The sequence below is a fragment of the Durio zibethinus genome, chromosome 6, assembly GCF_047325235.1.
Source record: "Durio zibethinus cultivar Kanyao isolate XHJ-2024 chromosome 6, ASM4732523v1, whole genome shotgun sequence".
NCBI classification, from domain to species: domain Eukaryota; kingdom Viridiplantae; phylum Streptophyta; class Magnoliopsida; order Malvales; family Malvaceae; genus Durio; species Durio zibethinus.
The window spans coordinates 25,350,856-25,422,944 of NC_143167.1; the positions used below are offsets into that span (position 1 = coordinate 25,350,856).

Here is a 72,089-nt window from a genome sequence, read left to right on the forward strand (position 1 = left end):
GACCATTTTAGTCATAATTAAAAGATAACACATAATTAATTGATACTATTTTAAATGGGCGTCATATGCATGCTAATCCTTTTTCACTTATAATTGACTTTCTAACCCAAACTGTTTTCACAGACCCAAAAAACTATCATTCTAATAAGTTTTTAATTAATTTTAAATTTTATTAAAAGGATAAGTTTTACTAGGTGATCAATCGTACCTAGTTAAAAAAGATTGGTGGTAACTTCTTTTTATTTTTAAATTCGTCTAGCAGCCTGAAAAAATCATTATAACAATTGTAATATGAAATCAACAAGAATAAATGCAATTCAAGAAATTCAATGAAATTATGTGACAGATGGATGGGATAATCTAAGGAAAAGTTGAAAGCTGCTAAACCTAAGATCATTGTGTGAAAATTAGAACACCATATAGATATCAAAGAGATCAAGCATACCTATTTGAGTAGTCATCGTGAAATTATGGAACCAAAATGATTTCGAAGTAGTTATGATCTTTTTTGTCGCTCTTATCTTTCTTGTAGCGGTTTCTCAATGGACAGTTATCGAATATATGAGAAGTGAATAAGGGACCTTAATGTATTATCTAAATAAACTTAGTAACCTCCCTATTAAAAGTTTATCAAGTCAAAGGCCTATAAAATTGCTAAATCACATCGACCCAGTAAGATGTGCAAAAACCTACACTTAGATGATCACATAAAATTAATCGAGTTCTCATACTTGTCTCGTATTAGGGCTAAATCCATCAGATAATTTTTTTAAATTAAAATCGTCAATTAATAGTAATCTACTTATGAAAAATTCTAACAAAAGCATGAAAATCCTTAGCTCAAGAAATTTTGCTAACACGAATAAGAGCATTTTCTAATGCGCGTTTGCTAATTAATATTAAGTTTTATTCATGCATTATTATATGTAACTTTATTTTTTAAAAAACCTCACTTTTATTTTATTTTCTATTTTTTAAATTAAATTAAAAAATAAATAAAAATCTTTTTATATTAAATGTTTTTTCAAATATCTCAATACTTTGGTAGTATTTTTTAAAAAAATTCTCATATAAAGATTTTTAAGGAATCATTACTCGGATTTTCTTAATATCCTATCAAAAGATTTTCATTTTTTTTGAAAAAAATTTGGATAAATTACATAAATAGTCATTTAACTATATTAGTTATTTTAAAATAATTACTAAACTATTAAAATTTTCAATATAGTCATTAATATTTGAATAAGTATTTTTTTTGTCATTCAGCCGTTAATTTTTAACAGAATGCTGATTAGGCATGCCATATCAATTGTTACATGCTACATTAGCTGACTGTGTATAAAAGTCAATTTTTTGTAATTTTTTGTAATTTTTTGCCTTTTCTCTTCTTTCTTCCCAATTCTTTTTTCTTTCTCTTTATTTTTTCTCTCTAAAATACAGCCACAATTATTGAAAAACTAAAAAAACCTAATTTTTGATCCACATCTATTGTGTTAACCGCTGTTTGTCAGCACTAGAAATGTCCTAAAAGATTTTTCTTGATTCTTTTTTTTCCCTTTCTTTGCACTTCTCCGATTATTATTTTTTTAATCCTTGAAAAGCCCTAGATTTAGGATTTAGCCATACAATTTCAAACCCAAAATGTACACTTTTGTCACTCTAAATTGAACCATATCTTAATTTGTTTCTCCTTTACCTTTGACCTTTTTTCCTTTAATTTTCAACTCTCAAAATCTTGTAGAACAAGCAAAACCGAAAGCTTTCTCTTTCTTTTTTGGATTTTTTGCACTTTGTTTGGCTTCCCTTTTTGGAGGATGAAATTGATATTTTGTTTCCTTTTTTTTTACTTTTTTTATTTTGATTATAGTTTTTTAAGGTAAAAAAAATGAGAGTTTTTTGTGATAATAAAAGGTGATTTAGGTGGGGATAACGGTGGTTGTTTTAAGGTTTTGGTTATCCGAGTTTTTATAGGGTTTGGTTATTTGAGTTTTGTTTTAGGGTTTTAAAAATAGTGGATAAGACTTCAAAAAATTAAAATTTTTTGCTATATGACTATCTAGGTTTTGCTTTGTTTTTTCATAGGTTATTTCAATTGTTTATTTTATCAATAAAGGAGAAAGAGAGAATGGGTGGTTCTAGTGGTGAAGATGGTGATAATAATTAGCTTTTAGTTGGTATGAATGTTTTAACTGTTGATAATAACCTTATTTGCCTCAATCTTTAGTTTACTTGTTAGAAGTAGGAAATGGATGATTAGAAAAGTAGAGATAATAAAGGAAAACGAAAAGAAACAAAAATTTTATTATCAGAAAGAAGTAAATAAAAAAATTATTTCATATTTTATTTTAATTTTTATTGTTAATGACATGTTAGCTTTAGTCATGTGATATTTTTTATGATATGGATATGTCATGTGACAATTGACATCATATATAATGTGTATAGTTAGGATTTTGTTAGATATTGACGGTTTAGTGATGAAAAAAAATAATTACTCAAATATTAATAACTAAATTAAAAATTTTAATAGTTAAGTAATTATTTTAAAATGACCTTTATAATTACGTAACTATTCGTGTAATTTACCCAAAAAATTTTAACACATTTTTTTCAATATAAGATGCATATTTATTTTAAAATTTAAATATGTATAAATAAATTAATTAATAAATTAATAAAAATATAAAAGAAATAAAAATATCCAGTCAAAGGAGCCAAACACAAGTCGGGTCAATGGATCGGGTCGGCCGCTGGTACATCAGGTTCTCTTTCTCTTTTTTTTTTTCTTGCAGCATGTAAAACCAAAGTTTTTTTTTTTTTTTTCGAATTCATTTCACCCGTTCTGTTAAAAAACCTTGTCTTCTCTTGGAAAAAAAAAAAAAAACGCCAAACAGTCGAAACCCGAATTGCCAAACCCAGATACCGGTCGCTGGCCACCGTGCAGGCCACCTCCACATCCGGCCGCCGCTCACCGTCAAATCTTCACAGTAGCTTCACCTCAACCTCAACTTTCTCGTTCTAAGCTCGGATTTTCGAGAATCACCCCCTATAATCCTAGATGTACACCGAAAGCCACGGCCAAAACAACCCAAAACACCTACCTTTGCCACCCGCAACAGTCCTACCTTTTAATATGTTGTTCTCCTCCTTCTGATCTCCATCCACACCGGTTTTAAGCTCCCATATCCCCCTAAAAGTCCCCAAACCTGAAAACCCAAGAAAATCTCCTTTTCCTTTTTCATTTTGTTTTTTTTTTACTCCTGCTGTTCCGCAATTGGGAATACGGTTTTTTTTTTTTTTTTCTTTTGTATGTTTTTTGGTGGCTTTCGGTTGCTAGACAAAAAAAGGTTTTTATTTTTAGTTATTCTTGTGTTTGTTGATGAATGGTCAAGAAGGTAGTTGAGGTGGGGTGGAGAGTAGGTGAGGAAGCTGTGGCGTTTTGGGTCGATTTAGGAATGTAAAATGGGTGTTGCCAGGGGCTGTTTTAGTGGATTTCAGTTGAAATTTTTTGTGTTAGGGTGAAGATGGTGTGATGGAGGTGATGGTGGTGGCAATAATACTGGTGTGTGGTGGTCTATGTGTGCTGAGCGTTGTGGTCTTTTGTGTGAGTTTCGGGTGGTGGGTGTCTTGGATAGTTGGGGTGTTTTCTTTGTGGCAGTAACGGTGGCGGTGGGCTTTCGGTTCAAGGGCGGTGATGGTGGTTTCTGGTCTAATGGGCGGAGTTTGGTGGTGAGTTGATTTTGGTAGAGCTTTCTTCTTCAAAACTGGCCTTTTCTGTGTTGATTTTTAAGCTAAGTTTTATAGTGATTAGTTCACTTTCAACCCAGAATTTAAGCTTTGATTTCAGATGCCATGGTGGCTGTTAGCAACTTTTAGGGTGGCTACAGGGCAGGGTAGGGTGGATGAGTCAGGGGAGTTCGTTGAGGCTCTTGGCGCCGTAAGCCCCAGTTTCTATTTTTTATTTTTTCTTAATTTTGAAATTTTAAATTAATTAAAGTTTAGTAACGTATTTGGACTTAAAAAACGTTGGGCTTCACAAATGGATTTTGGACATTGAGCTTAAATAATATGATTACAATAAATAAAACTGAGCCCAGTAAGACCCAATTAAAATGTTTAAATGGGCCTTAATTATGTATGTCTAAATTTTAAACAAAAATTGAGATTTATCCAGATAAAATAGGTATTTGATATGATATTTAAATTTTAAAAATTTTTAGTTTAATATTTAAATTATAAATTTGTAATAATTTTTTGATCATTATATTAATTAATAGATTTATAATTTAAATATTATATTATATATTTTAAAAGTTAAAAAAATTCATTAAATATTTTATCGTAACTATTCATAAGATTAACCAAGAAAAAAAACCCAAAAAATACATAAATCACCTTTTCTCAAATAATTTCCTAACCCTAATCCTAACGCTTCTTCCCAAATTAAAGACTCTTCATTGTTGTCCCCATGCTTAGTAATTAAAACTTGCAAATCAATAATTTTGGAGATTCCATATTCAAATGTTGAGAATTGAATGAAGATGAGGTAGGAGACAGAAAAGGTATAAGCTGATAGCCTCTATCAAGCTCAAAACCTTGATGAGGTAGGGGACAGAAAAGGTACAAGCTGATAGCCTCTATCAAGCTCAAAACCTTGATATGTTCGAAAAAAGCAGACACTAGCTAGCATACAATGAATTTTCATATTATCCGTAGGCAATTAGTTAAAAACATATAAGCTTTCATGCTATTAATCATCGAAAAGGTTTGATAAAAAGAATCGTTGAAGATCGTTTATTGGAACTTATACAGATCGATAAGCCCATTGTTTAAGCAACATACGCAAAACAAGAAAGTTCTCTCTCATCTTATTAAAACCTTCCTGCCATTTCTAAAAATCAAACCTTACACTTTTTTCTTCACTTATTCAACATTGGTTGTCTCTCCCAAAATTTGACAATCAACAAGAACTACAATTGATTTTTTTGTATTTCTTACATTAAAAATACATTCTACAATATATAATAGTTATTTGGTCTTTGAAAAACACCTTCTCAAAATTCACGTGGGATCAGGCGATCCTTGTGGTTTAGACCATTAATTTGCCTTATTTTTTTTATTAAAAAATTAGAAGCTCATGATAAGAAACACAGTTAAGATCCGAACAATGTGGAAAGGTTTTGATGAGTCGAATCTCGCAATGGCTATTGGCCTATATCTTGAAATCATTGGATATATTGATGTCCAAAATCGTTGACACATCCGATTTTTTAAAACAAAAGGCTGTTCAGTCAGGCCAAATGTTTGGTTGTTGTTATTGTTGTTGGTACCTCTTTGACAATTTGCTCCACATGCACATGGAGTTTTCACATTCTCTTTGTAAAGTCTAAATCCACAATTTGTCAAAGCCAATGCATTATTTATCTATTTTTAAATTACCCTTGGATGCCTTGATTGGGAGAGGGGTTTGGGTTTTAATTAATTCTTCATTCAAAACAAAATTGGACCTCGTGGGGGATTTGTTTTTCCAAACCTTTGACATCCTGATTTCCATATTTTGGTGAGTTATTAAAGCTAATCTTTGACAAAAAAACACAACATGGGACAAAAAAAAAGGTTATTAGTTATACAGCAGGTGAATTGTATTACATTGGTTGATTTAAGGATCTCTTTTCTCAATCATTGAATCTTGATTAGGTAATTATCTCTTACTTATCTGAAACTTTAAAGATTTTGTTAGCAAAAGTTGGTGGATTTAACCTTTTTTGGCTCCTTCTTTAGTTAGCTTTCTTTTTGTTTATCTATAATTTAGTTGGTGATATAGATGCATCTAAATGGTTTTATCCTTAACATTCATTTAAAAATTTTGAGGGAAAATTTGCGGGTCAGCTAATCTGACAAGATATTGCTTCTAGGATAATATACCTTTTGTTTTGTTGGATTGGTTTGCATATAATTGTCCTTTCAAGTTAATTAGATTAGACAGCATGATATATATGTGTACAAATACATCGCATATCATATTTAGCTTTCAAATATGGTTGGTGAAAATGGTAAAAAGATTTGGTTAATTTTTAGGAAGTTTTCTTGTTGTAGACCTTTCTTTTGGTTTAACTAAAAAAAAAAGGAAATTGGTTGACCAGTTTGGCACTACTTTTTATTTTCATCATAACTTGAATTTAGTACCATATCAAATTAATGATTATGCTTCATAAATGTATTACCATTAAGATTTTTTATTTTTTAAAATAAAGTTTACCTTTACCATTATTAAAAAAAATCACAATTACAACTAAGTGTGGTATTTCCTAAATTTCAAGTGCCTTTTTTTAAATGTTCAATTAATAAATGAAGAAGATAATTACCTTCAATTTCGTTTTGTAGCAAAGAAAATAGAATTTATTATATTTCAAAATTCTAGTGGACTTTAACTTGCAAATTCTATTTGATCTTATTATATATATTAAGACCAATCTGGATTGATATTTGCTAATAAGATTTTGAGAAGCCATCAATATTATTATGCTCAATTAAGAACCTGTAACAACCAAAGTCAGTAAAAAATGAGAGCAATATGACCATATTAGAAACTAAAGAGGATGCTTTATAAAGAGCAAAAGTGAAGCCCATCATTTTTTCCATAACACACTACTCGTTAAAATAATTATGCTCCCTCTATTCCAAATTATTTGTACGGTATTAATTTTTAAAAAATTTAATGAAAAGTGTTTTAATTTTAATATATTTAATATTAAAATTTTTTTAAAAAATTATAAAATTAAAGTTCTATTATTTTTAATGTCAAAAAATTTTAAAAAAATAATAAAAATAATTTTGAACTATAAAAAATAAGAGTTTTAAATATTAAAAAAAATAATTTTAGGACATTTTAAAAAAGAAAGATAAAAAAAAAAAAACAGACGGAAAAATAATTGAATTAACTTAAAATTTTAAACTTAATTTCCCTGTATCTAGTCCAAAATTTATTCTCACAATAATCGGTATTAATAGAAGAGTCAATATTTGATGTCTCAGAATATTCACACAAATTAAAATTTTAAGTCTTTTTTATAAACAAAAAATTAAAAAAATATTTAAGAGTCTTAAAAAGCAAATAAACAACTTTAATAATTTAGAAATGAATGGTAATTTGATCAACAAAAATTATGATGATTAAAAATACATATAATATAATATTCTAAGTAATAATGCCATCATGATATCCTGGGTTTATATCTAAAAGAATGAAACCTGGCTATAAGATGTAATGCGATTTGGACCAACATTGAATTTAATCTTTCTTGTATGGGTTGACCATAATGAATGGCTTATTATTTACAAAATTTTTTCACCTTAATTATATATTCTTGATTTTCTGATTATCAGTTTTTAAAAAGGCTGTGATAATGAATCATTAGATGCTGATTTTGTTTTATATATTTATAAATTATATGTAAAGGAAGAATTGAGGTTACAAATGGGCATGACATGAACATTGTCATCATGTAGCCTGTTTGGGTATGGTTTGACAGTTTCTGAGATGCTCAGCCACTTGGAAATCGTAAGGAATGCCACATATACTATACTATTTCTATTGAGGAACCATGCAAGAGATCATACCTTGATTTTTTTTAATTTCTTTTTCAAATCTAAAAAATTTTGTTTTATAGTAATAGTAAATGACATATAATATAGTTTGACGCAGAAGGAGTAGTTGAAGTACACCACTTAGATATTTTAAGTCTGATCCTATTACTTGCAAATTTTTTATTAAAAGAAAAAAAAAAAAAGAAAAAGCAGTTACCCCATAATCCAATATTTTTTGCCCCATAAACATGACTGCAGATTTTAATGATATAAAAATATATAAGGGGGCAGTGCATGCCAACATTTTGTATGTAGACATTAGCAATATTAATGTGCCAGCACAAAAGTTGCATGTAGAAGGTCGAGTGGAGTGGATTTGTTATGCTCAATTTAATTATTTTCATAATTCCCACTCTCTTTGACACACAATGAAATTAATAATTTAGAACAAAAAGTTTTTCTTTAATAACCAACAAATTAAAAACCTTCTAATACCAACCAAGATCAGTAGATCTCCTCCTATATTTTCTACAACAATAGTCTTTTTTCTCAATCAAAATCTTTCTTCACATTTCTCTTAGATCACTCTTCTTTTGAAATAAATAAAAGATAATCAACAAATTCAGAAAATAACAATTACTTGATCACAAATAATAAAAACAAACAGAAAAAGCTCTCTAAAACTTCAATTATTTACATAACCACGTAAGACAAAGAAAGTACATTTGTAAATTATTTCAAGTATGAACTCAAACCTAGATTTCCTTTTTTTTTTTTTTAAGAATATTTATATCATAGGTGCTTGTTCTTCTAATCTTCTTATAAAAGAAATCTAATCAGTTCCTTCTTTTTTTTTTTATTACATTTACTAATTAACATGTTGTGAAAAGCAAGAGTTAATGAAGTATATATAATTTCATCTGACTTCCAGCGAAGGTACTTCCTTGATCAGTCACAGGTTTACAAACAACAAGAATTAATTTGTTTTCGAAATTTTATTATGTACTGAAGGTTGTAATCTTTTATATTTTCTTCAAGAAATTGATAAAAAAATGTAATAAAAAACTGAAATTTACCATTGCATTTAATTTTTATACTGCTGTTGATGACATGGGTAAGTGTTAAAAAAATGAAAAAAAAAAAAAAAAACCCAAGTTTTTGCCATGCCCAAAGATAGCAGACAAATTTTCCTTGAAAGAACTTGAAAATTGTAGGACCATGTCCAGGTTTGATAGAGAGCTAAGCCTCTGCAAATAGTCAAACGTTAGGCAGTTTTGTATTTTTCTTTTCACAATATTTGTTGGGAAATGAGCCTGGTAAGTGATGACCACAACCCGTCAAAGCGGGGTAGAGATTGGAGCATAAGGGAACAAAATTGTTTTAAATATATCCTCCAGAGCAGGCTAAGTAACGTCTTCAAATAGAAACACCATGACATTCACGAAAATTAAGGTGATTTGTCAATTGTACGTTTGGAGAAGCATCACTCAGTAGGCGCCTATTCTCTGCAGTGGACTGAGTCGAAGAACCTGCAGGGTCTGACTCTTTGAAAAGTCATCAAGATCAAATTTACTAATGTACCATACATTAATCTTGAATTTAACAATGTATTTTTAATTTTATTTAATTTTGACATTATAATTTCATTGATTTTTAGATATAATAAAAAATAATAAAATTGAAGAGTTTTACGAAATATTTCAAGTGACAAATTTTATTGATTTCATTAAATATAATATAAGAAAAGTTAATTAAATTAAAATACAATGACAAAAATAATGTCAAATTTAGCTATAATTCCTTGAAAACACCTGAACTCGCCACTTGTCATATACATGTTGTTTAATTGTAACTTTTAGCGAGTAAGTTTAGGGAGGAATTAATGGCGAAACGAATTACAAATGGTTAAATAAATTAGGGATAAGAGATATAAGTGACTAGACAATATTGGGTAATCAAGGGGCCTTGCTTGATCCCAAGTGCATTGGTCCTAAGAGCAACATTGAAATTGTTGAGAAATAAAGACCCTGATTTATGTATCTCAATGGATAAACATTAATTGTAATGGACTGACTACATGTAATATTGGGTGGAGTAATATATAATGAAAAGGTTTTGCTGGATGTGTTGACTACTGCATGCATGAAAGAACTTTTAAAAGTTATATACTAAATAAATCATGGCTATAAACCATAGCTAGGTTTGACCTTTGAGCCAGAAATGCAGGTGCAATCATGCTTCTTACTCTCATTCCTTCCAGCTGGTATTTTGAACCTTTATCTACTTTCATAAAACCAGACGACAGCATTAAAAAAATGGAAAAGAACAACAGCGTAACTTCCTTTAATCACTTTTTGTTGTTGTTTCCTTTCCTCCCAAACAATGTATTTAGTGAAATTCACCTGTCACATCAACTCTCAGAGAACAAATTCAAGATGCAAAAGTGAGGTTCACAACTGTAAACATTATTAACTTTAAGGGATTAATATCAAAATTTACCGCTATAGTCATTTTCTCAATGTATTTCAATTTTATTGAATTTGGTTATTATACTTTCACTGTCATTATTTTTTGGCCCTAAAAAGATAATAAAATTGGAATATTTTATGAAATATTTTGTCAACATAAATGATAAATTTGAGTCATTTTCGTTATATTTTGTCTAAAAATTAGTATATATTTCAAAGTATAGTAACAAAATTCAAACAAATTGAAGTGCAGTAACAAAATTCAATGTTTAACTCGTAATATAATAACAAATTTGATATTAATCTCTAATTTTCAACAGTAAAAGCAAAACTATTTGTTCTCTAGCGCTATTAAATTAATATCCACATACCAGGCATCTACTTATGTGAATTTGTCAAATTATCTCAACAAATTGTTCACCAACTCAGATGAATTCCGGAGTTGAATGACTTAAACCTGTATTATTATTTCTTAATATTAATGTTGCGGCAAAAATTAGCTTTAATTCTTGACAAAGTGCGTGACAATTAATTGCTCGGGGACCATTGATTAAGATATATATTTATCTTTGGAGACTGGCCTGGGGTTTAATCGTTTGCTTATATATACTTTCATGGTTCTCAATGTTGCCGTCACTCTTTGTCTGTTTTTGAAATTCATGAAGCTGCTTAGTCGAGGATGGGATGCTCTCCATGTCCACATATACTTTAAGCAAAAGTCACAAATATTCGGATATTATTTATGACTAATAAGAGAGCGAGCTCACATTTCAATGTGCCAAATTTCCTCTTCATTTTTCATGATCGTATAGTTGTTTTATACAAAATTAATAGTACAATTTTTAGATGTGAGTCGCTGTCCAAATTTCTCTTTTCTGATCATCTGGTATTACTGAGGGAGCAATTATTCACTTGCTAAAGTAAAACGTGGAAAAGGAAAATTGATGCATCCTTTGGTTGTAAATATTCTTATTATCAACTTAGTAATTTTCATTCCTTTCTCTGCTTTTTCCAAGTGCACGAAAGCCAGAAGATCATTTCCTAGCACTGACCACTGAGACATCAAAAGTGGAGACTTCCTTTCTCCTAAAATGGGTGTTTGATTCCATCAGTGACTGCACTTTAGAAAGCACCTAAAAGCAAGTACCAAAATCCATGAGAAAGGTTAAGGAAAAAGTTGTCCCTCCCTAGGCTATGGGGTCCAGGAACCTCCACAATTTGTCCCTCCCTCTTCCACTGTTTCCAAATGCCCTCTCTCTCTCTCTTAGTGTAGACTTTGGCTTGTCTTTTGTTATTTGTCTTACCCAGAAGAGAGGAGAGGGTATGAATCAGGAACAATCTATCAGATTAAAAGTGGTGGAATAGAAGGACCTGTCGAAAGACTGGGGATCAGAAACATAAAAACAATGGTACTAAAATAATGCTGCATAAGATGATCCAATTTCCCAACGCACAATCTCTAATAATTAATTAATTATGGTTTTGTTCTCTTCTGAAGATCATATGGCATGATTTTACTAATACTATTTTTTACAAGTTTCTATGAGGAATTAAATGGGCAATGGGGTTGATGCATCAAAGGGTTCCCATTTAAGTCAACCCTGAAGAGCCTTGTATCCGATGAATTCATGGCCTAAAGTCACCTTATTAAGAAATTTTAACCATATACCGATACAGGAAATTTTATTTTTATTTTCCAGCATGAAAGTGATTGACTGTGCAGTATTTACGCAATGATATCTAATCTCATTTATTTTCTGCACTGCTGGGTAGAGATTTATTATTGGTTCATAGTTTTTGAAATTCACCTTCTGGCACCATTTATATCTTACCCTTTAAAATCATATTCAAGTCTTCTCCTTCTCTCTCTCTCTCTCTCTCTCTCGTCCTTTTTGACTTGCGGCATCTGATGCAGTAGAAGGAAACAATTGTTAACCATTGAGTCTTAACCAGAAGGCTTGCAAATCCAACAAACTCACATCATACTGAGCTTAAATTTTCTTTTTCCTATTTGTATAGTCATCAAGGCTGGGATTTTTTTTTTTGGTAGCCCCATATGGGATCCTTGCTGGCATATGATTAAAGCCTAAAGTTTCAATCTTGGTAAGTTCTGTCCATCTTTCTCCAGATACAACAATGGACTGGATTTTCCATGAAATAAAGCAAAGAAACTTGCTTTCTCCATCAGAGCAGCCATATTACCTCCCTCAATCACCACCATTACTGCCTCCACCACAAAATTTGCAATCTGATAGTCTCAATTTGGATAACAAGGTTAGTCCCAGTATATTACTCATTATTATAATCCTAGCTATCGTTTTCTTTGTTTCTGGTTTGCTTCACCTTTTAGTTAGATTTCTTTTGAGACCTCCCAACAGGGAGCCAGAAGATATAGACAATGTGACTGCTCTTCAGGGGCAGTTGCAACAGCTATTCCATCTCCATGATGCTGGTGTTGACCAATCTTTTATAGACACTCTCCCTGTTTTTCACTACAAAGCCATCATAGGAGTAAAGAACCCATTTGATTGTGCTGTTTGCTTGTGTGAATTTGAGCCTGAGGACAAGCTTAGATTGCTACCAAAATGCAGCCATGCCTTCCATATGGAGTGTATTGACACTTGGCTTTTGTCTCATTCCACATGCCCTTTGTGTAGAGGGAGCTTACTCCCTGATTTCTCTCCAAATAATGGATGTTCACCTATTGTTCTTGTTCTTGAGTCTGGGAGTGAGAGCTCAAGAGAGATTGTCACAGATAGAGAAAGTATTCTAGGCAGAACCAGCTCAGTCCTGAGATCAAACTCCCATCTGGGTCACAGTGCAGACAATGAATTGGGGTCATCCCAGCGTAAATCAAGTGAAATCCCGGAAAAAGATGAAGTCAACCCAACAGTAGTGGTGGATTCTGGGGAAAAAGTTGTGTCTGTTAGGCTAGGAAAGTTTAGGAATGTTGATGGTGGTGAAAGTAGCAGTAACAATAATGTGGACGCTAGGAGGTGTTTCTCTATGGGGTCCTTTGAGTATGTAATGGATGAGAATTCTTTCTTGCAAGTGCCAATAAGAACCCCTATGAAGAAACCATCAAGCAAGAAGACTTCTTTACCATTGACGGCTGGTCACCGCCTAGCAATGTCTGAATGTGATTGTGAATCAAGAAGAGGGTTCAATGGTTTTCAAAGCATGAGAAACTTTGAAACCAATGGGAGTTCTGGTACTAATGAAAACAATGGCAAGGCCATTGGAAAGAGCAAGAAAGAAAGCTTCTCAATATCGAAAATTTGGCTTCGGGAAAAGAGGGCCAATCAGAATTTTACAGAGGATTCATCAAGGAGAGCCTTCTCATTTCGATTTCCAGTGCATCAGAATGTTTCTGCTACTACTGCTGCTGATGATGTTTTTAAGGTGAAAAATGGTATTGGTGGTGCCAGGGATACCATTTCTGAGATAGACTCTGGCAGGTGGGCAAATGGAGGGAGTGAATTTGGCTGTGATGAAGAAAACCAGAGCTGCTATAGCTTAGATTCACAAGCTAAAACACCATCTTTTGCAAGGAGGACTCTGCTATGGCTAGCCGGGAGACAAAACAAGGTTGTTCACTCATCCTTTACACCAAAGGTCTAGTTTATTTTTAATTTCCTTTTTCCTCTGGATTCTTTTCCTAGAAAAGTTCTCTTTGATTCCTTCATTTGGAAGGCAAAATTAGATGATCCTGTAGTAGGAAAAAGAAAGAGAAAAGCAAGAGAAAAAAAAAGGGTTCTATTGACAGAAAATTTCACTGCTATTGCTTGTTCACCAGAGCATATTAGGCGTGTCCAAATTGAGCATCTCTTCGTGGTTTGTCTGCTTTCTTTTGTCAGTTCCAAGGTCTAAGGTTTTCAATGTCTTTAGGGTTCCAAATTCCACATTCTTACAAAACAGAAATTATTGCTTTTGAAAAAACAAAATAGACTTACCTTAAAATAAATTTGGCTTTGTGTCATTGGATTTTTTCAAATGAACTCTGCAATCGGATCAACATTTTCTTCTTCCTATACTAATTTCTATGTGTGGGTCGATTCCTAAAGATTAAATTATAATGTTTCCTAGTCTGTCAAGGGTAGTTGTGGAGAATGAGTAGCTTCAGATTTCTTGTGGTGCTTATAAATTAGCTTTAGACATGTTGTTGGATGTCGTTTTTTGCTACTTTGTTTTTAGTCCATGAAATTACCTAGAATCCCTATTCAAACTTCTATATATTTCTTCTACCACCGGAATTAAGCCCAAATGGCATATTCTTAATAAGTAGTGACCTTCCTTTAATGCTGAATGCAACCTTTGATCTAATCTTAAAGACCAAAGGCATGTGCTTGAGGCAAGTACATACTTTTTCAATAATCAATTCCTTTCTTTTTCCAGTTTTGTTGTTAGGTAACAGCTATCCATGGCCATCAGATGTGAAAATGAAATTAATCAGACTTGACGACCTTTAAATGGTTTGAACTTTGAATTTTGTTCTAAAAGACAAATTAGGTAAGCAAAAAAAAAAAAAAATCCAATTATTAACTCATTCACGTTGTTGAACGAATACTTTTCTTTTTTACAATAGTTGAAAAAATATTTTTACGTACATATGTATATATATACATATATATCTTTTATCATAGATTTTCGCTATTCAACATGATTATCCTCTTATCAGAATGAGATCCAATATTCGAATTCTTCAGCTTCGGAAGGAATTTTGGCTAGGATCAGAAATGAAATGATTTTTTTTTTAGAAAGGAAACAAGTTTTTGTTCTGCTAATTGAATTTCATAAATCATGAACATGGACAGTCTAGGTGAACTCTTCAATAAATAGCTTATCTAGTACAATAAATGATAGTAGTAACTGAGAATTCAAATTGAATTTGAGAAATGCACGCAACTCTTGCCATTTTTGTCGTTCAATTTTCTTGAATTTGAAAGCGTAGCAGCAGAAAATTACCAAGACTGTGTTACAGGCTGTTGCATTTAATATTGGCAAAAAAAAAAAAAAAATCATCAGCTAAAGATGGCAACTATTGAGGGAAACTACTAAATATTAATGGCTGATGTTAATATGGTCACGAGAGCCGTTGGAGAGCCATTTTCTAGCATTATTTGTGACACCTAACACCATTTCCGTTAGAATTGTCCCATTGTACAATTGTGGACTCAATTGCATCTCTAAATTTACGAGATGTGATTGAATAATCCAAATCCAAAAATTAGATGATAAAAAGACATATAATAAATTGTTCGGGAAACAAGAACAATGATATAACATGTAAATAACATAAACTAGATATTGGCACACACTTTATGAGTGAAAAGGATAAAAAATAATTTGAAAAAAAGGTTGGTTGATGAGTTGAGTTTCTTTTTTTAATAGATGTGCAAAAAAATTAAAAAACATAAATATTTTTAATAATATTTTTATTATTATTTTATTTTAATTTTTAAGTAATTTCAACAATTGAATTAATGCACGGTTAAATTTTATATCAGTTCAATTAAAAATGTTAATATTAATATAAATTATAAAAATAAAAATATAGTATCTCATATTTCTAACTAAAAGACGTTTTTGAACTCTCTACCTTTTAAAAATTGGCTGCCCTTGCGCTGCCGAGGTTTGCTCGACTAATAAAATCCAACTTTAGGGATTCACATTCGGACTCAGCTTGTAGAAATTCTAGGATTTTTGGATCAAAAGATTCTATCAGCCGACGAAACTTGGTTCAAAAGGCCCTAAACGGCCTATGCCCTGGCTTCGATCAATACTTAACGTGACTCTGTTTTGTAATATTTTTGTCAAAACCTAGAATGCTTTTAATCTCAATAATATAATTTTAAATATGATATATTGATATGATATAAAAATAATATAAATAAAAAATAAAAAATAATATAATTTAAAATTTTAACAATAATCATAAATAAATTTAACAAAATAAAAAAATATATTTAATATTTTTTATCAAATTAAAACACATAATTTTTATATACAATGATATGAATATATGAATTATTAATATTTTATATAAAAAAAATACACAAATTATCAGATTTGATTCAGTAGATAACAGAGATGTGATTTGTTGATAAAGTATCAAAATTTTAATTTTAATGACTAAAGTTAAATCTTGATAACTTTAAATATAAAAAAAACATTTATATATGATAAAAATTATCAATATTAAAGGTTAAAAGTTTTGTTAAGCTATTTTAATTGAAAGTGTTCGTGGATAAAGAAGGTCCAGTCAACAGATGAAATACCTAAGCTTGAACCAAAACTGAATTGATCAATTCATTTATTTTATATTTGTTATTAAAATATTAAAGAATTTATATTAATATTTTAATATTTATAAAGTGTAAAAAAATAAATATATTTACAAATTATACAACATGTATAGTTCTATCAAAACCTCAGGTCTAACAGCAGAGAAACAACACATTTGTCTCTGGAAAGTTAAGGCATGATATAACACAAACTGAATGATGAAAACTCACTGTGTCACTCACTAAATTGAACGTGAGTTGAGATGGGTATATTTACGAGAGATAAAGATGTTTTTGCAGAATAAGATTAAAATAACATCAGAAATGCATCATGTAAGATTTATGACCTGCCACATGTAGAAATGAAGTCTTTACCCTTATCAAGGTAAAAACAAAACTTGCAGTGGTGCAGGTAATCTTTATCAAGAATGAAAACCAACGAGGATAGCAGCCCTGTTGGCTAGTTGCCCTTGACTCTACTGAATTTACAGACATCAAAATCAGCTTCTAAAGATCTTATATCAAACACCATTGGTTTGATCCTCCAATCACCTTTCCCTCTTTTGCACATTACGTCTTTATGTTGGATCTCAGAATCAGTTTCAAAAAATAACCTTTCTAAACTTCTTTTCCTTTGCCAAAAGAACTCCTTTTTTAAGTGCCAAAGCTTCTGTTTCCAAGCTCCAGCTAGCCTTTACTAGTCCATTAGCCCCTTCTATCTGCATGACTAAACTTCGATAGCCAGCAGTTGAATTTCTTATCGTTTTCTACGTTTCTTCCTCTGCTCTATTTCTTTTCCTTGTTTTTTTTTTTTTTTTCTTTCCCTTATTTCATTCTATCTTTCCTTTCCAGCAGACAATCGGTATTGGCCACAAGTGCAACGGAGTCAGATATAAGCACATAGCCTTGCCATATAGAGCTGGCAGTAAATTTATTTATTTATTTTGATAATCAAGATTTATTTGACTCCAAAGATCTGTCCAACTGGAACAAAATTCGAACTAGTAGGGAGCAATTTTATTCTATTTACAAGATATATACTAGGTTTGTTGATTTCTCATTTCTCTCTATAGAAAAAAAAATTCCAATGGTTAATTTTATAACTTGATTGTTACAAATTAGAGAAACTTGTGTCCATTTGATCAAAATATAAAATAATTGTTTTCCAATTACCACTAATTAATTGAAGTTAATTTAATTTTAGATTAAGTTAAAATTTGAGTTAATTATTTTTGAATTTTAATTAAGCAAAAAATTAAAAATTAATTTAAAAATGTACATGTCAAGTGCGAAGTGCTATTTAATTTAATATATAGTGCACTATATATATATATATTCCTAAATTAATTTCTTCCAAAATTGTTTCCTCCAATAAGGTTATCAACCATTTTGTTTGGTTGGATTACAAATTATATAACCGTTTCTCAAATGTAAAGTGGAAAATTCTTGTAACAAAAATTTAGGGAAAAAAAAATTCTATTCAACATCAAGCAATTTAATTGTGACCATCAATGGAATATTCCTTTTGTCTTTGTTGAGCTAAATGCTGCCTAAATTATTTGGCATCCCTTGATAGAAATGAACCGAGTTTCATTTTCAGAGAGTACTCCAAGTACTCCAAGGAAATGGAAAAATCAAATTAAAAGAGAGAGAGAGAGAGAGAGAGAGAGAGAGAGAGAGAGAGAGAGAGAGAGCCAGTCCATTTTCTTTTCCTTCTACAACTCGGATTGCACAATGGGTCATCAAATACTTGACCAAATTCACAAGTTTCTGGCTAATATAAATTTAAGGCACATCAATGCATCATCCTAATTAAGGATATGAGCCAGGAAGCAGATGGCAACATTCAGGTGATTGTTTGTATTAGGGCTTAAGCAGTCATTTGTTGTTGTTGTTGTTGTTGCACAATCAACACAGAATAATTGCTACCAAAATCTACAGATGAAAGCAGGTCTCTCCAATAATCCCATTCTCATGAAATTCGCTCCAATTCTTGAGACCCAAGGTTAGGGGATCTTAAAGGTTCAATCGTCTCCCAACAATAATAAGCTGGTAATCATCCACAATGGATCGAAGAAACGTTGAAGTTTCACGTCCGTCATTTACATGCTCATCCATGTATGTTACGTATATATTTTCCTTAATATCCCTCAACATTTCATCATCAAGTATTCTGTCAGTCTCAGCTAGTATGGCTCCTAAACTATTTGCAGCTTTGAGATGAATTATAGTTGGGCGAACGCTTTCGTTTTGGGAGATGTGTTTGGCTAACGCTAAAGCCTCCCTATCATCTTTACTTCCCAAGAAGATCACAGCAATGCTGTATGATGATGAGTTATATGATGATAGTGACTGTTTAGAATTGGAGCATTTTAGATGGCGTCGGCCTTCAACAAGGATCCCTACTGAGCAAGGCGCCCCTTTCCAAGATGTCGCAGTTTAGGCTCTGTATAGTTTGGTCTTCTGATTCAATGCTCTCGTCAATATACCATCTGCAGTGAAATGGAAGTATTATAAAGGATGTGATTTGGTCCATGGCGAGGTTGCATATATCGTCGTACATTAAATCTGGTGGAGAGACTGCGGTGAAAACATTCACTGATACAGCTTCCAAATTGTCCCGCTCAAACTGAATAAAAGCGAGGACTACGTTCTCAGAGTATGATTTGTTGGACATGGTTTTCTTGTCCTTTTGATGAGCAATGAAAAGTGGAGTGGCTCGCCCACTGAGCTTGGTAAGGTGAAGGACATCAAGCGTAATGGGACTTTCTTTGGTTGGACAGGAAACATTCAATATGTTAATGATAGAATTGACATTACTTGGTACGTGAATGCAAAAGATCATTCGCAACTCCTCCTTATGCTTGGAATGCATGATGCTCCTTTGCTGGTAGCATACATACTTCCTTGATGGATCGTAGAGCCTTTTCACAAGTATTGGCACAATGCTTGCTATCAAGATGACGATAATACTCATAAAAGCGAATATATCCTCAGATATAACCTGCATTGATTTGTTTAAGTGAGTCAAACAATAAAAGAATTAGAAGCCTCCTTTGTGTGCATTATTTTATAACAGATTAAGAAATTAACACCATGGCCTGCAATTTTCTATGAATTAACTATCATGGTTGATATTCATATATTCAGAAATTCAGAAAAATGACTGATTTTTTGTAATAAAAGGGTCTTAAGTTTTCAGATTTATTAGTTTCCTTTCTTTTAAGAAATGTTAATTCGTCAATAGATGCGTGTGCATGGTTGTGGGACAGTGACTACATAGATATACAGAAAGAGATCGAAAAAAGGAGAGGGAATACATACCCGAGAGTCATTCAAGAAGCTATATGAACCCATCTCAACGATACTTTTGGTTATCATTATAAAAGCAAGTGCCAAAGAATCCCGTGTAGGCATGTTGCATAATAAGGACATCACTAGAGAGACTCCAAATTTAACAATAAGTGTTACCACAGCTGCAATTGCTTGGTGTTTTGTAAACAGGTTATAATTGTTGAGGTAAGACAGATCAACCATCATGCCACATGTTGTAGCAAACAAAGGCAAAAACAACCCTGAAACAACAGGATCCAACTTTTTGACCAGCGCAGATCCTAATGGAGGTCCATCTGGGACAGCCAATCCCAAAATAAATGGGCCAACGAGAAGAAATATTCCAAACATTTCGGTAAACTTAGGTGACATCATAAATGCCAAAATGACGGTATAAAGGTATATATCCTTTATCTGGCCACCTTCAGGCGTGCATCTAACCATCCATTTCATTAAAGGTCCCAAGAAAAACACCACGAGTACTACAAAAGAGTATAGATAATCCAGAATCCGTTAGAACCACTTTTATATCTTTTTCAAGTATTACATTCACCCATTGGCTAATATTCGTAAGAACTAGTGACACGATGTCACCGATAAGTGCTGCTGATAGTCCTAGCCCGCCAAATTCTGAATTCAGGATTTTCAGCTCACTGAGAAGGCAATACATGACCGGAAGTGAAGTCCCGGAATATGTTACTGCAAGAAAAAAACTTTTGTTCTTAAACAATTGGTTTTCTGCATGAAAGGCGTTAACCGTTATCAAACAAAATATCAGAGGTACCACCACAGTTATACGGCCTTCTTTCCTGACTTGTATGTCATGCTTACCTCCATCTTCTGCCCACTTAAAAATAAAAAGAATACATAGCCCAAGGATGCCACCGTACCCAGAACTGCAACACTATCCTCTGACATTGTAATCAAGGAATGATGATCCTTGAAACTCATAGGACCCAGTATTATCCCTGCATGCATTAAGAAAATATTGACAAACCCTTTATCAGAATTTCCTAGCGGACAATGAACTACTAAAAATGAGTAAAAAGGAGGAAGTAATCGCATAATGAGAGCATGCACATACAAGAATTTGGGAGATGAACATTGGCAGTCCCAAGTGTTTGAGCACACTATGAATTGTTTGAGTGAGAAACAAAATTGACAGGCATCTGGAGATGAAGTCTTGGCCCAGAAAAGTCCATGAGGTTTTCATTGTTTTCGTTATGTGAAAATAATGCAACCAAGCCGGGAGAGCTAATTTTGGGAGGAATTTTAAGACAGAACTCTTCCGCTCTTTTCAAACCATCCATTCCGGTGGTGTACGAGCTTGAATTACTAAATGCCATAGTGTCCTGGCTACAAAGATATTGAATGGAATGGAAAAAAAAGAGCTAGAGGGGAGATTGAATTGAAGGAGAAAGGAAATGAGAATCATTGCATATATCAAGTTTTTTGTTTTGTTTTGTTTTTCTTCAGTTTTCTAATCTTGTTTTCAAATCAGGCTGACCAGCATCCAGTCTAACAAGTTCTTGTTGTTTCAAACTTATCTTATCGCTTGAACCATAGATCTTCACTATTCAGTTGAAACTCATATAACCCTTGATGACATTAATCTATTTATTCACTTAAATAATTGAAATTAAACTTAAAAGTTTTAGTTTTAATTAATATTTATAAGAATGACACACCAAATAATGTTTAGAGGAAGTTGTTAATTGTTTAGACGATGTGAACTTTTTTTTAACCCCAAAGATAAAGCGAATTTGTTGTGATTGAACTATTGAGAATTTTTTTCTTAAAAAATTGTTGAAAATTAAGTGTTTTTTTTTTTTTTTTTTTTAATTTTGGCGGATAATCAGAAGACAAATTTAGCTAACAGTTTGTTATCTTTTCTCGGAGTATTACGATTTATGAGGCTATTTATGACTACATGTCTCTAAGGGATACTCAAGGTATCCGACGCCTTATCAGGAATAGATAGATACTAATCTAATAATTAATTATTGGCGAATCTCTGTTGACGTACCTAATATTTAATTTTCATCATTAATGTTTTATCTTTTTAATTTTATAATTATTTTACAAATTAAAACATTTAAAATTTAATTTTAATCGAATTAGTTAATTGATTTTATTTAATTCAGATGATCAATTAATTACTAAAGTAATTTAATTGATTATAAAAATGATTTTACAAGAATTATTACCTTTTACATGTGAACCAAATCCTTTTTTTCCCTCTTACTTGATTGGCTATTCTTCCAATTTGGTTCAAATTTGATTTTTTAGCTATTTTTTTTTTTAATTTATAAGCTTTTTGATACTTTACATTTTTTCTTCTTGGAGGCTTTCTTCCTTTTTTATTTTTTTCTAAAAATAAATTTGGAATTGTTGTTGTTTGCAAATCATGAGTTTGTATATATTTTTATATATTGTGCTAGGGAGAAAATTTTTTTTTTTTTGTTGCATGTGGTTCTTTTTATTTGGGAAACATTAGTGCTGGAGATTATGTATAATATATTTTACCTCATATTTATGTAATTGAAACATAGTTATCGGAATCAAATCAAATGGTCGATCTAATCAATTGAATTGGTGTTGAAGTAAGTCTTATTTTGTAATTAAATTATAGTTGTTAATTTTGTTTTAATACCAATTGTATCATTTGATACACTCCAGTTATACCAAAATATAGTATACTTAAAGATAAATTTTCGTACTGAATTTGTTACCGGATAATACTAGTTGTTTTCATTAGTTTCGATTAATTTTGGTAAATTTTAGTAAAATAACATGTTTAAGCCAGTACGTGAATGTAAAATATATAATTTATAATTTTTAACTTATAATTTGTTATATAATATTTTTAATCGAATAAAAATAAAATTAATTGATAAAATAATCTTTAAAAGTTGAGTTTCTTTATTTTTATTTTTTCAAACTAAAATTTATAAGTATTTTAGTTTTTTTCAAGAAAACAACTAATCTATAAGTATTTTAGTCTTTTTTCAAGAAAACAATTATATTCATTTTATAAAGTTTAACAATCATAAAGTGTTGATTAATTTTTTTCATCTCTTTATTTTTATCTTAATATTTATATGAAAAAAATACTTATGTAAATGTCATACTTATTTAAATATTATATGATCAGATTAAATGTTTAAAAATATTATAAAAATTTTATGATATTATTTTTTATGTTTTTAAACTTATTTATTTGATTTGAATATATTGCAAATTTATTTTGTGGCTTATTAATAATATTATAATGTACAAGTTAATGCATGTTTATAAATATATTTTTACTAAACCAAAAAATTCAAAATAATATACCGAAATAACTGATATCGGTATATACTATATTTTTTTAAAAAAATCGAAATATTGTGTGATACGATATTAATAATCTTGAATTAAACTGTTTTAAATTAGTGGTTTACATAATAAATCGGTAAACTAGGCCTTTTTTTTTTAAACTAGACTGATTCAATGTTAACTAATAAGTTTAGATAAAATATGAAAAAAATCCCTTAAAGTATTCAAAATAACCTAATTAAACCCTTATATTACTAATTTATTAATTGATATCACAATTAAAATTAATTATAAAATTAATAATATATAAAATTAATAAAAAATAAAATGTTAATAAAAATGATTAACTATTTAACAATGATCGAAAATAATTAATAAAAGAAGATGGATATATGTAAAATTAATAATAAAATCTACATTTACTAATTTTTATATAAATATGAATATTTTCTTTTTATTAACATTTTATATAAATGTCTCTTTTTTATTACATAATGATTAATTATTATATATTAATAAATAATATTTATATTTTAATAAATATAAATAATAACTATTATTATTTATAATTATTTATTAGTTATTATTTATAAATTTATTAAAATATAAATATTATTTCTAACTATTAAAATATAAAATATTATTTTAATAAAATGTTAAGCAATTTCATCTCTAACTAGTAATTAATTTTTTTATGAATTTTATATTTTAAAATTTATAGTTTATGATATATCTTAAAATTTATAATTTTATGATTGAATTATTAAATTATAACTTGAGTTAAAAGTTTGAATTTTAAAATTTTAAAATATTTATATTTGTTATTAAACCAATAATTGACTCGATTGAACTGGTGTGGACATTAATTTTGTCCCAAAAAAAAAATAATATTATTATTAAATATAAAATACGAAATACACAAAAATATAAAAAATAATACAAAATATAAAACAAAAAAATACAAAAAAAAGAGAACAGAAAATAAAAAAAATCGATGATGGCAGTGGTGCCATCCCCGGCACCACTGCCACCATGCCCTACTCCCATCCCTCACCATGCCTTACCCCCCACCCCTTTGATCACCTAACCCTATCACTGCCAGATGTGGCAGAAAAAAATAAAAGAGGCATGGGGCTTGTGCTTACACCCAATGCCCAGCCCCATGTCTTTCCCTCAAACACGCATGACCGAAGCTCTATAAATAGAGCTCTTAGCCAAACCAAAAAAGAAAGAGAGAAACAGAGAGAATGAGACGCTGCCAAAGGGCCAAAAAATAAAAAAGTCAAACAATCCTCATCGTAGGGAGGAACCCAATGTCGAGCTTCCTGCACGAAGAAGAAAAAAAAAGGGTTAGTTTCATAAAAAAAAGAGAGTCAGAATACAAAAAAAAAAAGTCTCACCGAAACTTTGAAAGCAGATCTAGGGAAGTGGAGACTTTTTTTTATGAAAAGGATCTCGGATCTAAACTCAGGAGGTCAAGAGAAACATTTTGGTGTTTTCTGAAAATTTTTTGACCACCGACGACGGCGACCGGTGACTGGCAAACGACGACAACGGTGGCCGGTTGGCACTGCGTTCGGCTGAAGAAGAAGAAAAAAATAGGTTTTTTTTTAGAAGAAAGGAAAAATAACCGAAAAAAATTTGAACCTTTTATATAAACGGTGAAAACCAAAACGACGTCGTTTCGATAAACGCCAAAACGACGTCGTTTAGGTCAAAGAGGATCTGTGCGTTGACTCGGACCTAACCCGTGGTCCGCGTAACAGACCCACTAACTCGGCTTCTCAGCGGCTCTGAATCGGTTTGATTAGACCAGACCGAGTCGTTCCTTGGATCGATCAGGACCTCGCCTTAGCCGGTTCAACCGAACCACAGCTGAAGCGAACCTTTTTCAGTCCAACCAAACCGCCATTGACTGGACCGTTGACTGATCCGGTTCAGGTAAAAAAATTTTTTTTTTGAATTTTTAAAATTTTTTTTATATTATTATTTTTGTTATTTTAAGTATTTTTTTATTCTTGCATGATAAATTTCTAAATTTGTTAAAATAAGTGTTTAATTGTTTTAATAATAATAAAATTGAAAACAAGTAATAATTAAAAATATTATTAAAAATACTAAAAAATAATAATTATTATTATTTTCCTTGCCTAAATGTTGGAGAGAATAAAAAATATTTTTTTAAATAAAACAATTTCGCCTAAATGTTGAAAAATTATTATTAATAAATTTTTGTAAAAAATATATATAAGAAATTTTTAATTAATTTTTAAAAATCATTAAAATCGAACTTGCTTTGAAAATTCACCTAGATGTTGAGAATTTTTAGAGATCTTCATATTTTCTTAAAAACGAAACCTTAAACACTAATTCTTAATTTTCAAAATCCTAGGTTTCTAAAACCCCTAAAATCCAAAATCTTAAAGTCCAAAATCCTAAAGTCTAAAACCCCTAAAATTTGAAACCCCTAAAATCTAAACCCTTAAAATCCAAACCCTTAAATCAAAACCCCAAACCTCAAATTTTAAAACTGAAACCCTAAAATGTTCAAACTCTAAAATCAAAACCCTAAACCTTCCATAGCTTAAAACCAAACCCTAAAACCCTCAAAACTTAAATCCAAACCCTTAAAATCCGAATCTTCAAAATCTTGAAACCCTAACCTTGAAAACTTCTACCCAAGCCCTTACTTAAAACATCCTAAAAATCCTAAAGATACGTGTGAAAATTTCATTTGAAGCAATTTGTTCCCGAATGCCGCCTAGATGATGGAGTATTTAGAAAATTTTACTTCGTTAAGTCTTTTCACACGATTTTTTAATTCGCATTAATAATAAGATTAATGAATAAAAGTATAATAGTAAATAGGGATCTTAAATATAAACAGTCGCACCTAAACTCTGCCTAGATGTTGGAGAGTTGGGGTGGTCTCATTATACTTAATAATCTAACTTTTAAATTGCATTTCGTTTTACATGACATTCATTAGCATACATACGTTAACATGTTATCATCGATAATTGTTTACAATATTATCTCTTTAATTTTTATTTACTATTTGATGATAAAATATTTTATAATAAAAAAGAATAATACATTTTGAAAATTTTTTTTGTGATATTATAAAATAAAATAAAAATAACATTTCGAAAGAAATAATTCTTGGTACTTTGCCTAGATGTTGGAGAGTCACTAACAATTATTTTCTATAAAGATTGTTATGTCATTTTAAGGATTATTGTGTTAAATCTTAAGCGAAATGAGTTATTTTAAATTCTGCCTAGATGTTGAAGAATTTTAAGATAATTCTTTAACTTAAAGATTTTCTCAATTTTCTAAATAAAAATTTTAGCAAAAATTTTATTTTTCCAAATGAAGGGAATTAGTGTTAAATTAAAACCACTTTTATCCAACGCCAAAAATAACACGTAATTAAATGGTACCAATTTATGAGCATTGTGGGGGTGCTAATCCTTCCCCACACATAACCGACTCTTGGACCTAATCTGATTTTTCGTAGATCAAAATTTTTCTTTTTGATAAACTTTAAACTCGTTTTTATAGTTTTATTAAAAAGATAAACTTTTGAGTAGCTAATTACACCTTAAAAAAGATTGGTGACGACTCCCTATTTATTTCGATTTTAAAACTCTTTTACGTCTGACGGTCCTGAAATCGTTACGACAGCTTGACGACTCCACTGGAAAAAGGTGAGAGTCAGGCCAAAATTTTAATTATACACTATTAACAATGGCTGGATTTAATTGGTTTTATTTAATATTTAGTTTAATTCCCTTTCTTTTAATTTTTCAAAATAATATATATATACAAGTTAATAAACAGAATAAATTGCATGTTAGTTGTTATTTTGATTTTGTTATTTTGATTTATTTATTTGGATTAATACATTGCTTTACACACACTTTGCATATTCGCTTACATGCATGAGCTCTATATCTGGGCTCTACCCTTTTTAGGAGAAAGTGAAGTAGCTACGCTCTCGTGAGGTGATAACCTCTGCATTTGCTAGCAAAACACTTCCATTCAGATTGAACCCTTTCCATTAACAACCCATAATAGGCAAGGATCGGGGAACCTTACTAGTCTATAATAGGTGATGATGTGAGGAATAGTCTAGGAACCTTTAGACATATAAATCCTAACCCAACATATCGTGAGCCATAGGAAACCTGCCTAGGATAGAGCCATGCCACCTTTTTAGAAAATTACCAAAAATTAGGACATTATACGTTATATTATTTTGTTGTATGGTTATTATATTATTTTTCTTACTTATTTGTTTTGAATTCTTGAGTCATTTTATTTTATTTTATTTTTATTGTATATATATATTCTTTGAGTTTGTGCATTATATTTGAATATGTGGTATTTATTTTAGGTCAATCATTGAAAAAAAAAAAAGAGGCAAAAGAACATTTTCAAAGATTAAGGATTTTTCTTAAATTCTTTGTTTATTGGTCGAATAAAGACTAATTTTCAAGCCTTATTTATTTCATTTTTCCTTCTCAAAACAAAAAATTTTGTATTTTACTACATTTTTCGCATTTCATGCATCATGATGAAATAATACATGTATCCCATCCCATGCGCATCATGATAGGATAATATGAGCATTCCATCCCATCCACATCAATGGACAGTGCATGCATCCCATGTTATACACTTGTTGATAAATGATACATGCCTACCATACGCGTGTATTCATGTAAACATACTTTGTGTGTCTTTGTTTTTGTGATATTCATTTAATAAGGGTAATAGTCTAGAATTTTTTGTCTAAGTCTCGAAATAAAATGTCTGTCTTGGTAGAAATTAGAATGGCAAAAATGAGAGATCAATTGGAAGCAAGGATTAGTGCTTTGGAATTGAATCAAGAGGAATTATGGCTCGAGCTTCAAGAGATGAAACGAAAAATGACTCATTTGATAAAAATGGTTAAAGGTAGTAGTGGAGTTGAGTTTATTCCTCCTCAAGGATCGTTGTCACTTTCGATTCCATGAAGTCAAGATCAATCGGCTCCTATTAGTCCTAGTACTTTTTCAGAACAAACTAAGGCATTGGGTGATTTGAACAGTGATCGAAGTTTGGACGAACTCAAGAGAGGAATGGGTGAATTAGCCATGCAAATAATTGAGCTCAAAAGTTTGATTTCCAATAAGGAGTCACCTGGCTTCAAACAACCATCATCAACTATTTCAAATCGTAACCCGTACCTAAATCTTCCTTATGACTACTTCCAACCTCATTTCCAAGCACCTAGAATTAAGCCCCCAAGTGTCATGCAACTTTTAAATTTTTCACACTTGAATTCACGTCCCCCACCTTACATTCACAATCATTTATTCAGCATGCTATCCAATCACCACTTTATCAGCCCAATCTTCAATCCAGAGTTTTTCAATTCACCTTGAAACTAACTATACCAGCACTTTTTCAGTAAAACAAACCAATCATAGGATAAAAAAACTCTAATAATACCAAAAAAAAGTTTTTATTGATCTAATACCCATGTCCTACACAGAGTTATACCCGCTGCTTATAGGGAACTACCTTATTACCTCCATCTCTGTTGAACCTCGCAAATCACCTTTTTCCAAATGATATGACCCAAATGCCCAATGTGAATACCATTTTGATGTTGTGGGTCATTTTTTGAAAGACTGCATAGCTTTAAAACATAAGGTACAGGGATTGATGAAAGTCATATATCTGAGTTTTGATGCCAAGATGAAGCTAGTTATTCATAAAAATCTTTCTTTGATTCATGTCAAAATGGTAGGCAGTACTACAAGTAACAGTAAAGTTGGTCAGGATGATGAATAAAAAGCCTTTTAAGGAAAGAGTTATCCTCTCTAGTAATCATAGTCAACTATTTTTTAGGTAAGACAAAGGGAAGTGAGAGCAGGTCTGGCACTTTTTGGCTCCAGCCCTAGAATGGTTTATGATGTGTAAACTTGATAATTTTAGAATGAATGAAAACTTCTTTTAATCTAGATTTTTTATGAATTGATGCCTCTGTCCACCTTTAATAATTGGAGCCAATGAAAAAGAGTGACGGTTGTGAATATACTTTCATCGAACTTTTAAAGAGAAAAGAATGTCTTTAGATAACCCAGCCAGAATATATGATGAAACTCGAGTTTTTCTCTTTTAATAATAATAAAATTTGGCTTGCATATCATGCATCATCTGTTTAAATTCATTATTTTTCATGCTAGTTAAAGACAAAAGATGATGATTGCGAATATGCTTTTGTTAAACCTTCAAAGCCAAAAGATTTTTGATAATAAAATTCATGTTGTGCATTTTTTACGTCTGATAATTAATAAAAGGTGCAATGATAGCTATCCTAAGAAACGAGGTCAGTTGAGTCTACACGCTATAGCACTCGAGTTAGTACCAAAATCATGAAAAATAAAGATGCCAATCGAATGGACATAGTAGAAAAGGCCCAAGGAGAGATCAATGAAATAGTTACGAGAATGCAACAAAACATGAATAAACAACTGGCAGAATTAAAACAGATGATAGTGAAATTGACAAAAGGAAAAGAAGTTGTTGAAACGCACAGGACAAAGGAGGAAATAGCTATCGAGACACCATTGTATCCATCTGGGTTCACATATGTTCAAGATCTCCATGTGTCACAAGCACTTCCAATAACTCATCAACCTTATATTGGCCATTTTATCAAGTTCCTATAAGTTCAGACAAATATCAATCCTGTGCATACTCCTCACGATTTTACTACTGTGCCTAATGTGGATGATCATAAAGGATTAAAGAAATTCAAAAGGGTATCAGATCCATCAAAAGATATAGTGATGAAAGATGAGTATGATCTGTTGGAAGGGAGATTGAAAGCAATTGAAAGCCATGATGTGTACGAGAATGTTGGCGTCAGTGAACTTAGTCTAGTACCCGATCCTGTTATTCCATCAAAATTTAAAGCCCCAGATTTTGAGAAGTACAATGGAATGAAATACCCTTTAATACACATTACCATGTACTATCGAAAGATGACAGGTTACACTCATGATGATAAATTATTAATCCATTACTTTCAAGATAGTCTCACTGGACTTGCAGCAAGATGGTATGCTCAGTTAGATCGAAGTAAGATTTGCTCTTAGAATGAATTGGCTAGGGCTTTCCTAGTATACAATATAAGTATGTTGAAGATAGGGTGCCAGATAGGTTGTTATTACAGAACATGAAAAAAAGATCAACTGAAACATTCAAAGAATATGCACATAGATGGAGAGACATAGTAACTCAAGTACAACCACCCTTGTCAAAGAAAAAAATTACTGTTTTGTTTGTCAATTCTTTGGACACTCCCTATTATGAAAGAATGATTGGAAATATCTCTAAAAACTTTTCAGACATGATAATTTTTGGTGAAATTGTAGAAAATACAATCAAAGTGGCAGGATTAAGTTAAAAGATACGACAGATGTTGAAAAAGAAAGTACATCAAAATAGAATAAAAGAAAGGTACAAGCAGTCATAATAGAGGGGCATATACCTCATAGCTTTATCTTGTATGATCTTTATCTTGTTTATCAACCTCATCACCCTGCCATAAGCCATATATCTCAAAACTCATATCTTTGTCAACCAAGCTAGCATTTGAGCTTTCCAGTAAATTCCCATCCTCAAATGGTCATTCATGATCTTGTTCCTACATTTGAACCCATTACCCAACTAACAAAGAATCGAGAAAGACTAAGGAATGATTAAAAGAAATTGCCTATCCCTATTTCTCACCTTTTACCTTTGCTAATAAAAAAGTCGATATCTCACTCTTGTGCCTCTGAAAACAACACCCAATCCATCAACAAGGAGTTACAATCCCAATAACAAGTGTGATTACCATATGGGGGCAATTGGCCACTCAACTGAAAAATACAGGCAGTTGAAAGAAAAGGTTGAAGATCTTATCAAGAATGGTATTCTGACTCCAAAGGTAATAGAACAATAAAAGTTGTTGACTCTATTCAATTGTCAAATGTGAGAAGTTGAGATGAAAAAAGAGGTTTCGAGTTTTGAAAATCAGGATAGGATGATTTTTTTTACTGTATATGTATGACATGTGCATTATGTCTCTAGAAGTTATCTAACTTATTTTGGAAGAATTTTTTGGATCTTTTTCATGAAATTTTCTCTTTATGCATTTATTTGAATAAAAGTCCCACATAAGTAACTTTCAAAAATAAAAAAAAATTAAAAAAAAGAAAAAAGAGAAAAAAAGTTTTATTTTGTAATAAAGATGGAAAGATTTTTAAGGGAAATGGTGATTACTATTAGGAAAATCTCATCAAATACTTCCACACCTTTTCAAATACTTTCATGACTCTAATCACTTAAATGATTGGACTCATCAACCATAACCTTTTAAGGAATGTGAGTTTGAGTTCAGACCTTAAAGGGTCGATAATCTTTTCTTGGGCAAAGAACAAAAGAGATTAATTTTGAAAGTTTGTTTTGAATTTTAAAAATTAGATACTCTTTCAAATTTTTAATTGATAATTCAATGTGTGTCAAAATTTTGCTATGACCATGGATACAAAAATGCTTGAGCCTTTTTCTTAAATAACCTTTGTTCCATGTCTTAAGGCACATTGAGAAAAAAAAAATCCCTTTTTGCCTAAGATAATTTATTTCATACCTTTATACCTTTTCTCTTCCTTTCACCAAGAAAATGTCAAAAAAATTTTAGAGCCTAAAGAGCCTTTTTGAACTATACGATCGATCCTATAGACTTGATCGTCATTAGAACATTGAGTAAAAAGAGATGGGGCATCAAAAACAAAAAAACAAAAAAATAAAAACAAAAAAAAGTAAAAAAAAAAAGGGACATCTTCAATGATTTGCTTTTCTAGCCAAGTGATCATGTTTGAAATGATGAATGGCCATCTTTCTCTATCCTTCTCATACATAAAATTATCTATTTGCTACCTATTTGAGCCTATTAAATTTTTTATTCTAAAATAAACCTTAGCCAATGATCATTTTCTACATTAGAGGGCAAAATTAGGATACAAAAGTATCCGATAATTGAAAGCATCTAACATGCCCTTCGGAGGTGAAAGTCTGAGGTAAAAAGTGAACAAGACTTCAATTGAAATTTCAAGATTCAAGAAAGTGAATAGCTAAAGACGAAGTTAAGTATTTCTAAGGCAAAACAAAGAAAACTTAGAGATAAGAATTTGAAGCTTCAATTAGAATAAAAAAAAAATCAAATAAAAAAAATATGTACCTTGAAAATGAGAATTCAAAGAAAAAAAAAGGTGAGTAAAGTTACTGAAATTAAAGCCAAATGTTTAAAAAAAAAGGGGTAAAAAAAAAAAGTCAGAGAATGCTTATCAGGATCCTTAGCTTAATCACCCTGAATAACATATTTTGAGCCTATGTATCCTTTCTTTCAGAACCCTTAACCTCAGCCTACATTACACACCCTGAAAAGCTCATTTTGATCAAATGTGGATACTTGGATTGAATAGCAATATCCTTGAATTTGTATATACTTGTTGAATTCTTCATTGATAAAAAAAAATATAGCTCTAAGGTGAAAACCGCAAAAGGGCAGTTTAGAGCTAAAGTCATTTTTGAGGCATCATAATGAATTTTAGAGTTTCAAGGTTCTATCCGAAATAGAAGATCTCGATACAAAGCCTTTTGAAGGACTAGTACCCATTAAAGACTTTCTTTAAAAAAAAAAGGGTCGACCTTATTTTCTTCTCATATCTTATTTGAAAAGTAATGGCTAGTTTTGACTCACATTGAAGTATCGCGTTTTCAATAAAAGAAGTGTTTTAAAAAATTATCTCTTTTGTGAGCCCAAGAGAAATCCTTACAACCCTCACCGAGCTTTACATGAGATATGCCACCAGTGAAAAAAATTAAATTGTCAATTACCTTACCCATGAGCTTTCCAAATAGTAATCATCAATTTTCAAGAGATTTAAAAGTCTTGAGTTTTAAATTTTTTCATTCAATTGCAAAGATATTTTATGTAGGGTAATTTTTTATCACTTTTAAAATTTTCAGAGATTATTTGAGTATTTTGTACATAATACTGAGATCATTTTTTTAGGTGAAAATGAAACAATGAAAATTTAAATAGAAATTAAAAAAAAAAGGATAAGAAGAGTATTTATATTTGCATCGTTTACATCTGCATCACAAGAAAAACATTCGTATTTGCATCACTTGCATTGGCATTTGTATAAGACATTTGCATTCACACCATAAGAAGAATTTACATTTGCATCATGACATCTGCATCCTAAGAAAAGGTATTTATAGGGGCACTACATGAAAAGGACATTGTCATTTGCATTGTGAAAAAGTCAAATGTATCAAGCATTTGCATTCTTACGTTGGCATTGACATTTGCATTGATACCTCCATTAGTATCATTTGATGAGAATAAACATTTGTATCATGTTTGCATTTATCAACTTTGTAAGTATTAAAAACAAAAAAAAAGAAAGAAAAATGGCATGTTTTTAAAATTTTAAAGTATCTATTTAAGATGAACTGTTCTCAATCAAGATTTTAAAACCTCTGTTTAAGAGGAACCAATTTCAATCAAGATTTCAAAGCCTCTGTTTAGAGGGAACCTTCCTCATAAAATATCTTTAGAGTCTTAAAAATCTCTGATCAAGCGAAAGCCATGTTTAAAAAGATTTTCAAATTTTTAAAGTTTCATTGCCTCTGATTATGAGGAGCATTCAAAGATTTTGAAATTTGTAAGACTTCCGGGCGTAATCTCTAAGACCTTCGAGCATAACTTTTAAGACCTCCGAGGATAATCTCTAAAACCTCTGCACACAACTTTCAAGACGTTTAAGTAAAAGATTTTTAAATTTTTAAAGTTTCATTGCCTTTGATTATGAGGAGCATTCAAAGATTTTAAGATTTGTAAAACCTCCGGGCATAACTTTCAAGACTTTCGAGCATGATTCTGTAAGACCTCCAGGCATAAATTCAATTCACGGTGTTATCTCGATCGATTCTTTATCTTTTGACTTGTGGTGTTATCCCAATCAATTTTGTAAGACCTTTGGACATAAATTTGATTCGCGGTGTTATCCCGATCGATTTTTTATTTTTCAACTTATGGTGTTATCTTAGTCGATTCTGTAAGACCTTCAGGCATGATTCTGTAAGACTTTCGGGCATGATTTCTAAGACCTCCGAGCATAATTTTGATTCGCGATGTTATCCCGATCGATTCTTTATCTTTCGACTTGTGGTGTTATCCCAGTCAATTCTGTAAGACCTTCGAGCATAATTTCGATTCACGATGTCATCTCGATCGATTCATTATTTTTGACTGGCGACGTTATCTAGTTGATTCTATAAGCCCTCCGAACTTGATTTTTAAGACCTCCAGGCATGATTTCTAAGACCTCCGGGCATAAATTCGATTCGCGGTGTTCTTCTAATTGATTTTTTATTTTTCTAACTTGAGGTTTAGTCCCAGTCGTTGTTAATCTTTGACTCGTGATTTAATCTCGATCTTTTTTATTCTCTGATTCACGGTTCAATCCCGATCTCTTTAATTTAAAATCACAGTTTAATCTCGATTGTTGTTGTTAACCTCTGACTCGTGGTTTATTCTCGGTCTTCTTATTTTTTGACTTGTGATTCAATCCAAGTTAACATCATTTTTTAACTCGCAGTTCAATCTCGATCTTTTTATTCTCTGATTTACGGTTCAATCTCGATCTCTTTAATTTAAAATCGTAATTTAATCTCAATTGTTATTGTTAACCTTTGACTAGTGATTTATTCTTGATCTTTTTTTTTTTTACTTGCGATTCAATCCAAGTTAACGTTCTTTTTTGATTCGCGGTTTAATCCCGATCTCTTTATTCTCTGATTTATGATTTAATCCTAATCCTTAGTATTTCTCTTACTCGTGACTTAATCCCAATCTCTTCATTTTTGACTTGTGATTCAATCCAAGTTCAATCCTGATCTTGTTATTCCTTGACTCGCAGTGTCGTCCTGATCACTTTTTTTATTATTCGACTTTCAATGTTGCCTTAATCGATTTTTTATTTTTCAACACACGATGTCGTTTTCTTTATCACTTAACTTGACCTGTAAAAAAAAAAGAAAAAAAATCTGTTTGGATTTCGAATAAACTTGTTGTCTTTGTCTTTGCCCTATTACTGATTATCAGTAATGTGCAAAGATGGGCAGTTGTGGACATTAATTTTGTCCCAAAAAATAAAAATAAAAATATTGTTAAATATAAAATACGAAATACAAAAAAAATACCAAAAATAATACAAAATACAAAAAAAGGAACAAAAAACAAAAAAAATCGAGGATGGCAGTGGTGCCATCCCCGGCACCACTACCACCATGCCCTACACCCATCTCTTACCATGCCCTACCTCCCACCCCTCTGATCACCTAACCCTATCACTGCCAGATGTGGCCAAAAAAATAAAAGAGGCATGGGACTCGTGCTTACACCCCATGCTGAGCCCCATGCCCTTCCCTCAAACACGCACGATCGGAGCTCTATAAATAGAGCTCCTAACCAAACCAAAGAAGAAAGAGAGAAACGGAGAGAATGAGACGCTGCGAAAGGGCAAAAAAATAATAAAAAAAATTAAACAGTCCTCCTCGTAGGGAGGAACCTAGCGCCAAGCTTCCTGCACGAAGAAAAAAAATGGTCAGTTTTATATAAAAAAGAGTCAGAATACAAAAAAAAAGTCTCACTGAAACTTTAAAAGCAAATCTAGGAAAATAGGGACTCTTTTTGGTGAAAAAGACCTCAAATTTGAACTCAGGAGGCTGAAAGAAACATTTTGATGTTTTCTGAGAATTTTTCAACCACCGACGACGGTGATCGATGATCGACGAATGATAGCGACGGCGGCCAGTCGGCATTGTGTTCGACTGATGAAGAAGGAAAAAAATAGGCTTTTTTTTAGAAGAAAGGAAAAATAATCGAAAAAAAATTTGAACATTTTATATAAACGATGAAAACCAAAACGACGTCGTTTAGGCCAAGGAGGATCTGCGCTTTGACCCAGACCGGACCTGGGGTTCGCGCAACCGACCCACTACCCCGGCTTCTCAACAATTTTGAATCGGTTTGATCAAATCGAACCGAACCGCTCCCTGGACCGACTTGAACCGCGCCTCAGTCGGCTCAACCGAACCACCACTGAACCGAACCTTTTTCGATCCAACCGAACTGTAATTGATCGAATTGTTGACCGGTCCGGTTCAGGTAAAAATAATTTTTTTTTGAATTTTTTTGAATTTTTTTATATTATTATTTTTGTTATTTTGAGTATTTTTTTTTTATTCTTGCATGATAAATTTTTAAAATTGTTAGAATAAGTGTTTAATTGTTTTAATAATAATAAAATTGAAAACAAGTAATAATTAAAAATATTATTAAAAATACTAAAAAATAATTATTATTATTATTTTTCTTGCCTAAATGTTGAAGGAAATAAAAAATATTTTTTTAAATAAAACAATTTCGCCTAGATATTGAAGAATTATTATTAATAAATTTTCGTAAAAAAATATATATAAGAAAATTTTAATTAATTTTCAAAAATCATTAAAATCGAACTTGCTTCGAAAATTCGCCTAGATGTTGGAGATTTTTAGAGATGTTCGTATTTTCTTAAAAATGACACCTTAAACACTAATTCTTAATTTTCAAAATCCTAGGTTTCTAAAACCCCTAAAATCCAAAATCTTAAAGTCCAAAATCCTAAAGTCCAAAACCCTTAAAATCCAAACCCTTAAAATCCAAAACCTTAAATCAAAACCCAAACCTCAAATTTTAAAACCGAAATCCTAAAATCTTCAAACTCTAAAATCAAAACCCTAAACCTTCCATAGCTGAAAACCAAACCCTAAAACCCTCTAAACTTAAATCCAAATCCTTAAAATTCGAATCTTCAAAATCTTGAAAATCATAACCTTGAAAACCTCTACCAAAGCCCTTACTCAAAACATCCTAAAAATCCTAAGGACATGTGTGAAAATTTCATTTGAGTCAATTTGTTCCTGAATGCCGCATAGATGATAATGTATTTAGAAAATTTTACTTCGTTAAGTCTTTCCACATAATTTCTTAATTTACATTAATAATAAGATTAATAAATAAAAAGTATAATTGTAAATAAGGATCTTAAATATAAAATAGTCGCACTTAAGCTCTGCCTGGATGTTGAAGAGTCGGGGTGGTCTCATTATACTTAAGAATTCAACTTTTAAATTGCATTTCATTTTACATGATATTCATTTGCATACATATGTTAACGTGTTATCATCGATAATTGTCTACAATATTATCTCTTTAATTTTTATTTACTATTTGATGATAAAATATTTTATAATAAAAAAGAATAATACATTTTGAAAATTTTTTTTTTGTGATATTATAAAATAAAATAAAAATAACATTCCGAAAGAAATAATTTTTAGTACTCTGTCTAAATGTTAGAGAGTCATTAACAATTATTTTTCTATAAAGATTGTTATTTCATTTTAAGGATTATTGTGTTAAATCTTAAGCGAAAAGAGTTATTTTAAATTCTGCCTAGGAGAATTTTAAGATAATTCTTTAACTTAAAGATTTTCTCAATATTTCTAAATAAAAATTTTAGCAAAAATTTTATTTTTCGAAATGAAAAGAATTAGTGTTAAATTAAAACCACTTTTATCCAACGCTAAAAATAGCGCGTAATTAAATGATACCAATTTATGGGCGTTGTGGAGGTGCTAATCTTTCCCCACACGTAACTCACTCTCGGACCCAACCTGATTTTTCATAGATCAAAATTTATCTTTTTAATAAACTTTAAACCAGTTTTTATAGTTTTATTAAAAAAATAAATTTTTGGATGGTCAATCAAACCCTAAAAAAGATTGGTGGCGACTTCCTGTTTATTTCGATTTTAAAACTTTTTTATGTCTAACGATCTCGAAACCGTTACGACAACTGGTAGTTAAACTATTAATCCGATGACTCAAAATTGTGAATGATTTAATATTCAATCGGATTCTAATAACTATAAATTGAATACATATTTATTTAGTATTAAAAATTTTTAATTATAGCTAACAGATTTATAATAATTTTATAAAGCTAGTTATGGAATTTAAAAAAATTATCAATGATAATTCTTCTTATGAAGTGTTGTGGTTTTAAATCTATTTTTGAAATTTGATTTATATAATATTTTAGCTCATAAATTGTCAACACATTTTTAAATGTGCTCAAGATGCTAGATTATTTTTCTCTTGATTTGGAAAGAAAAAATTTCCATTTTCGTTAGAACAAAAAATTCATACAGAACAAAAGAGAATAAAATCATGTACATTAATACTAAATGATTAGGGGTTAAACTTATTTCTTGTTTGACAAATGCCAAACTTTTGTTTTTTCTTTCACAGTTTTTCGAAGAAAAAAGTAGACTTAATTTTTCTCTCTTTCTCTCTCCTTTTTACTTTCCTTCATTTTAAAATTCTGCATAAAAAACAAGCAAAGGCTTCAATCCTCATCTCTTTTCAGTGGATAGTGAAGAGGTCAATTGATGTTATATTAAATCTAAATTTTTTTTTATAAAGTATATCTTATTATATTATTAATATATAAATATATATATATACATATGCAAGAAATATATTAATAAAATATACATGTTTTTAAAATTATAAGTTTTATCAATTTATAAATTAATGAATAAAGAAAAATAATACATTAAATAAATAATTTTATTTAAAATAATGAATCTTTTTTTTATGATTGTGAGTGATTTTCTTTCAAATAAATAAATAAATTAATTGTCAAATAATATATATTTTTTATCAAATCAAGAAAAATAAACTATATAATTAAAATAATAAAGTTTGAAACTTAAAGATTATAAAGTAATGATTTTTTTTAATCTTAAAAATAAAGTGGTTTAGGATTGATTTTTGTGTTAAAAAAATTGCATGATAGAAAAAAAATCTAAAGTAGAATTAAAAGTGAAGAATTATATGAAAAAGTGGAATTGTAATCAATTAAAAAGCATAGAAAAATATGTTAGATACTTAATTGGAGACCTTTAATCTTATTTGAGAAACTAAAGAGTTAATTTGGCTTTTATTAAATTTAAATTACTGTGATTTAATCTTTGTGATAAATTTTTTAATTTAAAAATTTATAGATAAGGATTTATTAATAAATAAATAGATAAATAATAATGTAATTTTAACGCATCTTTATTTTAATGAATAAAATAAAATTATTAAAGCATATAAAACTAAATAAATTAATAATTTTTTTTAGAGACCATTTAATTTTATCGTAACATAAATATTAGAAAATTTTAAAAATCTGGGGTTCAAGGCCCCTTCATTCCATAGCTGCGGTCCGCCAGTCTCTTTTACACCTAAAAGGGCCAATTTCTTTCATCAGAGAAAGATTCAACCATCGAAATCAAATATTCTTCTTCTTCTTCTATTTTTTTTTTTTTTTTGTTAAGTTTAGGGTGAAAGAAAGAAACAGATGGGATCCGATGGGAGCAAGGGCTCTTGTCCATGTCGAACGGTTACTGGTAGCGGGGATCCAAAGGGAAGAACAGAGTTTTCCATTTCATGATATTGTGTTGATCCCTACAAAGTGTTAAAAAGAAACTGTTTTCTCAACCTTGTTGTGGGTGATTTTGGTTTGGTTTTATTGCTGCTTCGAAATGGAATTGGGTCACCCCGAAATTTTCTTTCCGTGTTTTCTTAATAATTCTCAAGAGTTGTATGATAAATTACCTCTTAGAAACTTATAGTCTATCTTGCGGTGTTTTGCTTTGGGTTCTAGGCTTATGTAGAGTACTATCGTGGATTGGGTGATATTGTAATGATATTTTGCTCCTGAATTTCTTCAATAAAGATACTTTTGCGTTTTTCAATCCTCCTGCCTTGGAGCAATTTTTGGTGCAGGGTATGAGGCTTTTTGAAGATGAACATTTTTTTTCTTTTGATTTAACTGTAGAACAGAGGAGGGGTTTTGTTTGTTTTAGATGCAGGGTTTACGTTTGACGGGGTTATTTTCTGACTAAGCTTATCAAAAAGCTGTCAAATTTTTATCGGGTAGCCTGAGGAAAAAGTAGTACTATTTGTTCTAAAAACTCAACAATTTAAAATTTTAAAATTCAATATAACATTTTCTGAAAGAGTACAACTTTCGCAGCCGCAGCCGCAGCTGCAGAACGAAAGAATGAGACGGAGAAAGAATGGTTCTTCAAATAAGCACCCAAATCCGTCTGAAGAAGAAGAAAAACAAGAAAAGAAATATTCAGATTATTCAAAGAATGTATTGGTGATTTGTTTGGGTTTTCGAATGCTGAACGCTCTGTTGATTCAAACTTACTTTAATCCAGATGAACACTGGCAAGCCCTTGAAGTTGCTCATCGCATCGCCTTTGGGTATTTGTCATTTCTCTTTAAAACTGTTACTAAATTATCATTCTTGAAAATAGTTTTTCAAGCATTGGAATGTGTTGGAAATGGTTGTTTAGTGATATCTGGTAGAAAAGTGATGATGGGTTTTATGTCTTTGTTTTGTTTTGTGAAATAGATAGGTATGGTCCTTCGACATGGGAGTGCGAGAAGGGAATTCGAAGCTACTTGCATCCGATGGTGTTTGCCCTCTTCTACAAACTTCTCACATTATTGGGTCTTGATACACCATGGTTCATGGTAAGTATAAATATCGTTTTCGTTCAATTTCTGCCTGCATAGATATGACTATTTTTATGTGCATGATATCTTTGTGAATCCATGTGTGAGTTGGTGTTTGTGCATTTTTTTTCACTGTGTACATCTACATGGGCATATACTATATGGAATAATCGATATCTCACATTTTGAACAATAGGATATAGTATGAATATAATTACATTAGTTTTTGTGGTTTCATTCTTCTTTAACGTTTGGCTTGTGTGCCTAACTACTTTTTACTAAATTTACTGTTGTTAATTTAATTTTCACTGCTAAAATAATCTTTATTAAAAGTGAGATAGAGATTTTTGCTTAAGAAATTTTCATATAAAATTCATCAAGTTTGACCTTTTATGGTGATGGTGAAGAGTCTTACTAGTTACGACAGTTACATGTACTTGCTTATCTTCGTAGGAAATTCCACAACCAATAGCTTTTGATTTCTTTGGAGCTTTAAGATAGAGAAGTGAAAATAACTAAATATTTGATAGCAGGATGCTTTTATTGTTTTATAGCCTTATTGGACGACCTGAATTCACTAGACCAGCAATTGGTCAGGGTTTTGACCTTGATTCCTCTGAGGCATAAGTGGATTTAGCCCTTGAGATGGTGCCATCTGAACTGTATGCATGGCAAGATTACAAAGAAAAGTGGATTTTGAATTTTGTGTTTACATTTTTAACATTGTATTTATAGAACCATGATTTTTGTCATTTCTTTGCTGACAGATGTTCATATCTATTGCTAATAAGTATCTATAAGACAATGGCTATGTTTGAATTCTTGTGTTTTATGTAAAAAGGTATTATCTATTTTGTTTTTCTCAACAAAACATCAATAAATAATGAAGCTTTGGGTTCACAAATTGTGCCTTATTTTTTGTTTGCCAAAGACACCTTGCTTATACCCATTGTTCTCTGATTTGTAGATGAAGGCCCCGCGTTTGCCGCAACCCATATTTTCTGCAGTTGGCAATTTGTACTTGTATAAACTTTCCCTTGTCCTGTTTGGTGATTGTGTTGCAAAGTGGGCAGTATCCTTTTGCTATATGTTCTTCGGAGGTTTTTTTGCTACCTTTTGCTATTAAGCTATTTTTCTGGTTGTTATTGTCACTGGAGCTTTTTTATGATGGATGATGTACTTAACCTTTTTTCAGCTATTTTCTCAATTGTCAAACTGGTTTGTGTTTTTCTTTTTCAATTGTACATTATCAAATAGTTTGGAGACTGTTCTTACTCTTGTGGGCCTTTACGACTGGCCATCAATGAGAAGTTCTTCAAACAAAGTTCCTTCAGAATCAATGAAGTGGGGTTTGGCTCTAGCTGCATTAGCTTGCACCACTCGGCCAACAATTGCTATTACTTGGGTGTATGTTGGCACTTGTGAGTGGCTGAGATTTATATTTCTGGAGCTGGTTCCTATTGGGTAGGTATTTTTTTCTCCCTCTTTTTCCCTTAAATATTTTGTAGCTATTTGTGCTTAAAATTCTTCTGCTATTTTTCTCTATTCTATCTCTTTTATTGTTAATATAGAAAGTTATGCATAGTCATGGTTGAAATTCTTGTTACTAGGTACAATATGAAGCTATGACTGGTGAGTGCAACAAGTGAATAACACAAATGTTAATGTCATCTTGACTATAGTTGTCCACATGAGCGTACAGCTTCCAAATGAAATCCCTTTCAATGAATATTTCCATTTGTGCACATCATGTAGGAAAAGAGAAAAGAGAAAGGATGAGATAATGTGAAACATTTATACTATATGAGTTGGCACATAAGCTGAGTTTTGTCACTATATTATGTTTTTGTGATTAGACAATATAAACAATGAAACTTTAATAATGAATTTAACAATAAACAAAATTTCCTTTCACCCAACTATAGTCCTAAATTTCTTACTGAATGACTCAGTATCCTTAGTTCGATAATTACATTCATTATCATTAATAAGCTTAGAATTAAAAAATTGGAAGATGTAATTGATTAAAGTTAGAATTGTTCCTTTGGTATAAATTAAAATTTTTATTTCATAAGAAAGATAAATTTGGTTTTTTTCTTTTCCCCAAAGGCAATATCTTATGTCATGTATGGGACATGCCATGTTTTAAACATGAATTGCAGTCCACTTTTTTTGGTGGTAACCATTGGTGCTTAGAGCAGATGTGGTTAGGGATGTACCTTAGGCTTGCAATACACAGATAGAGCAACACATGAAAATGGATGGATGCACAATGTTCATTTCGCCTTCAAAGTGCTTAGATATTGTACATGTTTTTAGATATCAGTTGGAGTTCATTTCCTATTTTACTGTCTTCTTTGTGGATTATCTTACAATCTTTTTTCCTTATGTTATCAAGACTTTGGTGCTCGGACTTATGTGTTTATTGGATCTCCTAATGTATGGCTCCTGGATCTTATTACCGCTTAATTTTCTCAAGTTCAATTTTCTTTCTTCTGGCCGAGATTATTATGGAACTCACAAGTGGCACTGGTACTTCACTCAGGCATTTTCAGTGATGCTATTCAGTTATCTACCATTTTGTGTTGCTGGCATTATCAAGTCTAAATATTGGAGGCTTTCTGGGCTTACTCTGTGGGTTTTAGGACTTTACAGCATACTTGGTCACAAAGAATTCAGGCAAGTTTCCCTAAAGTATAATATCATGTACTTTGAGTCCACATGCATTTGATAATTCCTTATGTACCTTTTGTTCTGCTGTCTTCTACTTCATCTATTAACTGTAGGGTTGTCGTCCCTGTGCTTCCCGTAAGTTTGATATTCTCTGGATACTCACTAGCTGCACTTGAAGAATGTGTTTCTCCAAATGTTGAAGGGAAAAGATCTTCATGCATTTACAACAAATGTCCTTCGAAAAAGCAACTTGCTATCTTCTTCTTGCTTGCACCCAATATTCCAATGGCCCTCTATATGAGTTTGGTTCATCAGGTATAGTGACTTCCTCTTCAATGCAATCAAAGTTGCTTAGCTTCTGTCTTCTCTTCTTTATTACAACAGTTTCATTTGCTTGATCATTTCCATCATATGTGTCTGTGTGCATGTTTCTAATATTTGCTTTATTAATTGAAGTAAATTTCTCACATTGTTTTCCTTTTCATTTCTTTATAATTGTCCTAACTATGAAATAATAGAATCAGAAAAGATCCTTCACTATGTTGTTTTGTTGGACATTCTATTTTACTCCTGGTTCTCTTTCATATGATGCTCAAATCTCAAACTTGCAAGACGGAGAGGAACTGAGGATGTGATGAACCAACTATCTAAAGAAGCTGTGAAAGAGAAATTGAAAAGTATGATTTTCCTAATGCCCTGCAATGCCACACACTACTATTCCACTCTGCATCGCAGCCTGCCCATGTGGCTTTTAGATTGCTCACCAAGGTTAGTCATTGGCACGCTTTTTTTCCATGATATTTCTTTATGGTGTTGTTGCTTTGTAACTCTTATGCTATTCTCACATGACTTGCAGTGAAGAGAAGGGAATCCCTGAAAAATCGGACCTTTTCATGATGGATCCAGTTGGTTTTACAGTAGAATTTGCCAAAAATTGTCTCAACCTAGTCACATTGTATTGTTTGATTAAGAGGAAAAGCAATTAAGAAACTTTCTAGTTTCACATTCTTTTAGAGAGGTACATGCTAATGCCGGTTTGTTTTATCTCTTTGTCAAGCCATTCTTGTTGATGCTACTTGTGGTTCTTGCAATAAGCAATTTGTTCTTGATTTCTGCGGGTTAGAAGGTTTTTCCATGCTCACTTCAAGGTGGACAGTGATCTTCAAGCATCTGTTGTTGTATATGCTATGACTGGCACGTAAAAGTCAGATTCCAACACAACCAGTTTTGTAATCTAGCCTTGATCTTGCTGAACATTGTTTTCTTTACTCCTTTTGTTTTCTAATGTATGTAATTCATTGATTTTTTAGAAAAAATTGAATTCAAACTTGAGAAATATCTTCAAGGCATGGTTGATAAAAGATAGCTGATGATACACTACCATGCTCTATATGTAAGACTGTCCTTAATAACGAATCATGTTTTTCCTGCCCGAAGTACCTGCTTATGTTGTCGGGACAGAGTGCCGCTCGTTCTTTTAGAACTAGACCATTTACATTTTGGACACATTAATGTCACCTGTATTTATTTCAAAGATAATCTGATCTTAAACAGATTTATGGTTTTTCCAAGATGGGTCATGGAGTTGGATTTTTATGGTTGTCATTGTCTTGTAGTGGCAAAAATCCTTCATCAATGAATTATGGTGCATGAGTTGGTGAAGTTGATTCTTGAAACTTATTCTGAGACGGCAGTTAATAGATTTGTCCTTCCCCATTTATACTGGTAGTAATCCTACCATATCATAGTATTCATAAAAGATTTTCATAAAAGATTTTCATAAATGGTAATACAATGTAGAACTCAAAAGAGTCTACAACTAATAATTCTCCAACTAAAAATAATGCTTTATATTTTAAATGCAAAGTTTCTTGCTTTTGTTTAGTGTTTTTTTTGGACAAAAAACACAACACGGAAGCTGTTGAAAAACAAAATCCTTTAGTGAAACTGTGTTCTTACTTTTGTACTTGTCTCCACGTGACTCATCTCAAGCATATCCAATAGAGGAGTTGTAATTTCAGATCAGGAACACTGCTTTAGTATGAATATATATTTCAGAGGTCATCTTAGATGCAGTGAACTGTACATGAAATGCTAGCTTGTCCTCTTGCAAGTTGGCCTACTTGGCTCAACTAGCTACATTCTTTGAACCCCAACCACATCGACATCCAGTAGCTGAATTCCTCTCCGACCATAACCGAAAACTTTATGCCATATATGTTCAGCTGATTTGCCAGTTCTTGTAGAAGATATAGGCTTATAGCTGCTCTGTAACAGTCTGAAAATCTATATTCAATCAATCTCTTGTTGGTGGGTAGGATAAACAAGACCCACTTGCAGCTTTGATTAGATCCCCAAATGGGAGAACATATATGCAAGGAAGGACCACATTTTTAGGAAAATTCATGCACATTATGGGTTATCAAATTCTCCATTGTTCTGGATCAGTTTTTCCTTTGTATATATTGAGAAAAAAGACAAGCCGATCGGTTGGTACGTAGAAATTCAGAAATGCTGGAAAAGACCATGCAATTCTGCTTGCTCTAGTCTTGTCACAATTCAGAAGGACCTGAAGGTGTCAAGATTCAGCCCCCCCGGAGAATGTCCAGTAGACTTCATACAGGTGGACAAATATCTGAAATAAGGCTAACCGGCCTTTTTGCAGAGGAAAGGAATCTGAAGTACATTGCAGAATATGAGAAATGAGATGATGAGACATGGACTATAGAAAACATGCATGCCCACCAGGCCACCAGCTAGGCCTATACATAAGGTGGTCCTGAACAATCCATACATGGTTGCCATCATTTCCCCATCCTGCAAAAGTTGTTGTGGCACTATTCACGTTGCCAAACCCATGTATTAGATATAATTACAAGATTATAACTTGAGCTCCATAAATAATAAAGATGATTCTGTTAAGGATCTATATATAACCCAAATTCCAAAATAGAAATGCAGATAAGCTAAAGGTATTCATTTGTGATTCATGTTAAACACAGCAGGTGTTCTTTTTGTTTTTCATTTACTGAAGGAAAAATGGTAGATTCATTAGTCCATTATGACAATGTTGAAATGACTTCTACATCACTTTGGTAACGGGAAACAATTTTATAATGTTCCAGGGATTTATAGTTTGAACTAAAATATTTGATCCAATGGTTTTGGTAACTTTTTCTACTTAGTATCTCCAATTTATATATTTATTATTTTTATTTTTTTATAATTTTTTTCCTTGGGGCTAGGGGTGCGGTGTTGAAATTAACATGGGTTTTCTGAAAGGAAACATTTAAACTGTCCTAAGGCAGTGCACCAAACTTTGTTGTCTATTGAATTCAATTCCAAAAGACAAATCCTGAGGCTAGTTCCACCTTCTTGTGTTCCTTGTGACCTTTTTTTTTTTTTTTAATAACATATGAGGCCAACGCCTACGGGAAATTGAGAAAAGGGAATTTGCAGGGATGGGATCAAATCCCAACTTTACTGAAAATTACCTCTTAAGAAAGGTAGGTGAACCATTTGCTCAAGTCCCAGGTTCCAAGGTCCTTGTGAGCTTATTGCTTCTCTTGATTATAGATAACTTTAGTCATACTGTCAAGTAAGATGAAACTTAAGAGCTTAGTATTAAAGTTGTCAATGTATAGATATAATGATGTTCACTAGGTGACAACTGACAAGTACGAAAAGGCTTCAAACAGCAATTTGCTCCATATCTCCCCCATCTTCAGGTTTAAAATTTGAACTATTAAATGGCTCCTAGCAAGAGAAAACTTCTAAATCTATAAACTCCTTTGGTAAACATCCAATTTACAAGCAACTTGTCTTGCAGTATTTTTATCATGAGAAAAGCTTGCTTCTTATCCATGAATCAAAGAAACCAGAGGACAAGGATGTGCCGCCTAGGGTTGAGAAAAAAAGTGGAGTTTGTCAAATTTCCGGAACATATTGCACTCTTCGAAGGATGGTTGCAGGATGCGAGGAGGCCGATTTAGAAACCTTGTTTCAGAGGTCTATTGAGCACATTATCAAATTAAAATCACTAGTTTATGTTCTCAGAAGCCTTGCAAACTCCTATGGTGTATGATTGGATGTATTCCCATTTCTTAGTATTATCTACAATTGCATCCACTGTAAGTTTCAATTTCTTGCTGCTACTCTTTTTGCATTTTGGTTTTAATGGATTATACTTTATTCAGATTGATTTTCTGCTATAAAATGTTTCTGGATAACCGTAAATGATTGCTATCACTATGTCATTTAATTACCCTTGGATGGTCTTGAACTCTGGATTGCCAATTCCTTTAGTAACTATGTAATAAACAACCAAATGATATAATTAATTTCAATTGCAATGTCTCAGCTCAGTGCAACTTTAAACACCATGATCGTAAAATTTGCTTTGAGAAGTAGTGTATATCAAGATCTAACTAGAAATTCCATGTACTTATGTCCAACAAGAGTTATTACAAAGTAAATCAATATAAAATACTGTTACAAATATAGAAAATATATAGATGGATGCAGCATATCACCAAAAACACAGTAAATTCAGTTTTTGTAGAACTGAAGTTGATATTTGGAAAAAGAAGTGGAAAGCATGAGCATGTGATTAATGGTGGTAGCCCATGTCTTATAACGCTTATAATCATCTACCAAGTCTAGCTTAATGGTCCCCAAATTTGTTGTTAACACGATTAGGTAACATGTATCAGTAGTCTCATGATCAGCTTCAGGATCTCTATACAACTCAGCATGCAGGTCCAGTACAATGCCTGAGTTACAGAATCCATATTTTGATCAAATTCCATGTGATCTTGATCTTTAAACAACTTTTTTTTTTTTTTTTGCAAAAAAGCACTGGAGGACTAAATGAAAAGAAAATGGGAGAAATGATGAAAATGTGAGACTCACATTCTTTCTTGCTTTGCAACAGGCTGAGCTTCCTTAGTTTCAGAATAACCTGCAAGTATATTATGAATGAAAAATTGATTAACGCATTAGTTACCAGGTAATTATAATAAATTAATGTTTGCACGCCAACAAAGCATTTGATTTAGTGCATCTAATTATTGTGAATTTCCAAAGTAGAGGCTTCAGCTTCACTGTCTGACCTTCGATTCACCATCGAGGAGTATGGACACTGATCTGACCACGTGTTTCCCTGTTTAGAAATAACAGTATCTGATAAGGAAAAATAAAATCAAAGCTCAAATAAGTAAATTATTTTCTCAAATGCAATATATCTTCTTTTTTTAACTATAAGACTAGAAAAACTACTAACCATCTGGTGTTTCTACACCTAGCTCAGCTCCCTCTGCTAGCATAGACCTGCACTTCTCAAACTCAAATGGAAAATCGTTTTTGTCCTCAATTGGCAGGATGAGGGCACTACCATCGAATCTGTTCTTGCATCCTGTTCTTGCTTTAAGAGTTGCAGCTCCTCTTAAAGCTACAATAATTATTAGAAGAAAATAAAAACTGAAAAATGAGTTAAAGATCAAGAGAGATTAACACTATATACCCAAAAAAAAAAAAAAAAAAAAACAGCACAGCAACTAAATAGCCCTCAATTTATTTATTATTATTTTTTAATTTTAAAGGAATGATTAGCGGTGGCTGAATGGTTTATTACTTTCTCTCCACAGGCATTAATGGATGTCTTAAGAAAATGTTTCAATAATAAAAAATTAAGATTTTAAATATAAGAAAAATTATTTCATACATTCCAATCAAGTTTTTAGACTAATGGACCTGGACAGGAGAAAAAAATTGATGATTAAAACTTGAGTTGGTTTGAACCAATATTGAAAAGATCTCAACGAACTAGCTGCTCGGGTAAAAGACCCTAATGAAATTGGAAACCGGTTGAGCCCTGGCCATACCAAAACCCTGATGAGCTGGACCTGATTTACCAATTTCAGGTGATAGCTGAATCTCCATTTCAAATTTTCAACAGACAACAGTTACAATTCCAGAGTAGCTCTAGCTTGTTCGCGAATATTACAGAAGATCAGACGGAACATTTACGTTTATACTTACATGTATTAGCTGCAGCAGTTAGTGTTAAGATATCACTTGCACTTGTACCACTCATGGCCGAACCTATAACACTGCCAAGCTGCTCCTTCTTTGCCCCCATTGCTTCTGCCACTTTGGCGCATTGTGCTGCAACCAGAGCAGCGGCTGAGGTTACTGCAGCCTCCTTGGTTGGGTTACAATCCCTTTTGGAGTTTTCAGCCGCAACTGCAGCCAGTGCAGCTGCTAACCCTGCCACTGACATTGCTGCGTGCACTTCTGCTCTTTGTAGTCTATCTTCTTCCTTTCGCTTTGCTTTCATCTCCTTCAACCATTTCTTTATTGAAATACCCCTAAAGGGAACTATGTTCCAGGGCATCTAAGCACATATATGAGGAGTTAGTGGTAAGAATTTCCCTGAATATTAAGGTTTTTTATCTAAATTAAACAACTACAAGGACGTAGAAACTAGTTTCTAAACCACCTACCCATTTCTTTCGAAAGCAGCCGTTGTAATTCAGTTCTGGATGCATCGCTTGTTGCATCCATATCCATGACTGAACATACAATGAAAATTAATAATTTTAGTCCAAGATATATAAAGAAATAATTAAAAACAGTGCTTGTACGTAGCACTAACGGAACAGAGTATGATGGATGTTACCTTCACATCATTGGATTTCCATGGTGGCAAAGAAGACTTAAAATCAGTAGCATCAATCTTTGTGCTTTTCTCCATCTTCAGGCAGTTATAAAAGCTTGATCAATTCAATTTCTTTTGGTCTGTAGCATGTAAAATACAATACGTGCAAGATAAAGTTTGATACTCACTGTAAAAGACATTGGGGTTTCACTCTCAAATTTCTTGATTGGATTGTCTAAGACAACAATCGATTGATCATGTAATTCAGGTTGGAGAGCTTGAACTGCAAAGTTGCACCATGCACGCGAAAGAAAATCCATTGTCTCGGGGCATGCCTCGGAAGGGGACGGTTTGGAATTGAAATCCATGCAATTAGGAGATGATGAGGGAATATCCTAGGAATGAGCTTAACAGAATGATAGAAGGCAACCCTGATTCAGATATAAATTACCCCCTCTTAGTATTATGCAAATTTTTAGGATGTGCCCGGGGGTTCACTAAACATGGTTCATGTGCCTCCTTATATCATTGGCGTTGGTGGGCATGATCAATTTTAACATAATAAAATCAAATCAACCAAGTACATCATATACATGTTTAAGACTGACGTGAAAGGAGGCAGGAGGTTCCGAAGGACAGTTTGTTTATGTTGGTAGTTTAAAATGTGATACATCTTACACTAGATAAAAAGATTTAATTATTGATGAATAAAATTAATTTTTTTATTAATTTTATTTATATTTTAAATAATTATGTTTAAATAAAAATAATTATCATATGACAAATGGTGATAACTATTTGAATATAAATATATTATTATTTATAAAGGTCATGATTATATAAAATGTTATAATCATCTGAATAAAAGTTTATGTCTGTTCATTTATTATAAATAAATATTTCAGTATAATTATTTTGACTACTTCTGATTGGAGAGTTTGAGATTTTGTTGTATCCTAAAGGCATAATTGCCTTTAAGAAAGTGTTTTTCACGCGTCAAAGCCAAAATTATTTTCTATTATTTCTCTTCTCTTATTTATTTTTTTTAACAATTTAAAGGTAATTATGAAAAATTTATATTTTGCATGAGAAAGATACAAGAAACAGAAATTGGCATGATTTGGATATTAATATTAGAGAAGGCTCAAGGTATCAAAGGATTAATGTTTCTATAAACCAAAATGTTAATTTTCATAAAGATCTTCATTACAGGTATGTATTTTATTTTTTTGCATACTTGTTGGTAAAATGATTGACTGAATGAAATAAACACATTAATAATTTTTTTCATTAGTGTGTATAGTTAAAACACAATATGCAAAATATTATTATATTGCATAAGTTTATGCATATATTGAAATTGACTATACAATTAGGTTTAATGAATTGTATTTTATTTATTTTGAAAAATCAATGCTTATAAAGACTAGGATGAGAAATAGCCTGAAAACATAAAAGGAAAAGACATGAATTGATTTATGACCAAAAGAATTATCACTTGTTATTAAGTAACCAATTAAATTGAGTTCTAATGGAATGACCGATTGTTTAATTATCGTGTTTTGGTTATATATAGAACAGGCAAATTACTCATGGTTTCTATGAAAACAATAAAAAATGGGTAAAAAAATTTACCATAAGAATTAGGTACAAGTAGAGAATATATGTAGAAAATAAGATTTGACTACAACATTAATTTTATTATTAAATCATGGTATCAAAATTGAGATAATAAGTTGAGTTAAGCTATTTGTATGATTCTATCTTTGTTAGTCATTTATAAATCAAATGTTGATATATATATTTAAAATTTATTATTGGTTCAAATTTTGATTAGTGTGTAATTTTCATGAAAACCAATTAAACTTAAATTGATATATGTTAATAATTATTATTAAGATATGGTGTTTTATGAATTAATTGGTGGATAATAAACCACATAATGGTTATTATTAGTAACATGGGTAGTGTGACATGTATTTACCTACTGGGTGTATTACTAGAAGTGATTTTGCAAAATAAAATTTTATTGTAAATGTCGTAACATATAGATCCGTAAATTTGTAGCTAGACTTAACAAAAGAAGTCACCACCAATCTTTTTTAACTAGGTGTGATTAGTCACTTAAGGAATCTATCCTTTTATAGAACTCTTAAGTTTGACTAAAGGTCTCTAAAAAAATAGGTTTGAGTCTACAAACTAGAATAGAGTTCAAGAGTTCAGTTACATATGGGAAATGTTATAACACCCCTACATGCCCATCCAAAAGATAGTACTATATTATTCTAAATTTATCCTAGGATCCTGATTCTAATGGTTTCAAATTTTTATGTTCAAATATTGGAAATAATTCTTAAAATTCTTCCATTAATTTGACAAAATTCTTAAAAATATTTTCTCACCTCAAAAGTATTCAAGAATTTCATTTGTTTCCTTGAAGAGGCTCAGTCATTGAAAAAAAGTTTAATTATTTTTTATTGAAAATACATCTAATTATTCCACCATTTGGGCCAAATTAGAAATATTTTTTTTTGAATTTTTAAATTTTTCACTATTTGGGCCTATATAGAAATTCCTTTTATTTCTCTTCTTTTTTTTTTTGGAAGGAAAATAATATGACAATTATTTTTCTTGAAATTTCATTTAAATTCTTTCACCATTTGGGATAAATTTAAAGAAACTTCTCACCTAAAGATTTCTTAAGAATTCATCATTTGAAATTTCTAAGAATCTTATCATTAGATAATTATCAAATATTTTCAACCCAATTTGGAAAAAAATACAATTACTTTTATTGAAATTTCATCTAAATTATTTCACAATTTGAGACAAATTTAGAGAAAATTTTTCACTTAGAGATTTCTTAAGAAATTTACCATTTGAAATTTCTAAAAATCTCATCCTTGGGTAATTTGTATTTTTTCAAAATTTTATTAAATTTTTATTTTTATTTTTTTGGTTTATTATTTTTTTTGTTTGAAAATAAATATTAATTATTATTATTGAAACTTTATCTAAATTATTCCACCATTTGAGATAAATTTAGATAAAATTTCTCACCTAAGAATTTTATAGAAATTTACTATTTGAAATTTCTATAAATTTCATCATTTGATAATTAATACTTATTCTAAAAAAAATATTTTATTTTTTTATTTTTTTAATTTTTTTCCCAAACTTAATCATGTAAAAATACTAAAAAAAACAAACACATAAATAAAATACTAAAAAAATGCACAAAAAAATAGAAACGGCTCGGCTGAAGTGTCTAAATCGGTTGAGCTACAGGCACAGATTGAAAAAAGTCGTTAGAATTGAGAATTTTTTATATTTTTCTAAAAAAAATTTTTTTACCTCAAAAAATTTTTGAAAAATTTTCTTGATTGCTTTTTCTGATTTCTGCCTCTTAATTTTTTGTGTGTGTTTGTGTGATCTGCATGGGTTTAAGGTTGAAATCTGAGAACTCCAATCCAGAAAGAAATCCCAATTTTCTTTTAATTTCAATCTTAAACCCAACTCCAACTTTACAAATCAGTGTCAATAATTTCACACAAACTCGACTGCCTATTTTTTTTTATTAACAAAATTAACCCAAGTAGAACCCCAGACAGATTACCCCTTTTTGTGCATTTTTTATGAAATAAGAATTGTGTAAAGACGTAGATAACTTAATCAAAATCAACTTAATGCCTTTTTTTTTTTAAAGCATACTCACACTTCCTAAAAACTCCTTTAAACAGAGGCTCCATAACTTTTGAAAAATAAATGCTCCCCTAAATAGAGGTTCAACAGCTTTGAAAAATAAAATAAGGCTATTTTAAGTAGAGGCTCAACAATTTTGAAAAATAAAATGCAGAGGCTTGACGACTTTGAAAAATAAAATGCTCCTCTAAACAGAGGCTTAATGAATTTGAAAAATAAAAAGTTCCTCTAAACAGAGGTTCAACAAGGCTTCTCTAAATAGAGGCTCAACGACTTTGAAAAATAAAAAGCTCCTCTAAGCAAAGGTACAATAACTTTGAAAAATAAAGGCTCATCTAAACAGATGCACAACAACTTTGAAAAATAAAAGCTCTTCAACAATCATGTCCAGAGGAGTCATAGACCGTGTCTAATGAAACTCAAAGATTCACAATTTGAGTTCAAAATTCAAAGGTTTAGATTCGCAAGAACCTTTTAGCTTTGTAAGAATTCAATGAAATTTGATTCTCAAATTTTCAGTTTTGCATGAATTCAAATTTACAAGATTTCAAGCTTCGCATTTGCAAATTGCAAGATTCGCATTTGCAAATTGCAAGATTCGCATTTGCAAATTGCAAGACTCGCATCCAACATTTAAAGATTCTGGTTTGAATTTTGGAAATTCACATCCAAAAGTTCAAAGCTTCTCATTCAAGTTCAAAGGTTCATATTTGACAAATTTAGGGTTCATATCAAAAAAGTTTAAGCTTTTTTGTTCAAATTTTAGAGATTCACATCCAAAAGTTTAAAACTTTTCGTTCAAGTTCAAAGGCTCACATGCAATAAATCTTAGAGTTTCACATCTAAAATCTCAAAAGTTTTTATTTGAATTCTTTTTAAAGATTCTCATTTGAAAAACTTAAATATTCTAATTTAAAAAACTCAAAGGTTCTCATTTGAAAACGTCTCAAATATTCTCATTTAAGACTCAAATGTTCTTATTTGAGAACGTCTTAAAGATTCTCATTTAAAATTCAAAGGTTCTCATTTGAAAGTGTCTTAAAGATTTTCATTTAAGACTGAAAGATTCTCATTTGAAAATACCTTAAAGATTTTCATTTAAGACTCAAAGGTTCTTATTTGAAAATGTCTTAAAGATTTTCATTTAAGACTTAAAGGTTTTCATTTGAGGATTCAGGACATCATCAAAATATTTAAAATTTCTTTTCCAAATGACTTTCAAACTTTTAACAAAGTCAAAATTTTGTATGTACTAAATGTCATGATCAATGACACAAATGCTTTCTTAAGGATGCAAATGCAACAATCTAGCTCCTCACAATACTACAAATGTCATTTTTTCAACCATGAGTCAAATGTTTACTGCATAATGCAAGTGCATAGCCAAACCAAAATTTTAAATATTTCTTAAACAACAATGCAAATGCAATGTATGTAATGCAAGTGTCAATGTCATGAAATTCTAATTAAATGGGGTAATATGGATCTCTAGACTCTATCATCTCACATTTTTCTTTTATAGCTCCTCAGCATTTTAGAACAAGTTTTGTCAACTAATCCTCATTATTTTTATCACTTGATCACCATTCATAGGCTTCTTAATATTAGCAATTTCATAATAAATTCTATCAATTGATTCACATTATGTTCATTACTCGATTACCATTCACAAGTTTCTCAGCACTAGCCATTCCAAAATAAATTTAATCCACTGATCCTCATCATTTGATTACAATTTATAGGCTTCTTAGCTCTAGTAATTTCACCGTAGATTTCATCCATTGATCCATACAATTTTTACCATAATTTACAGGCTTCTCAGCACTAGTTATTTCATAATAAATTTTGTCCATATTATTTTCATCATTCAATCATAATTCACAGGTTATGTCGACTAATTCATCATAATATTCATCATTTGGTCATACCATATGTTTTTTTAAATCACTTTTTTCAGGTTTTCGCCATCTTTTCATTTTTGCCCCTTATCATATTGGATTTTTTTTTCAAAAGAAGGCAAAAATCTTTTATGCACATTGTCATTCATTCATCATCATTTCAATTTTTATCAACTATAATGCAATTACACATTGTCGATTTATTTTGGGAATGCAAGAATAAGAGAGCACAATGTGAATTGAAAGAAAAGTAATCAATGAGAAGTGAGTCTGGTACAAAAATAAAGGGACAAAAGAATAAATTTAAAGCATATCAATAAGGATAGTATTGAATGGTGTGACAATGTCTAAACAATGAATACTCAGACAATTCTTAACATTAACCCAAAATTTTTCTTTCAAAAACTTATTTCATTGTCTTTTGAGATCAATTTTGAGCTCATTGAATTTTGTCTCAGCCTTGAGAGATTTTCAAATGTCTTTGATATTTCATCCATGTGAACTGGTTATCAACTCTCAACTTAGAGACTTTTCTACCTAAATCACCATTTCAGATTTTCAATTTAAGTCTTCTTTTTTTTCTCTTTTCTTTTTTTTCCACTTTTTTTTCATTTTTTTCTCTCTTTTTTTTTATTTTTTCCACTTATTAGTGATATCTCTCATACATCAATCTTTAGAGCATTGTAGCATGATTCTATTATTCTATCATGAGCATGCTGTAGCCCAACATATGATCATTCAATTTGAGCACTCACATTTGATCTAAATAAACTTTTAAAGGCTATAACATAGACTATGGTGAGGAGTCATGAAAGAAATTGATAAAATAGGCTTAAAATATGTGTTTAAAGGGTTCAAAACCAAATGATCATTTCTCATATTTTGATGGATTTTGGCATTTTGCCCCATTCTACATCATTTCACTACTTTTTTTCATTTATTTTATTTCTCACAAAAAGATTCTCATTACTTTGTCCCAAATCATATATGGCATTCATTTTTCTTTTCTTTTTTTTTTCTTCTCTTTCTTTGAGATCATTTTTTTTCAAAAATTACCCCCTAGTGTAAAGGGTGATCCTTGGTCAGGGTTTTTTAAAAAAAAAATCATAATAGACTCAACGGGTAGCAATAAATGGTTTTTCGAATGGTAAAAAAAAATGGTCATTTTTCATCTCAAATGTGAATGTTTTCCTTAAAAATCATCTATTGAACAAAACAAGCTCATAGATCTTTATAATAGACTACATATCTTTAAGATATATCTATTTCATATCTGTTAGTAGTTTGTTTATTTTGACCAAATAGTTTTATCAGATCAGTATGAATGAGTTCTCAAAATTAAATCTCAGAATTATTGTTGTCATTGTCTAAACATTCATCATTGAAAATGAGAATAAAAGATATAGTAAATAATAAAGCATGAAATAGTGGTTGGATGAAAGAGAAAATGTAATGAAATGCATCAACTTGTCTTTATTAAAACGATAACAAATGAAATCTTATTGCATGAAATAATTTCTAACATTATTCTGAAAGAAATTGTAAAATAACAAGCAACTTCCAACTAGCCTTAACATCCTTATCAAAATTATGCCCCTATGCAATCAGGTGAGGGATTTTTATTGATATCTTGCCCCCTTAATTTGTCGATGCTCACTAAACCTTTTTGGATCAAACTTTGTACTTTGTGTTTGAAAGCATGGTAATTTTCAATAGAATGACCTATATTTCCATTATGATAATCGTACGTTGCATTAGCATTGTACCATTTTGGATAGGGTGGCTTCAATGGTTCTAGAATAATTAGAGATGCCAAGTTGTTCTTGACCAGTTTTGAAAATAACTTAGTGTAAGTCATGAGGATAGGGTCAATATGTGCCATTTCTTAGTTATCCTAAGATCTCCTTAAATCATTTGCTTGATTGTCAGGCTTTGAAGCTGATGTAGGTTCTTGAAAAGTTGATTAGTAGGTTGGTGGTTAAGTTGATTATGGATATGGTTGATATGGGTAGAGTGAGATATTGTTCACAGAAAGATAGTATAGGGAATAACCTTGTAATGGAAAAGGTTAATATCCCCTGAATTGTCTATCAAAGCTCATGACTTGAGCTTTAGTCTTTTTTTCTTTAGCACATTCTTGGTTTCTTCCTTTCAACTTGCTATTTTTAATGGCATTCTCAATGATTTCACCTGAGATCACTATGTCAGTAAAATATTTTATGACATTTCCTATCATCTTTTCATAATAGAGAGATTTTAAAATGCTGACAAATAGTACTGTAATTTACTTTTCAGTCAAAAGAGGTTGTATTTAAGAAGTTACATCTTTCCACCTCTAGACGTATTTTTTGAATGACTCATTTGCCTTTTTTTCCATGTTTTGCAAAGACAGACGATTAGAGGTTAAGTCTATGATATGTCGGTATTGACTGATGAAGTCATGGGCTATATCACTCTAAGAACGAATATGAGTTCTATCTTACTAGACATACCACCTAGCAACAGAGCCAGTAAGGCTATTTAAAACACATACATTAACAGCTTCTCATTATTAGCATGGGAAGCTATCTTCTGATAGTACATGGTAATGTTGGTCTTTGGGCACTTCATATCATCATATTTCTCAAACTCTGACACTTTAAATTTCGAAGGAATAATAATATTTAGGACAAACAAAACCTAACAACATCCACTGAACCATAAAAATTGATGCCCTATACGGCCCACAACCTTTACTCTAACAAGTTTATCTTCTGTTCAGCTTTTGAAACTTCTAAAGTCTCATTCTCCTTAGGTCTCAACTTTTCTTTCTCCTCTAGATTGTCTAAGTTAGGGATTACTATTGTTTCTACTACCTTCTCAGTAAAGATATAATTTATATAACTTTGGTACTGCCTCGGGTTTGAAGCTGATGGTATTCTAGGGTATGTATACCCTATTGGATATATAAACTACTGTGGTGGTGGATCTTGAGTGAACTAGGCTTGATGAGGCCTAAAACCAGGAGGATATAGAGGATCAGTCACCTCTTGTGATGGATGATCATGCTACCTAGTATTTTTTTCTACATTCTTCCCTTTGTTTAACTTATTCAAAGCATTTAAAATCCTATTCAATTCTCTTTCAAGCTTTTCTTGGGCTTTTTTTATCCTCTCAAGATGGTTGGAATTTTCTTGTTTCATCTGTCTAGCTCGAGCCCTTGTATTGTATTGATGAGTGAAGTTCTTGCTTGGTGGAGTTATCCTTGAACCTTGAGCACCATAATTATGTTATTAAAAATGCTATGCTTTATGCATGATATATTGATACATGAATGAAAGTACATTTTCATGGATGAAATCTAATATGAAAATGATGCAAATACATAATGTTACATATGAAAATGAAAATGATGCATGATATGATAATGCAAATGCACAAAGTCAAACAAACAAAATGGTTAGATCACAAACTATTTTTTCTTGTGTCCTATCTTTGGGTTACATCTATCATTAGGTAATAAGGGCTTTATATTAGGGCTGACCTATTAAGTGTACACTATATGTAGGGTTAGGTGATTTTAACCACTAAAAGTTTCCAAATTGTTCCTTACATCATTTGTCCATTACATACTAATAAGGTAATCCAATCCTCACCCATCACAGGCTACCAATGAAAATGATTCAATTTGAGTAGGAGTATTTTGCTAGCCATTATGAAGATTATCATCTCACGAGAATGTGGGTACTTTACTCCTTTCTAAGAGGAACGGAGCCTGGGTATAGAGCTTATGTAATGCAAATACATATGATAATGTGTGTGAAGGACCATATAGGTTTCATGCCCCAAAAATAAAAGGAAAAACAAAACACAAAAATGTTAGTAACTAGATAACACAATCATTACAATTTAAAATCGTTAGACTAAAGGATAGGATAAATTAAAAAATTATGGCTTGACTCTTAGCATCCCTAGTGGAGTTGTCAAATTGTCATAACATATAGATCCGTAATTCTGTAGCTAGACTTAACAAAATGAGTTACCACCAATCTTTTTTTACTAGGTGTGATTGGCCACCAAAGGAATCTACATTTTATGAAACTCCTAAGCTTGACTAAAGATCCCTAAAAGAATAGGTTCGAGTCTCTAAATTAGAACAGGGTTCGGGAGTTTAGTTACATATGAATAAAGTTATAGCACCTCTACCTGCCCATATGAAAGATAGTACCATATTATTTTAAATTTATCCTAGGATCTTGATTTTAATGGTTTCAAATTTTTATGTTCAAATATTGAAAATAATTCTTAGGATTATTCCATCAATCTGGCAAAATTCTTAAAAATATTTTCTCACCTCAAAAGTCTTTAAGAATCTCATTTGTTTCCTTGAAGAGTCTCCATCATCGAAAAAAATGTTTAATTATTTTTTATTGAAAATACATCTAATTATTTCATCATTTCGACCAAATTAAAAATATCTTCTGTTTTTGAATTTCTAAATTTTTCACCATTTGGGCCTATTTAAAATTTTTTTTATTTTTCTTCCTTTTTTTTTGGAAGAAAAATAATATGACAATTACTTTTCTTGAAATTTCATTTAAATTCTTCCACCATTTGTGACAAATTTAAAAAAACTTTTCACCTAGAGATTTTTTAAGAATTCACCATTTGAAAATTTTAAGAATCTCATCCTTGGATAATTATCAAATATTTTCAACCAAATTTGAAAAAAAAAATACAATTACTTTTATTGAAATTTCATCTAAATTATTTTACCATTTGGGATAAATTTAGAGAAAATTTCTTACTTAGAGATTTCTTAAGAAATTCACCATTTAAATTTCTAAGAATCTCATATTTAGGTAATTTGTATTTTTCCAAAATTTTATTAAATTTTTATTTTTTTATTTTTTTGGTTTTTTTTTCTTTGAAAATAAATATTAATTATTATTATTGAAATTTTATCTAAATTATTCAACCATTTGGGATAAATTTAGATAAAATTTCTCACCTAAGAATTTTATAAAAATTACCATTTAAAATTTTTATAAATTCTATCATTGGATAATTAATACTTACTCTAAATATATATATATATATATTATTTTTCTATTTTTTTAATTTTTTTTCAAATTTAATCATGTAAAAATACTAAAAAAAAAAAACAAACACATAAATAAAATACTAAAAAAAATCAAAAAAATAGAAATGGCTCGGCTGGAATGGCTAAATCGGCTTGGCTGTAGGCACAGACTAAAAAAAGTCGTTGGAATTTAGGAATCTTTTAGATTTTTCCAAAAAAAAATTTCTTTTTTTAACCCCAAAAAATCTTTAAAAAATTTTCTCGACTGCTTTATCTTATTTCTACCTCTTTCTTTGATTTTTTTATGTGTGTTTGTGTGATCCATGTGAGCATGTATTTATAGGGTTCTGAATCTAAGAACTCCAATCTAGAAAGGAGTCCTAATTTTTTTTGAATTCCAACCTTAAACCCAACTCCAACTTTACAAACCAGTTGCAACAATTTCACACAAACTCAACTACCTATTTTTTTATTTTTTATTAACAAAATTAACCTAAGTAGAATCCCAGATAGATTGGGGTGTCTACAGTGAACAATCACAAAATAAAAATCATAAAAAGTTGTCAAAGAGTTAATCAATGGTTACAAAAAAGCATTGTTGCTTTTTGCATATGGGATATTGATTAAATGAAAAGGCATGCCATTATTTGTTAGTTACTAGCATTTTGAAGGATGTTTAGCAATGTCTAATTAGAAGTGAACATGCAAATTCAATGTTCCAAAGGCACCAATATATACATGTATTTAATTTTATTTTGTGATGGCAAAGAGAACATTCATACAATTTACCATATATCACGAAAATGAATTGAATGTGATGAAATTTTCTTTCTTATACATATAAGAAAGATATGGACTATGGAGATAGAATGTCTTCATCCAATTAATACATTATTGGTTAAAGACAATGAAGATATTTTTGCTTCTTGTACCCAAAAAAATGGCCTTTTGTAGGCTGTTAAAATGAAAAGTGAACAAGTTTTTAAGATTTTCAATAGTTTTATGACAATGGCAAGGATGTGGTTGTTACATACCATATTAACATATGAGCTTAGATAATAGTTTTAGTTTGTGAAAGTCATAAGCCTAAGAGTTAGCCAATCAATGATTTAATCAATATAAATTTATCATGAATTTTTTCATGAAATATGAGTAGAACTCATATTATAATTATTGTTTATACTATTTTATGAAAATGATTCTTTGGATTCACATTTCATGACTTGCATTGATGTAGTAGTCTAGATATGAACATCTGGTCACAAAATGATTATGAAAGTATTTGAAATTGGAGTTAAATATATTATGAACTCTTATTGTATGACCAATTAGAAGTGGTAAATAACAAAGATATATAGGCTATACAATGGTGGAGAAATAAAATTTTCATAAAATTTTGAAATCAAGTTTAGAGGTTTTGATAATCATGAACTTGGAATTGGCTATTTGGCAATTACTATATGCATTGAAAACTCATGATAACATTTGAGATAGTTGGTTTTTGGTAAAAGCAATCATTATAAATGAGATAACTTCAGTAGCCAAATCTACATGATTTGTAGGTATGGGTGAATTATTACAGTTGGCTTAGAATAGCCATAAGCCAAAATTGATGTCACAATCTTGATCATGTTATAGTAATTTTTTGTTATATATATAGTCTAATTCATTGATTGTACAAATGATTTATCATCTATGGTTTTATATAGTGAAACTTTCAAAGTATATTTATTTTGGAAGCCATAAGTGATTCAAAGATCTTATAAATTTGAAAACTCTTATAATATAAAAAAGAATGCTATTTGATCCATTTGGGTGATGGAAATATTTTTGTTCATGGTAATAAAAAATTATTAATAGTATCCATGATGAAATAGATTCCTCTAAATATTTATGAACTGACATAAAAATCTTAAGAGGAGATTATAGAAGCATAATTATATTTGAAATTTGCTTATTAATATAAACTATTATATTGAGTTAAAATATAAAAGTTTTGAAGTTTTTATTGAAATATTAAGATATAAGCGAGTTATCTTTCACTAATGGTAGATTTGGAGGCCTCTAACTTAAAAAAAAAACCACCAAATAGTAAAAAAATAAATGAAATGGCAACTTGATTAAGTATATATGATATCTTGATAACTGAATGATATATTCTTTAATAAAAAAATACATACTTGTACATGATGGGGGTGATAAGAATCAAAATAAATAAAAATTACCACCATAATGTTGTAAGATTTTAGTATAATTTTATGAGCAAATTATAAAGACTAATAAGTTTAGACACTTATTAAAGTAAAATCATAAAAAAGGTCCTTAAAAATCTTAAAATGACTAAAATTGTTTAGTTTATTTATTGAATTTATCCAATTGTACTAGAAATATAATTGTATTAAAAATGTATAAAAGTATGGAAATAGAATGGTTGAAATTAGTGAATATAGAGTTGTAGCCACAACCAAAATCACCTATTTCTTAAAATGATAAAAATGAGGCAACAATGTTTCGAGCATATAAATGATATGCAAAATAAAAAATTTAGACATATTAGCTTGAAGTGATTCTATTAGAGATTCAATTTCAAGTGGGGGTAATTACTGTAAAAGAAAATTGAATTCCAACATATTTGGTTTGTAGTACTACAAGTAGAATGGATTTAAACATTTACTATTAGACACTAATAATGGGAACCCAACTTTGAATTAGTAACTTGTAATTACAAAGTTTAATGGATAAAAATAAGATATTGTTATGTGTTTGTTAGGTATTAGTAAAATCCATTCAAATTTTAGAAACTAGTATGATTCATTGCGTGGGGATGATGAGTTTTTATACTCTTAATTGAGTTTTAAATGTCTAAAGCAATGAAGACATAATGAAAACTCTACTTATATAAACATAAAAGTGATGTCACTTCAACAAGAAGAATTGGGATATCTCTTATAAATGTTTATGAATAAAATAAGCACATGGTCATAATAATGTTAAAAGTGGTTATAAATCTCTAACAGAAGAATAAATAAATATTATGTTTGTTATATCTTCAATTCTAACACTAGAAGTTGAGGTTTAATTTGTGGATACTATCAAATTCGTTAGAATTCTAAGATATATATACAAATTGAAGGTTTAAATCAAGAAATACATTCATGTATTCATAATATTTATTTGTGTAAAAGGTAAAAATTAAACACCAATATTTCAAACTAAGGGAGGATCGTTGATAGTTTAGAATATCATGCATCTCACATTGGATAGAAAGATTTAATTATTGATGAATAAAATTAATTTTTGTATTTATTTTATTCATATTTTAAATAATTATATTTGAACAAAAATAATTATCATATGATAAATAGTCATAACTATTTGAATATAAATAAAGTATTATTAATAAAGATCATGATTATACAAAAAGTTATAATCATTTGAATATAAATTTATATTTGTTCATTCATTATAAATAAATATTTCAATATAACTATTTTTATTATTTTTGATTGAAGAATTTAAAATTTTATTATATTCTAAAAGTATAATTACCTTTAAAATAATATTTTTTATACTTCAAACCAAAATTTTTTTTTTTTTATTTTTTCTAACAGTTTTCTGCCCTCTCATGCAGAAAGAAAAGTTTCTGAAAAAGAAACGTAGACAGATGGGATGTTCCAGTTGGAAAGGTCAACAATGTTCTCAAACATAGAAACGTTGAAGAGTTGCAAACAAAGGGGGACCTGCTTGGAATTATGGAAGTTTTGAGATAATAAGATTGTGATTGAGTGGGAGGTCCTGAAAGATTCAATGAGAGAGACTACACAGGTTAAGCACTGTAGAGGCAAATAGGCAATGGATAGACTAACAGAAGAAAATCACAAAGGGCGAATCAAGAGGACCCTTCTCTTTTTCATCTTTAAATGAAAACCGTATATTCAAGCTAAGTATGATGAAGTTTTTGATTGAAGTAATCAATTACCTAGCTAGAGCTGTCTTGCTAGGGCCATAAATTAGCCCCTAGCCGAACAGGTTTACAAAGGTGAGGGGGGAAAAAGAGACGAAGAATTGTGAGACATTATAACATTGGCCTAACTATGCACACTCGGGCCAACATTGAGAAAAAGGAGGTAGACGTGTATCATTGAAGTTAACCTTGATTAAAAAATTAATTAAATACTACAAAATTTCTACTGTATGAAGTTTTGTTAAATTTATTTATGTTGAATTTGTTTAATTATATTTTAATTTATTATATAATTATTTAATAATTTTTTATATATAGGTAAAATATTTAATTGTAATTATAATTTTTCTCGTATTTATAATTTTATAAAAAAATAATTGAAATTATTATTATTTTATTATTAATTACATAAACCTTTCAAAATTTATTTGGACTCTAATTATTCTTTTCCATTGACGAAAATTGATCACATGGCGCATGTGACTTCGATGTCCATCAACAAATTGATGATGTGAAATAAAAATTACCGCATGTCAAATTACGTGCCAAAGAAATTTCAGAATGGCAAAACATCCTTTCGGTGGTATAATTCCCACTAATTAGATGTCCATGTGGCAATTTTTTATTGATTAACAATTAAAAAATAAAATGAATTTAAAAAAAATAACAAGAAGCATTTCTTTGATTAGAATAAATGAAAGTAGCGTGACTAGCCACAATTGAAATGATCTTGCTAAAGTTGAACTTTTTGCATTAAATAGTGGCGAGGGTGTTTGTTGGGTTGCTTTTCCATACAAAAATGTGATAAGGGGGTCATCTTTACTCTATTTCATTGAAAAAAAATTGTTAAGTATTGGAGGTTTGGTGAAAGGTGTTTTGGTGAAGGGTCACCTTTACTCTATTTACATGGTATAAAACTTTTTTTAGTTTTACACAAAATTTTTAATTCATAATTTTAATAAATCTAAAAGATGAGATAAATAAGTAAAAATAAAAAAAATATTTTAATTGTTTTTCTTATATATATTAAAATTAATGGTTAAAAAAATAAAACTAAAAAAATTTTATATGATATAAATTTATCCCTCTTATAAATAAATAAAAATATATATATATATATATTTTAAGGTGGCACTTGATAATGATTATATATCGATCCATAGTCTAAAAAATCCTTGCTTAAATTTACTCTTTTTCGTTATCTCTTGAAATGGATCAAACTTTAAAATTGAAGTACTTTGTTCAACTTTTGATGGTCGCATCTTATAATTTCCTTCACAAGTTGGCCTATAGCACCCTTAACGTGGGGGACATTGGAGCCTAATAAAAATTTTATCAACTAATTACCTAACTCAACGTATACATCACTCTCGTTCTATAGCCACCTTCTGTAATCGGGCTTATCTTCAACCAAAAAATATTGGGCTTACAAATCTAGGCACGAATTCAACAGTGGAGTTGAATTTAGGATGGAAACCCAATAAATTTCATTTTCATGAGCTCCAAGTGGGCTTAAGTGGAAATATCAAAATGGGTAGAGTCATCCTGAAACAATTTTATTCCTCTAATTATTTCCACCCAGAGGTACAAAATCCTAACCGTGGAACTGGGGGCAACTGGTTAAGTGACAGTGCCATAGAGTTACTAGAATTGAGCTCCTATTGTCTCTGTTATTTTTCATTTTTTTTTTTTTGATCAAATATATACGTGTCTCATCAAACATAGCTTTGTCTTTGTTGAACATATCGGAATCAAACTTAGCTTTAAGGAACAGAAGAAAAGGTTTCTTGTTCTAGACCCTAAAGTCCATATCGAGGAAAACACTTAAAAGATATATGTTAGAGGATATCTCAAAATTGTCTCTTCTCCATCGACATATTCCTTTCTGAAAGATGCGCAGATATCTCGAATGATGTTTTTCTTTTTGTTAGAAAAACTCTTGGTCCCCCCCCCCCCCCAAAAAAAAAAAGTACTCTCAACTCAAAATTGAATTATATTTTATTGAGTATTTCACTTGATGTGCAATATTAGAGGACATGATTATTGTTGGATTTTGTAAAATTTCCCAATCAAATAAGGAACAGTACATGATTTAATGAAAGCTTTGACGGGGATTGGCCCTTGGCAATCTTAAGTAAGCTCCGATCCATGTGATGGTCTCGAGCTCCAACATCACTGCATATGATGTGCGTGTACCAATACTGATATACTATACATATATACACGTACGGCTGTTTCAAAAAGTGAGAAAATGGGAAAGAGGTCATTATGGAAGAAATGCAAAAGCTAGTTCAGTCAACACGAATGATTAATTGGAAGAGCTTTTTATCTTTGGAAATTATGGAAAGGAAAACTATCTGGCGAGCATATATAATACGAGATTAAGAATGAAAATTGATCAAATGAGGCTTGGTCTCCAGGCCAAGCCACACAATAAAGAAAGCAGAATGATTACTTTTATATATATATATATATATATATATATATATATATAGAGAGAGAGAGAGAGAGAGAGAGAGAGAGAGAGAGGAGGGGGAGGAGGAGGCACTTACATTAACGTAGTTTTTATATTTTTTTAAACTCTTAGATAAAAATTAATTCAATGACTCATTCGAATAAAAATAATATTTTTATCCAAAAATCTGCAAAATGTAAAAATTACACTAATATAATTAGATAAGAAATGATGTAATATCATTAAAATAAATTAGATCAAACAAGCATTGGTATCTGATTTTTCAATTTAAAAAAAAGAATTTGCTTTTTTTCTAATAGATTTGGGTATATATATATATAGTAAGGATTTACTCATATTAATATAAGAGTTACACTTTTTTTTTACCCTTTTATCAAAATTAAATCCATAACATTTACACTAAACTATTTTGATCCAAAAAAAAAAAAAAAAACATGTATTTTTACATTAACATTAATAAATTCTTTCTCATATATATGTGTGTATATATGCATATGCACATTATTATCATTTGTGAAAAAGGCACCCAATCAGATGGATTGAAAGAACACAATCCGAATAAACTAAATTCTATTGTCTAACTTTGGATAACAGTTGGAGCTTGAACCAGCTACTCAATGACCTGGTTGATGCATGTGTACGAGTAAAATGTCCAGGAGCACTCTCAAAAATTAAAAAAAAAAAAAGAATTTTTTGAAGGAAAATATTTTTTAGATATGGTTAAAAATTTTCTTTGGATATTATTTCCATGACAAAATTAATAAATTCATCAATAATTTTTAATTCATATTTCTTTTTATATGCAGTCACATCAGGATTTGTTGAATTAACCCGAAATAATGTCCAAAGAAAATTTTTAACCATATCTAAAAAATATTTTCCTTCAAAAATTTTTTTTTGAATCTGCCCCTTAATGTGACTGTATATAAACTTGACATGAGATGATCATTATAATGTTCATGACATAATGATGGAAATAATAACTTAGCGAATCTGGTTTTTATTACTTTTTGTCTCATCTTTTTCTGACTAGGACATTCGAAAAGAGAAGTATTCCTAAAGTTTTAAGTGTTAAAGGGTGTGTTGTTGCTTGAATTAAATTTCACATTTCCCATTTATGGTTTGCAATAATAATGAATGTGCAATTAAGAATTTTGATCTTCAATTCGTGCTGTCATGGACTACCCAGCTGTTTCACAAAATCTCAAACAAAAACCCCATTCACGAAACCCATCAAAGCTCCATTCCAAATCCTCCTTTCTGCCCACCAAAAAAAAAAATCCGCAGTCCAATTTCCATCATACACCATTCGTAAAAATCTTTCACAGTCAAAAACTTCATCAAGGACCCCTATATTCACCGAAACCATCATTTTCCACGGCCAAGAAAAGCTAGCAACAACAAAAGAAAAAACCTAAAATGACCATTACAAACCCTCAAAGATAGCCACCAAAATCCACCATCATCAAACTATCAAAAACCTTGAAAAAATCCATTAACACAATCAACGAAATACCACAAAAGAGTGAGCAACCAATAACTAGAAAATGGATGAAACTGATGTTGCTAAAATTTGGAAATAGAAATAACATTGCAACTGAATGAAGAACCTGATAAACTCAGAAAACATGGGGTCTAGGTTAGTTTCTGGGTAGGAAACATAGAAACAAAAAAAAAAAAAAAAAAGACAAAGAAAAGAAAAATAAAGAATGAAAGAAAGAGTTGTTCTATGGTTTCGGGTTCTGGGATTTTTCTTAGAATTTTAGGTGTTTAAAAGGTTGATATGATGGAGAAGTCGGCCGTCAACGGTGGTCGACGACGGATCGTGGAAGCTGGATTTGGAGCTGACTAACCTTGAGTTTAGAGTCAGAGAAGAAATTAGAGAAGGGGGAAAAAGAAGAAATGAGACAAAAAAATTTGATTTTTTATACTTAAGGCCAATAGGTGCCATATCATTTGACATGTAGACTGCCAAATCAGCATTCACATGGCAAATCAACTCTTAATTTTGACTTCAGACAGAATAATTAATACTCGCACATTTTCATTAAATTTAGGTGAAATTGAAAAAAGAAATAGAATGAGGATCAAATTAACCTAAATAAAGGCAAAAGGTTCAAAATACCCTCTCAACTAAAATTCAATAATTATTGAAATTTTTATCTTTTTTAATTATTTAAATATTTATTTTCATCAATTAAGCTTAATTATTTTTATCTAATCAAAGGCTTAATTGAAAGAAAATAGATATTTAATAGTTCAATTTAATAAAAATAAATATTTAAGAATTCAATTGATCTGAAATAAAAATTTTAAAATTTAATTAATTGCAATAAAAATGTTAAGAATTTAAATGATTATTAAATTTTTGTTTAAAAATCTTTTTATTCTTTTTCCAAATAAAAAATAAAGGCAAGAGTAACTCAATTTTCATGGTTTAAGGGCCAGATTTGCATTTATCCCTTTGCAAATAAATTTAATAGACATGACATTGCATTCGACTAAATTGGGAAGAATATATGGTAAGGGACATGAAACTTTTCTTTTTCAGGGGCTTAATTTGAACTTGATTAGTAAAAATTGGTGTCTCTATGTTGAAAATTTTGATAAGTAATTTCGAAGTAAATCCCCTTTCCATTGAAGATAATAAACGCTTCGAAACTAGGTAAAATTAATGAAGATATCAAACAAATCATGGCATAGTTGTTTTTCAGTGCGCAGATTCTGAGGACAATGTTTTAAATATCAATCACAAGTTTTACCATTTCGAGCAAATCATCCACCCACACACTTTTCGGTTGCTACATATGTGGGTTGCATACATTGTAACTTCATGAAAAATATGGCAACCCATATGCTTTTTCCTCATCAAGTCCGAGGTATTACCCCATTTCCCTCCAAAATCATATCTCTTTCGGGTTAATTCAACAAATCCTGAGCTCATTGGGATAATGTAAATTTCTAAGATTAAGTTTAGGAGCTAATAATACGCATATTACCTAGCTAGACCAAGATAAGATATGCAATATAAGAGCAAATTTATGTCCTTGGCTTTTAAAAGCAGTTTTCTTTGTTTTTGCTGTTCGACCAAAAAAAAAGGTCACAATCATGTTAAACATGCTTTGAAGTGAAGATGTTGCACGGGTGTGCAGTTTTTATAGCTTTCAATGAAACATGTCCAGCAGCAACTTTTTTTTCTTCTTTCTTACAATACCTCAATAATACAAAGTCTGATCAGTTTTCTTAACCAAAATGAGCACAAAAAAGAATAGCACAGCTGTTTAAGAAATACTTCAAATGGAAAGCCTTTTTGATTGGCGTGCATTCATCGTTTACACCGAATTATTCCCCTCCCTCTCTCTCTCTCTCCACATGCACACCAAACATCATTCTATCGAGTAGCTAAATAATGTTCTTCTTTCTAATGTACACTTATTCATGATACTATTTAAAGCAAATAAAAGTGAATTAGTACTTTTTTGAACCATTTCGCTTTTTTTCAATCATTTATGTGTTTGCTCATTAGATTTCCTGTTGCTGCTGATAATCAAACCAATCTCACTATCATTTGTCTCCTATGCTAAGACTTATGGAACAGTCTATAAAAAAACGGCGAAATTGAAAGAAGTTAAAGAATTAGTAGAAGTATAAAATTAGTTGGTTTTGGAGTAGTTAAGCCTTAAGGCATGGCAACTATAATATATAAGAAACCTATGCTTGGGATTAAAAACTCAATGCAAGCCAACATTAATGACTTGTAGATGATTGAAATTAAAGCCTGAATTGACTTGCATATATATAGTTCTGTACATGCATTGGCCTCAACTGTTCCAGCTTCCGTTTTCCTTCATCAAGATAGACGAGGCCGTTGGGCCCCCCAAAAAAAAAAACAAAGGAAATAAAGATATTACTTAATAATAACTAAAGAACAATTTACCATTGTTGCTCTTAATTATGGTTCACTGGCTATCTCTGAAGCACTGGCAAGACTTCGCATTACATCAACCTGAGCTCGGAGAGATATGATATAATCAAGAGTTTCCTCAATCAAAGTTACGTCATTCATAAACTCTCCTCCGGGGATTAAACTTCGCAAAATTTGAGTTCTTTTCCTAACCAACCTTTTTGCAATAGAGCTTGCCAGAGCCACTTGGGGTGCAAATTTTCTTGTTCTTTGGATTCCGCAACTCCTTTTCAGGATCTTCTTGCTTCTCATCCTCTTGTTGCACACCGATGCTCCTCCTGTCGAAAACTTCTTCATTATTAGCCTCTCTGACTCTGGGCCCAATATTTGCTCAACTAGATGTTTGTCATCACCGCCATCTTTGGAATAACCATTGGCAATGAGAGCTCGACTCCAACAAGTTGTACCGTTTCTAGCAGAAGCAATGGCTACATCTGCTGACAACTTTATAGCCTTCTTTCTCTCCAAGATGCTCATATTCTTCTTTGAAGAGCTATATCTTTGGAGACCCATCATCCATTTCTTGAGAAATTCTTGCCTGAGTGAACTAGGAGGACGCATCCTGCATAAACATAAGAAATTATCATTTTCAATGTGACATCAATAGCTTTGTTATATATACAGAATTCATTACACACAAAGCTTTGAAATAAAAATCATCATCTGGCATATATAGCCAGCAGCTTTCTCACTTTCTCCTAATGCTTATATTGAAGTGAAACGGAAAATAATTCTACAAAGATTAAAGTAAAATTACAGGATGCAAGGGAAGGAGCTAGATAGGGTTTAAAAGAAGACAACTACAGTGCAGACACCATAAAACCAAGTGCAAGAGATCATATATTGCTAGCATAAACAACACTGCTTGAGCTTAGTTTTGCTGTTGGATATAGCATATATGTACAAGGTTAAAGTAATAAATATATAGTAATAGTAAACTAAAACCAGTACGTACCTAGC

General features: G+C 30.7%; 3 protein-coding genes and 2 pseudogenes across 12 annotated transcripts in view; 2 read left to right on the forward strand and 3 right to left on the reverse strand.

The window, feature by feature from the left end:
- Positions 1-11,624: 11,624 nt before the first annotated feature.
- On the forward strand, positions 11,625-13,854 carry LOC111285865 (RING-H2 finger protein ATL13 pseudogene; annotated as a pseudogene). Its single transcript, XR_016342924.1, has one exon. The product of XR_016342924.1 is annotated as an RING-H2 finger protein ATL13 pseudogene (transcript).
- A 4,193-nt stretch (positions 13,855-18,047) lies between these two features.
- LOC111286272 (cation/H(+) antiporter 4-like) lies at positions 18,048-21,322 on the reverse strand (annotated as a pseudogene).
- An 18,072-nt stretch (positions 21,323-39,394) lies between these two features.
- On the forward strand, positions 39,395-44,673 carry LOC111285223 (mannosyltransferase APTG1-like). Of its 9 annotated transcripts, none has more exons than XM_089762377.1 (9): positions 39,395-40,477; positions 40,629-40,750; positions 41,700-41,804; positions 41,928-42,196; positions 43,131-43,171; positions 43,278-43,411; positions 43,519-43,720; positions 43,924-44,173; positions 44,262-44,673. In XM_089762377.1, exons 1-5 carry the CDS (start codon positions 40,432-40,434, stop codon positions 43,168-43,170), a joined length of 582 nt encoding a protein of 193 aa, XP_089618503.1. In that variant the 5' UTR covers positions 39,395-40,431; the 3' UTR covers position 43,171; positions 43,278-43,411; positions 43,519-43,720; positions 43,924-44,173; positions 44,262-44,673. The 9 variants fall into 9 exon arrangements, with proteins under 9 accessions (XP_089618503.1, XP_089618502.1, XP_089618498.1 ...); XM_089762376.1 differs by having other exon boundaries at positions 44,018-44,173; XM_089762372.1 differs by having other exon boundaries at positions 40,633-40,750; positions 44,018-44,173.
- A 3,117-nt stretch (positions 44,674-47,790) lies between these two features.
- On the reverse strand, positions 47,791-50,594 carry LOC111286269 (VAN3-binding protein-like). The gene is made up of 8 exons (XM_089763353.1): positions 50,252-50,594; positions 50,085-50,159; positions 49,909-49,977; positions 49,445-49,799; positions 48,687-48,854; positions 48,517-48,566; positions 48,317-48,365; positions 47,791-48,177 (listed from the first exon to the last, which is right to left on the reverse strand). The coding sequence occupies exons 1-8, from the start codon at positions 50,429-50,431 to the stop codon at positions 47,954-47,956; spliced, it is 1,170 nt and encodes a 389-aa protein (XP_089619479.1). The 5' UTR covers positions 50,432-50,594; the 3' UTR covers positions 47,791-47,953.
- A 20,390-nt stretch (positions 50,595-70,984) lies between these two features.
- Positions 70,985-72,089, reverse strand: part of LOC111284386 (transcription factor IBH1-like 1) — a 1,241-nt gene continuing 136 nt past the window's right edge. The window contains exons 1-2 of the mRNA XM_022873064.2: positions 72,085-72,089; positions 70,985-71,691 (exon numbers count right to left, since the gene is read on the reverse strand). The exon at positions 72,085-72,089 is cut by the window's right edge and continues 136 nt beyond it. Of these exons, the coding sequence (XP_022728799.2) occupies positions 71,118-71,690 (573 nt within the window). The 5' untranslated portion in view covers position 71,691; positions 72,085-72,089 and the 3' untranslated portion in view covers positions 70,985-71,117. The remainder of the gene's footprint in view (positions 71,692-72,084) is intronic.

Coding starts and splice junctions, on each gene's coding strand:
- LOC111286269 (XM_089763353.1), bottom strand. CDS start 50,431: ATGGATTTCAATTCCAAACCGTCCCCTTCCGAGGCATGCCCCGAGACA. Junction 49,800..49,908: donor GCTGCTTTCGAAAGAAATGG/GTAGGTGGTTTA, acceptor ATATGTGCTTAG/ATGCCCTGGAACATAGTTCC. Junction 48,567..48,686: donor AGGTGTAGAAACACCAGATG/GTTAGTAGTTTT, acceptor ATTTCTAAACAG/GGAAACACGTGGTCAGATCA.
- LOC111285223 (XM_089762372.1), top strand. CDS start 40,269: ATGAGACGGAGAAAGAATGGTTCTTCAAATAAGCACCCAAATCCGTCT. Junction 40,751..41,699: donor TTGATACACCATGGTTCATG/GTAAGTATAAAT, acceptor TCTGATTTGTAG/ATGAAGGCCCCGCGTTTGCC. Junction 41,805..41,927: donor ATTGTGTTGCAAAGTGGGCA/GTATCCTTTTGC, acceptor ACCTTTTTTCAG/CTATTTTCTCAATTGTCAAA.